Genomic DNA, 71,225 nt, shown 5'->3' with positions numbered 1-71,225 from the left:
GCTTCTGGGTTTTCCCTGGAGCTCACAGGGGTTGCAGTTGCTTTGGGAAAGATTGTCTTGTGTTCAGCACAAGTGAGGCCCTGAGAACCGTGTTTGAGTTTCCCATGCTGTTAATAACAATGCACGATGTCGCTTGTACTGCCAGGGCTCATTGAATCTTCACCAAAAAGGAAAGGGAAAACATTCCAATAATTGCTATCATTGGCTTGTGGCTATTTACAGCACCTTGAGGGGCACCATGCCCTGTCAGAGAGCTTTGTGATCCTTTATCCGCGTCCTCTTTTCAGCTAAAATTGGAGATACTCCCTTCTCATTTCCCTGATGTCCTTGGCAGGCAGCAAGCCATATGCTTTTTAATACCTGTTGGTAACAGAATTTTCAAGTGCCCCAGAAGTCTGATATTTTTGTGTGCCTTTTTAAAATGGAGGGACACATTAATTTATCAATTCCAGGATCCAGGAGAAGCTCCTTGCTTCCCAGCTACACAGTCTCAGGGCCGGTTCCCAGTATCCATGTCAAACCATGCTGCATCTCTGTGAGACAAGGAAAAGGAGGGTAACAAATCCCCCTGAGCCTGAAAGGCTGATGCATTAGCTTATTGACTCTCCTACCCTCACTAATGCCATAATCTGATGGAATTAGGAGAGATGACCCAAAAACCAGGAGAGTGGAATGGTTCCATCCAAAGCCATAGGTACCCATGAACCGCTAGCACACGTCTCAGTTTTGGTGGGTGTCTCGGGTGAGAGGGGAGGCAGCAGTTATCCCAGCAGATGTGGAGGAGCAGGGCCATATGTTTGAGTGGTTTATGGCTCCCAGGGGGGCTGCTGCAATCACTGTCCTGTGGAAAGACAGCCCAGAGGCTGAGGCAGAGCGTGTCTCTGCAGGAGATGGTTTCACAGATGTAGGAAAGGGGTGTTGGAGGGCTCTGCGAGTTCCTGGAAGAGGTGACAGGGTTTTCTCACCAGCTTGGCCCATCTTCCCTTCTCCTATCAGCACTTGGAGGGGTTCCATCCTGCAGCTTCATCTGCTTGGCTTCCTTCAGCACTGCTTGTTCACAGCCAGCCTTCTGCTCCGCTTGCTGCTAATGAAGCAATCCAGCGTCTCTGCCAGCCACCTGGTGCCTTTGTTAAACGGGGAGGGAGAGGCAAACTGTTCTCATCTCATTGCTAAGCTGACAACTTTTCTCATGTGTAGAGTCATAAATATGCAGGAAATTCAGCGACCACATCAAATGCCTGATCCTAACTTCAACCTGACTCTCAAAGAAAGACAAGTCTGCTCAGAAATCGCTTGTCCTGGACTTGGACTATTGTGCAGTGCCTGCTCTCTTCCATGATCTTTATTGTGAGTTCCCACTAAATGAATAAATTCATACCTGTTAGTGCAAATTGGGTACCCTGTACCAAACGGAGCAGGGATTTTGTGAATATTTAATCAAATGGAAGAACAATGGAAAGTCCCAAGGCATGCAGTGCTCAAGCAGCAGGTGATGGAAAGCAAGTGCTAGAGGCTCTGCTGGTGGCTGGGTTGGACTTGGCACAGGGAATCCACGAGGGGCTTGTGCAGTGCAATGGTCTGTGGGGAAATAAGTGGTGGAGAACAGAGCTGGACCACTCCATCCATCAGGATTCAGAGGCAATTTTATGTGCTATGAGTCTCATGCATGCTCATGTTGGTTTCCCATAGCTTGTGTTATTCATGGCCTGAAGCTGTAATTATTTGGCTGAGAAAAAGACTCTAGATGGGTCCTGATCTTTTCCCCAGCCTACAGATAATGGTGTTACTGCATTGTCTCCACCTGAGTAAGAGAGATCTGAATGTGAACAGTGCATTTTGCATGCTGGAAAAACATAAACTTGTGGAGCTTGCCAAAGGTCACATAATGATGGAATTGGGAAATTATAAAGGTACTGGAAAAACATTAGATGATCTACAGGACCACAGAGCTCTTAAAAGATTACCCCAAGCCATGACAGCACTGACTGTGTTTTATGACTCATTGACTTGGTGGGAAAATATTTTGCCTAAAAACCTGCAGGACTTCTTGAACCAGGACTTTCATTAAAACACAAAGGAGTTCCAGCATTATCAGAGCTTTCCTTTTTCTTCTTTCAGGAGCTTCTTCAGCGTCTGAGATGGTGTTTGTAGGTCTAGCAGGAATTTGGGAATTAATAAATAAAGATGAAGAAACCAAAAGGAAATGAGTTATTAACTGCATTACACACCCTGGCTAGCCCTTTGTACCAGACGTGTAAGGAAAGTGGGTGGGTATGGATTAATTAGACTTCATCTTCTGGTTGCCAAGAAATATAAATTTGCCATGCTATGAATTTGCCACTCTTTTCTCCCCCTTAGTTTTTATTTTCATCTGTCTGTAACAGAGTTTTAAATACTGACTCCAAATGTAATATGCTTCCAAAGCAGCATTAGTGCTGAGTCTAAACCAAACATTATCTGATTAAATCTTGACCCAGATGAGTTTGTCTACTTTCTGTGCTTCTAAATACATATTTACCATATGTTGCCTCATATGCTGCTTTTGTTTTTTACTGATTCTTGGGTCCAAATGCTGTAATAATCATATGTTCCTTTTAGTCGTGAGTCAAACAAAGTTCCAAGTTTGCAGCCACATTCACAAGTCTGAAAATTAAAGAGCATCAACATCCATGATCAATCAACTCCCTGGTCAGTCCTGATGCTGTCACTTCTTCCCAGCTCCTGAATCAGTGACCAAAGGCTCAGTGGACATGGATTTTTCCCTGTGCTGAGGCTGCCCAAGCACACAGCACCTTGCAGCCTCCTCAGGACCCCTTTTGTGCTGCAAAGTTGGTTAAATTTATCTCATTTTCAAACTGCAAGCAGTCCATGGCTCTTTCTGCCTCAGGGAGGAGGTGATGCCTGCTCCTGCCCTGGGTATCTCCCCCATGAGGTTTCATCTCTCTCAGCCATGGGAAGGGCAGGACAAAGCTGAGCAGCTCCTGAGGGCTGCAGTGCACAGGTCAGGAGACCCCCGTGGGCACCCAGCACCCTCCAGCTGGGCAGTCTCAACATCACAAATCTTTTAGCAGCTGCTGAGCATCCAGCCCCAGGTCACACTTGAGCTGTCAAATGATTCCTCACAGAAATGTGTCAGATTGGAGTGAGGGCTTTGCTGGACCTGGCTGGTCCCTGGCTCCTCTTCTCCAGCATCCTGCAAGGAAAATGTGTTTTTTCAGCTGGGGAGGGCTGTGTTCTCCCACCTCAGCTTCAGCACAGCTTATAACCCCCTGCACACTCCTGTGCAGCTTCTCTTTTGTGTCCAAATTTCCAGAGCAATCATGAGGAGGCTGTATGGATCCCATTTCTAGTCTGCTGATTAAAAATATCTTACATTTTGGGCTGGGCACAAGGCTTACTAAGCTGCATGTTTGTACAGAGTATTCAGACTTCTTCATCTACTTGAATCAAATTTGACAGTGCCTACAAAACCTCTGAGTATCTAGAAAATCTAAATCTTTTTTAATGTGCTGAAGTATTTGCACTGTTGAAATGAAAGTGAACATAAATGCTGGTTTAATATTTATCCCCGTTTGTTCTTGGATTTTATTTTCAGGGTTCTGTGACAGCAACATAAATGTAAGTTATTGCTGATTCATATTCACACTTAATTCCTCTCTCCCAAACCTCTTTATACTTGTGCTACTTATTCTTGCTTGAGCTCTTCCTTTTTTTACCTGTTTCCTAGCAAATTATAGTTAGAGGTGAAGCATTTTCTAATTCAAGCCAATTTCTAGAATTATTCAAGCATTTAATTTAAGGAAAGGCGTGCAATTACAGCAAAGTACTTTGGAAAATTTTAATCCTTAACTCAGAAGCTGCCTTGGAGTTTCTGGGATGCACATCTCCTCAACAGGGAGCCCACAACAAAACCCATGAGCCAACATTCTCCAGCTTCAGCCCCGTGGTTGTGTTGTAGCAGACTCAACATTGATTTTGGCTGCTGCAGAGCTGGTCCCATTAAACACACCTACGAGAAAGCCTCCCAAGGGAGTGGGTTTCTGCCTGAATAGCAGGAGTTGCTGAGTTTAATTTAAACATTTAACATCAAACATCCTCGCACCCCACGCTCAGAATTGATTATAAACCTTGGGATTTCTGTCTTCTTTCTGTCAAGGAAAATCCTCAGTGGGCAGAAGTGGGGAAGGAAAGTGAAGGCTGCTCCTCTCCTGGGCTCAAATCCACATGTGCTGGCCAAGCCCCATTATGATAATGTTTACACATGTTCTGCATCCAAAATCTGCCTTATTGCACTGCAGGTGCTCAGCCTGGCTCCAGGAGTGCAGCTCTGAGCAGTAACAGCAGGTTTCCTGCAGGTTCATTGCAACGTGCACCACCAGACACCTCCTTGATTTATTCCAAAACAAAAGCATTTCTCTGGATATCATGACACAAATTTAATTTCATTCATCCGTGCCAGGTTAGAAATTACACCTGTGAATGGAGTTTGCTGCTGGAGTAATGGGAAAACCACTTAATGTCATTTAAGCCATTTGGGACCAAACGTCACTGTCACGACACCCTGGAGGACAAATGCATGGGCTGCAGGAACCAGAAGTTTGCTCAGTGCCAAAACCAAGCATGAGGATTTGCTGCTATTTTATAGGTTGGCAAAAAGATCCACATAAACACAAGCTGTAATAATTAGCTTGAGACAGTAAGACACAAGTGCACCGAGTTAGAGGGAGGGAGTGGATTTTGGCCCTGTTGTTTCTCCATTCCATTTTATTTAGATGGTGGCATGGAATCACAGACTCATTAAGGTTGGTAAAGACCTCCAGGATCGTCAAGACCAATCTTAATGGAAATATGAAAACACATTGGTGGTGATATCTGCACCCAGCACATTATTTAGCTCCTAGTCAGCTGGAATGTGGCAAAAGTCAGAAACTCCTGAATTCAGGTGCAGGTCTGGGCAGTCAGGAAGGCAGGATCAGACTCACATGTGGAGCTCTGCCACTCATTCCAGACTCTGGGCAGAAAAGGAGCTCATCGAGGCTGTGTCTCCATCCTCTCTCCACAAACTGGAAACATTCAAATCTAATTTGCCTTGTAATGATTCTCATCTAATGTTTTTTCAGAAACAACAGTGAAACGTGTGATTTCATGAAGAGAAAATCAAAGGTGCTCACGGGGTGTTCCTGTTATTATCGGCACATTTTGGGCTCTGTCTGTGTGATCAAATAAAGCAATGAGAATGATGATGATTACTGTTGTCACTTGCAGCTCCTCTCCAGCACAACCTGCCCATGATCAATGGCAGTGCTCCTGCTGAGCCCAGCCCATCCCCTGGGACAGCAGGACAAGGTGCTGCAGCAGGTCTGGATCTGCTCCTGCTTCCTCCTGCTGCTGAAACACAGCACAGGAGAGACCCTGCAGATTGCTGTGCTTTGATTTGCACTGCCGTGCCTTGAGTTGAGCAGAGAATGGGGGACAGACACTGGAGGGAAGCCCTCATTTCTGAGGAGAATGCCCTCTTGATGCAGCTGGAGGTGGCTAAAGCAAGGGCACTTCTGCTCTTCATAAACCAGAACCATGACTTCAGATCCCCCTGCACGTCCTGGACAGTGGATCTCCAGGAACTTGGGGTGACATTTATTTGTTTCCATCTTTGTCAGCTCCCTGGAGCCAGCAGGACTGTGGCTCTCTGGTGTGTGAGCAGTTGAAGGATCTGCTGAGGATACCCTGGCTGCAAGGATCCCCTCCAGCAGCAGCTGCTGTTTGCCATGGAGCTGAGCAGAGCAGCTCCCTACCAGGCAGGAGAAGAAGAAAAGTGTTTTCTCCATGAAATCACTGTCTCCTGGAGGAGTTATAATACTAGGCTATCACCTGGTGAGGCTGGTGGGAAGATGGGCAGAGCCCTGTCAGTGAAGAGTGATTCACTGGATAACTGTTTTACAGGAGAACTCGCAGCTCTAATCACAACTTCTCAGTTGCTAATGGCTGAGAAGAGTTAAATGAAGAGCAAAAATAGCTTCATGTCTTCTGAGTCCTCCATGAGCACGGCACTTGTGAGGAAGTCTGCAATTAGGCAAACTGAGAATCTAAAGACAAATGAATTTGACTTATCTCCTTGTCTTTTAGCACTTGAAGAAGAAACTCAGCCTGTCAGGAACTGAACATGAGACTATTGCACCTCTCCTGGGTTAGGAGCATCACCTTCTCCCAGATCCTTGTGATCAGGTTCAAAAGCCAAAGAGGATGAGGAGTCACCCCTCAAGGAGTCATCCCTGTCTCCAGCTCTCCCTTCCTTTGAGGCTGAGGCAGCCAAAGGTCTGGGAGCTGCCCTGGCTCCAGCAGAGTGCTGTGCTGAGTGCCCTGGCTCAGCTCCCACCATGGGCTGCAGGAGGGAGGGGACCAGCTGTGACAAGACCCTGCAGTTGGGTTTGCTGTAGCTTGGTTGGTGGGTGAGGGTGAGATTGTCACATTTTCTGTCTCTATTTGCTGTCAAAATCTGCTCTAAACCAATTTCGCTTAAATTTGCAAAATTGCTTCTTCACATCATCCCTTTTACATCTTGAAGCAAGTGTGCATTTGATCAAAATCTTTCTTTTTATACCTCCAGCTCAGGCTGTGACATGTCACGCAGCTAATTCAATACCTACACATGCCCTTTTATTCCAATAAAAGACCAACAGATAAAGTGATCTCCTCATATTGCAACACAAGATGGATTTTATTTCTTGCAAGTTTGCCCTTTTTCAAGCATATCTCAGATCTCTTTATATGGCAGACTATCAATTTCTCCTTCTAGCTGGCATATCAGGCTCATAATAAAATGTGTTTGCATACTTATCAGGGGAAGCAGAAAGTCTCACAGAGGACAGGGCTGTATTTCTGAGCTCCTTGGAGGGGCTTCTGGGGAGTGAAGATCTCCATTAAGGTACAGATGGGAGGTGGGAGCTACACATCTTCCTAATGCAGCCACAGCTCAGTCCTCACAAAGATGAATTTAGGACTTGCTGCTTGCTCAGCTCGTTTTCCAGTGGTTCCAGAGGCTCATCAGCGCTGTTAATTTGTTATTGTCCCAGTTATGACCCACTGGGGTGTCTCAGGTGCCTCTCTTTCTCCAGGGAGACACTCAAATGAGACACCCCTTGAGACAAGCTTGTCTGGGGACAACAGGTGAAGAGCTCCACAAGGCTTCTAAAAATCTTTAAAAATAGCTCCTGGTATTTATGGTCAAAATCTCACATTTTTTTATATGGCCCATATTGTTATAGTCCCCAAATATTGGAAAATATTTTCTAAGCACTGGCCTTGCTGTGCAAATTAAGCTGTAGAAGTGTCAGAAAATGTTGCCTGTGGACTTGTGCCCTCTAAAAGTATTACTAATGCAAACAAAATCCAGGCAGATCCTGCCACCCTGACTTCAGCTTGACTTTTGGCTTTTAATTCTTGAATTTCATAGCTCTGTGTCTCCTCGTGCCTCCCTGGGAGAGGAACATCTCTCCTTGCACTGAGGTCAACCTGCTCATTTGGCAGCATAGCTCCAGGTAAGACAAGGGCTTGAAAAGAACCTCACACAATATTAGAGCCAAGATGACCCGTGGCTGCAAAATTTGCTGAAGGATCAGAGCAAATTCTAGAGAATCAAGTAGTTTAAAGAAATAATTTTGTTAACTGAACTCTGTCCAGCTGCCTGCCAGCTCATCTCACAGCTGCTTTTGGGGAAGTTTCTGTCATTGTTACTCCACTTTGCCATCTGGTGAAATATTACTTCCTTTGATGACATTACTGAGGAAGAAGGACTCCATCTAATTTTTCTGACCTATTTCACATCCTTGTCACCAGTGTGGCTTTGCTGATGTTTAGCAATTTCTTGTATGAATGCACCCTTCTACCCAAATCATTCTCCTCACTTTTTTTCCTCGGGCATTCAGGCCTGGATTCAAGGCTGGGTGGGCAACATTTCTTGTTTTGCTATAAAATCATGTACTGCACTAAAAATGAACTTGTTTTGGTTCCCACATCTGTACACATGGGCTTTGTAAACAAAAGAGAAAAGCTGTAGCCTGGGCTTAGGGAAAGAGAAGGCTCTGGAGTGACCTAATTGTGGCCTTCCAGTACCTGAGGGAGCTAAATAAAAATGGAGAGAAACTGTGCAAGGGCATGGGGTGACTGACCGAGGGGGAATGGCTTCAAACTGACAGAGAACATGTAGAGATTAGATGTTAGGAATAAATTCTTCCCTGGGAGGGTGGCACAGGGAAGTTGTGGCTGCCTCTGCATCCCTGGCAGTGTCCAAGGCCAGGTTGGAAGGGGCTCTGAGCAGCCTGGGACTGTGGAAGGTGTCCCTGCCCATGGCAGGGGTGGGACACAACCTTTAAGGTCCCTTCCAGCCCAAACCATCCTATGATTCTGATTCAGCAGAGTTTTCTGAGGAGCCAGTCACCAATTGTAGCAAAAACACCACGGGATCACGCCTTTGCTTTGGCATAAGGCTTTGGAATGATATTCACAGGTTAGGCAAGACAAGAAGCAGAGCAGGGAAGTCTCTAGAATCAAAAATGAAAAGATAGTGCAAGAGCAGACATTGTTTTCTGTGAGACGAAAAAATCCAACTTGTTTTTTAACAGTGAAACAGTTGGAAATATTTTCCCTTGGAGTCAGAACAGTTTGTCTGTGATTTATGAGAATCTTTATAATGATAGCTATTGTCCAGAGAGTTCCCCTTCTCAGTAAACATCTTTTCACTAAATCAACCAAATATTTATTTCCCACAAGCTGGGCTCTTTTTTTTTTCTTTTTTTTTTTTTCTTTTTTTTCCCCCACATTTCTTCAGTACCTGCAGTTCCCCAAACACCTCTGATGAGACTTCTGGGAAAAAATATGTCAGGCACTGAATGCAGCCCCAGTTATCATTGAAAGGCACTGAATGAGCTCCCTCTCTAACACAGGATGAAAGGAATTAACTTCTCTGACCATTTTTTTTTGAAAATATATTTTTCTTTATCTCTTGCATCCTTTGGTTGTTTAATTTACAGCAGTCCCAGGCCTGTTCTGCATTATAGAGCCTCTGGAGTTGGGCTTTTACCTGATAATGGGAGCCTTTTCCCTTGGGTTGGGTGCAACAACCTCTGAGGCATATCAGAAGAAGGAAAAGAAAATCCCTCTCCAGGGACTCTCTGTTCACTCTAACAGGGTTAATACTGGTTTTGTCCTCTCTGGTTCAAGATGCTTGAACTGAGAAATTGTCTGGGTAAATGTGGCCAGAAATCAGCCCAGCCTGAGGCGTGAGATGTGGCTGGGAGGCGTCAGGCTGGGAGCTGGGGTCAGCAGGACTGCACCTGCCTCAGAAACAAAGCACCCCAGGCGAACCCTCAGAGTGATCCTGACAGTTTCCTGGCCACAGGAGTGGGAACAAGCCCTTCCTCTGAGTCATCAGAGCAGCAGGTCCTGCAGTGACATCAGTGAGGAAAACAGGACAGAAACTGGGCTTGTGCAGGCTGGGCTCAGGCTGTGCCCAGGGCAGGGATGGAGCTCAGCAGCCTCACAGAGCCTCTTGCTCTTCCTCCTGGTGATGATCAGGAGGGACCTTGTCATACCCTGAGAGGCTGCAGAGCAGTGCCAGCACCCTCTGGTCACACAGGAGAGGGGTGCCAGACTGGGTCCAGGAGCAGCCCAGGCTCAGGAGCAGCCCAGGCTCAGGGTGTCAGTGCTTGGAAAAAATAGGAGGATGTGGGCTCTTAAAGGGAAGAATAGCAGGAACGAGCCAGATTACAGAGAACCAATAATAAGCACTTGCACAGGTCACAGCATGCTTTGGAAGACAAAAGTGCCAAGTTTTTGAGTTTGAAATGTCAAAGCCAGTGTAGGGAGTCCCAGGAAAGTTTCCACTGGGAACCCTTCTGGTGCTGAGCCTGCTGCATTCCTCAGTGCTGGGATCCCTGGAAAAGGACAGGGACTTTCTGGGTGCCAGGGACCAGGGTGAAGGGTGTCTGAACACATCCTGCTGTTTGGTGACATAGAGCCAAGGAAAAAGCTCTTCCAGCCCATGGCATTTCCAGCATTTAATAAAAAAGCTCACACCAGGAAAGAGCACAAAGCATGGCCAGTGCTTTTTGTGCTTCCTGAAATCCAAGGCTTTTAACCAGGATCTGTGTGCACTTCAAACACATGGGAAGCTCACTGGGAAGAGACAGTAAAAAGTGCTTGGCTGCCAGGGAGTTTTGCTGTGCTGCTTTTTCCTTTGCACTTTACAACAGCCAGGCCCACTGAAATTTTGGAAAGGAGCATCAACTCTTTGGAGGAGGGTTCAGAAAATGAGATTAATCTGCAAGTTGAGTTCTGAGACCTCCTGAAAGATGCTGGTGTGAGGAGAAGGGACTGTGCTGGAGCGCTCCTGGCAGCAGGGCTGTGCTCCGAGCCGGCACCACTGCGTGGAGCTGTTGGAAGCACAGCTGGCAGAGCCGCTGCCAGGGCTGCAAAAGCAGATTAAAGCCCTGGGGAGCAGAGGAGCAGCCCATCTGCATGTGCCGTGCTTGGGGCTGCCATGCGGGGTCCCAGCCACTGCGAGTGCAAAGTTTCCATTTAGACTCCTCTGTCCCTTTTTTTGGTATTTTTTCTTGGAATAAACCCCAGGATTTCCAAAGAGAAACCCTGTGTGCAGCACGACTTCTGTGTGGTGAGCACTTGTACTGCGTACATAAAGGCAAAATGCATTTATTGCCATGAGGAACCAGATTTGGGCTAGTGGCAGTACCAGCCCAAGGGACCCCAAACTCTTTATCTCTAAGCTAAAGCAGTTGATATCTCCTGTGTGTGTCCAGTTAATGCAGCACTCTCTGATGTGTGAGACAAATACCACCAAGTCTGTCAGCCAGTATATTCATGAAGTTAGAAGGGGTTTTGCCTGAGTAAAATCCTGCCTGGATTTGACCATGTAACACACAGAATACAGGACCTGTAAAAGGAGCCTCAACACCTTGTTTCCCAGTTCTTCCTTCCCAGTGACTGATTCTTCTTCAGGGTGATTGTCTTACCAATAGCACCATGCACATCACAGCATGTTCTGGGTTTTGGGCTGCCTTTTTCTTTTTTAAACTGCCCAAGAACACACATGCTGGGGTGTGTGATCACTGCTCTGCTCTGGGCATGTCTGTCCACTTTGCCAACCCACACACCGACGTGCTCACACTGCAGAGCCTCAGCGGGTGAATCTGCCGTGAAAACCAGAGTCAATAAATTTCCTGTGTATCAACTGGTTTGATTTAAAATACTCTTCTGAAAAACAGTTCAGCCAAAGGCAGTAAATATTGTTTATTGCTCAGCCAAACCAACACTTTATTTTGCAATAAGTTGAGTGTAGGAGTGCCTGTAAGTAATGATCCAGTCAATATTGCCACCAACAATGCTGATCGATGTCTGTTTTTCTACCACCCCTTTCTCCCTCACTTCCTCACTTTTCAGGCACAGCATGCCCCAAAAAAATCCCTGTACACTCCAGGATTTTACCTTCCCAGCTCATCTTAGACACTCCTGGCTTTTAGGGCAGAGCCTGTCTATAGTGAGCCCACTGGGAAGGGATTTTAAAGGCTTCCATCGGTCCAGCATGCCCTGCCTCACAAACTTGCTCTAACAGGGCTTTGGGGCTGGGTGCTCCATTGGGAAAGGCTGATGCTGTCTCTTAGCACCAACCTCTTGCAGAGCTTTCCCTTTGCTGCTTCTCGTGCCCTTCAGAAAAATCCTGCCCGATGAAAATGGGCAGGAATAAGATTAACACAAAAAATTCCTAATGACTGGAATCACCTGGAAAAAGAAAAGATGAAAAATACTTGAGTCTCCATAAAAGGGGAGTGAGGCTTCACATCTGAGGCACAGTGGGACCCTCGGCTGGAAGTCCAGGCAGTTTAAATAGATGAGGTCTTTGGGTGACATTTTCCTGCAAGATTTTAAGTAAATGCCTTGCAGTAACATTTGAGATCAGGCGTTTTTTAGTTTCCATGATTCTTTTCCTTTTTTAAGCCGCAGACACACACACACAAAATATATTAAAACGAGCCCAGATTAGCTAAAAGGTCGGCTGGTTCCGAAACAAACAGTGGGGATTTATGGTGGAGGCTTTGGAGCACCAGAAGGAAGCTGGGAGGGGAACGTGGGTTAAAACCTTGCTGGGAGCAGGAGTGAAGGTGAGAAGAGATGTTTTTGTCATTATTTTGGAGAAAGGGAATTCATAAATCCCCCAGGGCATGTGCTGGCAGCAGGGAGAGAAAAGAGGTGCTACACTGAGAGGCAGGAAAGGGATGGATGTGGGGTGGGAAAGGGGGGGATATTTTGGTGCCTTCCTTGGGCAGGCTCAGCCCCTGGCTGCTTGGAGAGCAGGGCTGGCAGGGTCTCAGGCTGGACCAGCCCAGCTCTGTAAAAGCCAGGTGAGGACAGAAGGGAGAACCTGCCTGGGCAAAAAACTTTCTGGAAAGGTGGAGAGGTCGATCCCTGCCCAGGGAATTCAAGGCTGCATCCCAGGAGACAAGCCCTGTGCTCTCACCCTATCTGTGAGGAACAGAGCTGCAAGAGAGATGAGAATCCTTCACGTGTAGCTGAGGCAGGTTTGACAAGGAATCATTAGAATTTACTAAATTTATTATCTCGTAGAAATGCACTGTTAAGGCCTTTCCTGATGGGAGCACTCAGCCCATTTTTGGGGTGGTCCCTACCAACTTTTGGGGCAGTACCTTCCCCGTGCACTTTAGAAAAGGAGAGATTTGGCCGGTACAAACCGCACCAGCCTGTTGAAGTGTTGATTGTAGCTCAACAGCCACATTATTTCCAGGTACCTGCTACTTCAGTTGGCAATTAGATTTATTTTTAAACTGTATCTTTTGATATTCCCTGCCAGTGCTTGGCATGGAGGGAAAGTGGAGGAGGCAGCACATGGAGCACTCAGGAAGAGCTGCTGGGGCAATTCTCTCCTTGCCAGCCGTGCCTGAGCATCGCCTGTGTGCAGAAAGATGAGGCAGCAAAACCCAAACCAGAGCATTTCTGCAGACAGCTATTGATATAAACGTGCACATCCACACTGCAAAATTAGACCAGCAGATGGGTATCTTGTTTGTGGGAATAGCAACAGCTTTTCACAAGGCCAAAATGAAGTTACAGCACCAGAAGGGACAGTAACTCTTCATTACAGATAAAGATCCCAAAGGAACTCGCTCTCTGCATCTGTGGGAGAGCTGCTTTAGCCCATAACTGTGGGTTTGTGCCTCAGTCATGGGGCTCTGAGCTCCCCCTGGGGTTTGGGGGCTGGGGACAGTGGGTAGCCAGGAGAGGTTTGCATCCCAGCTGCAGCTCTCCTTCAGACATCAGTGCACCCCACCAACTCACCTCATGTTCCACTCTCCTTTTCCAGGGTAAATACCCTTGATCCATCCCCAAACCCTATCCAAGGGTCAGGAGCAATTGGGGAGACCAGCTGGGAACAGCAACTCTGACAAACTCCTTTCAGCTAATAAAAAGTTCATAATAGAGGAGCTTAAATGGAAGGAACATTGGTGTTAAGAGATTATTAGTCATTCTCTAAACTAAAGTGGGATGAGTGCCGGAAAATATTTCTCTCCAAATTGGTATGAATAACATGACTAAATAAATCTGATTTTGGTTAGTCTTCCATGGGGTTCTTATTGGATTGAGGTAAGAGGAGAAAAACTGGGGGGAATATTGACTCTTGGTGGATGGCTGGGGAAAGTTGCTGCTTGTATTCAAGAGATGATTTGATTGATTGAAGAATTAGACATCTTGCATCAGCTAGGTAAGAGCCTGGGTGAACACAGAGCCCACTGGCTGTTGGAAACAAGGCTCTCAGCATCTGCTAATGAACAGGAAAAATTATGGCTGTCTTTGGATAAACCAGTGATGCTCTGAGTGGGATTTTCCTCCATCTCCTCTCTTCATTTTTAAAGGTTTTTCTCTCAAAGGTGACTGAGTGGACAAACAGCTCACCAGAGTTTTACAGGGCGGCTGAAAGGGTAACCCCATCACAGACCACCCATCCTTTCCCTGTGGAGGATCTATTTGTCACCTTCAACATCACCACAACACCCCACAGCCCCTGTCCCTGCAACAGGGAAGCTCACAGAGGAACCCACATCCCCAAACATGAAAATATTAAGGGAAAAGTCACTGATAGGGACCAAAGCAAAGCAGCTGTGCTGTGGCACTGATGGTGCCCTAGCAGGTCAGGGCACAGGTAGGTATTTGTAGATGTGTTTCCCCCTTCATTGACATGAATTTATCCTAGCAGCAGCAGGAGCTGAGTGGGTATTTGGGAATCAGCAGTACCTGCAGATGTACAAGAGTGTCAGAGCACCCCTGATGCCTCTCCTCACCCTGAGGGGGTGAAGGAGGGGGCTCAGCCCCACGAGCAGCCCCTCAGCAGACCCAGCTTCCAGCCGTGCCTCTGTGCCTGACTTAGAGAGGGATGTGGGGTCTCCCCGGGGAGTGGCACCGCAGCCCAGCCCGGGACCTTCCCCTCCCTGCACGGGCCGGGCCTTGGGGACCGAGCGGGGGCTGCAAAACCGGGGGGCTCTGCGTGACCGGCGGGGAGGGGCGGGCGGGTGTTTACCGGTGTGTAGCGGTGTGTGTGCCGGTGTGTGTGTGCGGGTGTGTGTGCCTGTCCCGGTGTGTGTACCGGTGTGTGTGCCGGTGTGTGTCCGTGTCCCGGTGTGTGTCGGTGTCGCGGTGTGTGTGTGTCGGTATCCCGGTGTGTGTGTCCGTGTCCCGGTGTGTGTCGGTGTCGCGGTGTGTGTGTGTCGGTATCCCGGTGTGTCCCGGTGTCCCGGTGTGTGTCTGTCCCGGTGTGTGTGTCGGTATCCCGGTGTGTGTGTCCGTGTCCCGGTGTGTGTGTCCGTGTCCCGGGGTATTTCAGTGTCCCGGTGTGTGTGTCGGTGTCCCGGTGTCTCCCGGTGTCCCGGTGTGTGTGTCCGTGTCCCGGTGTGCCTGTCCCGGTGTGTGTCTGTCCCTGTGTGCCTGTCCCGGTGTGTGTGCCTGTGTGTCCCGGTGTGTCCCGGTGTCCCAGTGTGTGTGTCGGTGTCCCGGTGTGTGTGTGTCTGTCCCGGTGTGTGTGTCTGTGTGTCCCGGTGTCCCGGTGTGTCCCGGTGTCCCAGTGTGTGTGTCGGTGTCCCGGTGTGTGTCTGTCCCGGTGTGTGTCCGCGTCCCGGTATCCCGGTGTGTGTCTGTCCCGGTGTGTGTCTGTCCCGGTGTGCCTGTCTCGGTGTCCCGGTGTATTTCAGTGTCCCGGTGTGCGTGTCCCGGTGTGTGTGCCTGTGTGTCCCGGTATCCCGGTGTGTCCCGGTGTCTCGGTGTGTCCCGGTGTGTGCCTGTCCCGGTGTCCCGGTGTATTTCAGTGTCCCGGTGCGTGTCCAGCCCCCCGCAGCACAGCGATCAGCGGGGGAGCGGCGGGAGGAGGGCTCGGGGGCCGCTGGCTCGGAGCGGGGGGCGCGTCTCGCACTCGCACACGCGCGGCAGCCCCGGGACCGCGGGCTCCTCCCGCCGCCTTAAAGCCGGCCGAGTCCCGCTCCGGGCGGCGCTGCCCGGCGCCGGGGATGCACCCGAACGCCACGGCCCCGGCCGTGCCCGCCGGGCCGCTGCAGCCGCAGCCCAGCGGCTTCGCCAACGCCACCAACCGCTCCGACCTGCTCCCCAAAGTGCCCGACGAGGAGGACCTGGACGTGAACACCGACATCTACTCCAAAGTGATGGTGACCGTCATCTACTCGGCTCTGTTCTTGGTGGGCACCGTGGGCAACTCCATCACGGCGTACACGCTGGTGAGGAAGAAGTCGCTGCAGAACCTGCAGAGCACCGTGCACTACCACCTGGCCAGCCTCGCCTTCTCCGACCTCCTCATCTTCCTGCTCTGCATGCCCATCGAGCTCTACAACTTCATCTGGGTCCACCACCCCTGGGCTTTCGGCGGGGCCGTTTGCAAGGGCTACTACTTCCTCCGGGACGCCTGCACCTATGCCACGGCACTGAACATCGCCAGCCTCAGCGTGGAGCGCTACATGGCCATCTGCCACCCCTTCAAAGCCAAGAGCATCATGTCCCGCAGCCGCACCAAGAAGTTCATCAGCTGCATCTGGATCGCCTCCTTCCTGCTCGCCATCCCCATGATCTTCACCATGGGGCAGATCTACGGCAAGGACCGGGACCCCGACTCGCTCATCTGCACCGCCATCGTGGACACCTCCACGCTCAAGACGGTCATCCAGGTGAGGGCCGGGGGGCCGCCTCCTCCCCCGGCTGGCCAAACTTTGCGGGGCAGGAGGGGAGGCTGGAGCGGGGTCCCGGGCAGCCCTAAGGGGACGCCCCTGCCCGGGGTGCTCTCGGGAGGGGTTTGGGGGGGTCTCGGCTCCCCCTGCTGCGCCCCTCCCCGCACCCGCTCCTGCCCCGCCGCGCTGAGCAGAGAGCTTGCACCGGGGAAAATCCTGCTCCGTGCTCAGTCCGGCCCCTTCCCGTGCCCGGAGCTTCCCCTTGTCCCGGTCCGGAGCTCCCGGTGGCCGGTCGTGGCCAGAAACCCCCAAATCTCCACCCTTCCTCTGCATTTTCTGCATCTCCCCCTCTTCTGCTGGAAAGCGGCCAGCAAGTTCAGGGCGAATAAAACCATCTCCCCCCTCTCCCCGTTCTTTGTGTCGATCCAGAGCCCTTTTCTTCAGTGTAGTGACAGCTCCTAATTTCAGAAAGTTTTGGACGCAGGGTGTAGCATTGGCTTCTGAAAAGGAGCTGCATCGTGGAAGCCAAAGGCTGCTATTTTTGCTGTTTTGGGGAAATCCGTAGCTGGTTTTAGCAGCCCCTCCTGACTTCAGCACGGCTTTGCTGCTCTCCACACAGTGCTAAATCCAACACGCCCATGCGTGGAACGGATTTCAGCATCAACACTTGCCGTGCTCCAGTGCTCTGGCGGGTTGAGGGATTTGTTTACTGGAGCATTGAGCTTGAAAAATGTAAGAGACACGGAAGGAGGGACAGAAGAGAGCAAGACACCAATCTCCATAGCCCCTTGGCTGCCAGGCTTGCATGTGATAGCTGCTCAATTTTTTATCTGGAACATGAATTTCAGGTGGGGTTAATCAGCGGGCAGTTGGAATTTAAAGCTGCATGTGTACTGAAGTCGCTGGGATGTTCCCACTCTTGAAGGGAGGGAACCTAAATGGAAATGAATCAGAACCATTCCTTCCCACTAAAAGCAGGTGAGGGTATGTGCATTTAGATTTAAGACCAGAGTCAGTAAATGTTTAGACATAACTCTCCCAGTTTCCCCTCTGTACTGTTGAAGTAAACGAAAATCAAGCCCTGATAGAAGCCCCGGATTTCCTCTGCATTTTATCATGATCCCTAACTTTCATCTGAGGTGGTGAGGGCTGCATTTCTCCTGTAGATGCCTGGAAGGTTTTGTCAGCGGCAGCCCAGTGTACTTAACCCAAATTCTCTGTTCTCTGAGGAGACTGAGCCATCTGATTTGAGAACAATGGGACTGAAATGCATTATTTCCACTCATCTTCCTTCTAGGATTAAACTGATGCTCGTTGTTACCATGGTAGGGCTAAAACCAGAGGATTATTTCCTAGCCATATCTTTGGAGATTACACTTTAAACAATTCTCAGTATACCTTACAGCCTTGCAATGATTCAATTCCATTAGCCAAGTCAGGAGTAGGAAACATGAATATATTATGTGTATGTGAAGTTCACCTATGGGCTTTCCTCATATATATATATTTAATTAACTAGTGGATTAATTTAAAAGTTAAAAGAAAGAGGCAGCTGTTGGGGGAGAAGGAAGAACCAAATCCCAAACTGTGCCAATCTGTTCCTTCTCAGGGGATCTGGCTGCAGAAGTGGCTTTGCCAAGCCAGGAAGGTTGTTTCATGGTTTCACTCCATTTCTCTGAGCACAGGGAAGCATCACACAACGTGAGGCAGGGCCCTGGGCCGGGAGGGCTCTGGAGTGAATAAGCAAAGCAGCTGCAAGGCAGGTTTGAAGTGCGTTAGTGGAAACCATGGCACAGCGTGTGAGCCGGCCTGGGCTGTGCAGAGGTTTAAAAAAAGACAAATGATGGAAGATCCGGGAGAGAAAGGGCAGTGCTGATGTGGAGTGTGACGTGCAGAGGTCTTGCTGGGTGGCAATCTGGAGCCCTGGTCTTTCATAGTGGGTTCAAGCTGCTTTAGAGCATCTCTGCATCTCTTTGCATTCATTTTCTGTCTTTAAATTAAGGAGAGCAGTGATGCACTTGCTCGAGCTGGCAAATCACTTGTAATAAATCACTCAACATCTTTCACTCCTATTCCTGTTTGGCAAACTGTCTAAAGCAAACTGGCATTTTCTTTTTTGGAAGCCATTAGCTCTCCAAGTGGTTTTATTTGTTGGCTGATTGAAAGAAGTTCAAGTTCTGTCCCAGAACAGGGCATTGTAACCATTTATATCCTCGGAGACCAGTGTGAGCTATGGTTTTGCTGGGATCATTACAGGAGAATGATCCTCTCTGAACTGGAACAAGCTTCCTGGAAAAAGTATTTCACAGAATCACAGAATATTCTGAGTTGTAAGGGCCTATTTGATTGTAGTAATTTAACATCTCTGATTTTGAAAAAGTTCCTCTGCATTTGCTTTGAGTATTCAAATTTTAATGGACATTCCTGAGTGGAATTAGACTGAATGTGAACAATCAGGATTCCTAGTAAGGATAATAATAAAAAAAGTAATTATTCAAACAACACTCAGAAAATTTGGTTCTTGCACGTATTAACTTGCACCACTTAAGCTCCACAACAACTGTAAGACGCAATGACTGATATTCTTCTAGCAATTACTAATTGCTCAGGGCAGCACATAATCAGGAGGAGCAGCAGGTGAGACATTCTGCAGGGTGACACTGTGTGTCCCCACGATCCCTACCCCAGGCACATCTCACCTCTTGCCATCGAGGCATTAGCCCTGTGTGGCCTCTAATATAGAATTCTTAGAACTATTTCCCAGCTTTGCTCATCACTGTCCTTTCAGCTGCTTTAATCAGCCTGTGGATCTGGTTTATTTTACATTTTCCATTGCCGAGTTTTCATGCTGCTAGTCAGGGATGTCTGCTTTGGATTTTGGCACCCACGTGGGATCTGGTACCAGGAGTAAGTCCATTATAGCCACATTATTTAGGTCTGGTAAACTCTTTAGCTGGCAGACATCCCCTGAAAAGCACTGTTGCTTTAGGTTCTTTTTCCACACAGATTAAACACCTCTTAAAGCCATACAAGTAAATTAATATTTTCATGGCGCTTCAGCTGGAGGAGGTTTTAAAGCTCCCCGTTGTGGCAGCAGTAGATAGAGAGTTCTGGGGCAGGATGAGAGGTTTTCCCTGTTCACTGATGAGGCTGTGCCTGTAGGGCTGGCTCTGGAATCAGCTTCCTCAAAACAGGATCCCACTGAGGTTCCTGATCTACCATGTGCAGCCCTGTGTGCCGTTAACATTGCACAGTCTGAGCCCTGATTTTCAAAAAGCTCTGAATTTTACTGGCCAGATGCAGTGCAAATTGATTTTCCTGCTTATTGCTTTCTTACCTTCATACCTGTTTTCTGGAGAGGTTCACAGCAGAACCTGAAGGAAGCACCTCCAATCCTGGTGCACTGCCAGTCCCCACACACAGAGCTCCTCAAACTAAAATCCCAGGACTCCATCTGAGGCTGGGCTGGGCACACGTGCAAGGGGAGCTGGGTGTGGGCAGCTCCTGGCCCCCCAAAATTCACAGGGGAAGATGTTTTCCCACTGGTGTGGCACAGCCTGTGCTCGGATGGCTCTGCTGCAAAATGTCCCCCAAGCCACAGCAAGTGCCTGGAGAGTGTCTGACACATGCTAATGTTTGATTTGCACAGACAGCTGGTGTGATCCCATTTATTAAAACACATGGCAGCAGGCCCTGCTCCTGCAGAAACTGCCACAGCTCCAGCAGCTCCAAGTTGCTCATTTGTTGGGGCAGCACTTGGGGAACTCCTCTGGACATCCTCACCCTTTTGGAGGATCTCTGTTCTGCTGTGGATCTGCTCTGCTCAGCCCAACCTGCGTGGCTGCAGCTCACCCATCCCTCCAGAGCCCTCGTTTATCATGTTTTATGAAGCCTGCTCACAGTTTGGATGATTTGTAGAATAAATAACTCTGCACACTAAACACCTGTTTGCCCAAGTGGCTCCTCAGCTTTATTTCTGCCTGCATTTCTTCATGCAATGCCTTTGAAGGGACCTGCCAAAGAGCCTCAGGTGTGAAGGGGATGGAAAGAAAGTTCCCGGAGTCTTGACATCCATTGCCAGGCTCTCTGCACACTCTTCCAAGGTCATCTATTTGATTTCCATTTGTCTGAGAGGCTCACAGAGTTATTAACTCCGTGTATGGTGCTGCAAACACTCCCTTACACCTTCCCCTGGAGAGGAGCACCTTGGCAGGGTGGTGGGTTGTGCTCACTGCTCTGGGGCTGTGGGAGGCAGGGCTCTGCCCACCATCAGATCTGTGATGCCAAGTGAATAAACATGACAAGCATTTCTCCATATTACATGAAAATAACAAGCCATAAAACCAAGTGGCTGAATTCTCTCCAGGTTTGCTGGCAGATCCTATCCAGGATTAGTCAATAGTCCAGGAATCCTGTGTTTATACTGGTATTGAATAGAGGAATTGAAGTTGACTTCTCTTCCTTAAGTCACAGCCAAACTCCTACTGTGGCTTTTAATAACAGAGCTGTTCTAAATCACTCACTACACCAGAGAAGTCCTGGGTGCTACTCACCCCTCACAAATGGCACCTTTGTGGCAGGACTGTGTCCCATCAGGTCATGGGAAGATTTTGGTGTGTAAATGTGCCTGGATCCATCCCCACAGTGGTGGAGAGGGACCCCCACCCCAGCAGCAATCCCATCTGTTGTGGTGGGAGCATCCCTAAAAAGCTGCCTTTTTATCATGGGCTATTCAGGGAACCCAGGGCTTTAACTCAGCATATGCACGACAGCCCAGCCTTCCTAATCCCAGCCCGTTTACACTCTGCTCTGTCTCGCAGCTAGATCTAATTTAAATAAGCTCTTGTGTTCATTGCTTTACATAACCACTTTGCCTGCTGTGTTTTGCCAGTTCTTACATAATTTCTTCTCTTTTTCCCCCCCAATTGATTTTAATTCACTTGATTTCTTTTTCCCTCCCCCTTCCCAAGATGTCAGCTGGAGAGATAATAAAAAAATGAGGAAATGTGGCCGATCGATTTAGCTCTTAGGTTTTCCTCTTACCAGCAGCTTGTGAAGGCAGAAGACATGAAGGCAATCTCGTACTTGCTTGTCCCAGGGAAAAAAAAAATCCAAAAACCTTCATCTGCCTTTAATCTTTCAGATAATTTAAAACAGCTATTTAATTGTCATCTCCCTGCTTCCCCCCTCCTTTCCCTTAAAGACTTTCACTCTCGTCTCTGTGCAGCATCTGCTCAACACTCACAGATGGCTTTTTTTGCTTCCTGACGTTCAGAAACGCTTCTGTGTCCTGCCCGAGGCAGGCAGGATGTGCAGCATCCCCCTGTGGGACACAGGGGTGCCTGGGTGGGGAATTTGGGCTTCCATGGTGTCCCCATGGCTTTTTCCCTGCTGTGAAATTGCCCCTTGCTGAGGGCCAGGGGACAGAGAGTGAGCAAAGGTGACTGGAGGGGCTGGGGGACGTGGTGGGGTCCTGGGCTGACGAGGTGGGAAGGCTGAGCCTTAAAGCAGAGAGCATTAAATGCCAAACCCATCATCCCAGTGCTGACACCCCTCCTTTCCCCCACATTAAGCAGATGAATCTGGGTTTTTACATGCCCAGTCTGTGTGGTTGCCCTCCAGGACAGGCCACTGTCACCGTGTGGAGCTGGAGGTGCCTGCAATGCCCAGCTCACTCCTCGTGCTCCAGGGACATCTCCCCCATGGATACCATTTCTTCTATCCAATTGCAAAGTCTCTTAGGTGTGGGATTCAAAAAACCCCAAACATATAATGATGATGATGATAAATCAGTTGAGCTAATGATTTATTCGGAAAAAAAGTGCTTGGATTTAGAAAAGGTGGTGATGGTGGAGTACTAACCCTGACTGGGGAGCACATTTCTGAGCTGACAGTTCATTCCCAGTATTTTTCTGCATTCACTTGTTTTCTGTGTATGGCAGGAAAATATTAGTGAGACAAGTTTGTGTCCCATTATTCCAGTGCCTTGCCTGTGGAGGTCCATCCTCCTCCTCCCTGCTTGGGGTACCAGAAACTCATCCCCACCCCTGCTCCTGCCAGGACAGGGATGCTGTGGCACAGGGCTGGGCTGTGTGACTCTCACCCTCAGCCTTTGGAGAGGATGCATCTGCTGGGCTGGAGGAGCTGCTCACCTGCAGGTGGTTTCAGCATGTGAGACTTGCTCCTCATCTCCTGTGGCTTTTCCACTTCAGTAATTCTCAGTGCAGGGTGCCCTGCTGGGCACGGCTCCGTGGGGGCTCTTCCTCTCCCAGGGAGAGGAGGATACAATGGACAAGGTCTTTGTAGCTGAACCTTTTCCTTTGAGGAAAAGTTCAGTGAGGTTTCTCTGAAGCTTTTGTGCTCTCATGGGCTGGGGGCAACTGTCAGCTGAAGACAGGAATCAAAGAGAGGAGACTTTCCTTGTAGAAATGGGAAAAAAAAATCCCAAGGAAAAAAAATGTAAACTTTCATAAAGCCTAATATTTGAAAGGAAAGAAAAAGCACCTATTTTATGCAAAATGCTAATGAAAAAGCTGGGAGTAGCTCTGAAGTGAAGAGTCCTGGACAGAGCAGGAAGCACTTTCAGAATCACTAAATCAGGGAGGGGCAGCAGTGCCAGGGCTGTGCCCTGGGCTGGGTGCCACTGCCCATGGCTGTGTTGTCACCTGCAGGGGAGCAGCCCTTGCTGCCAAGGCTCATCCATGGATGTCCCTGCTGCCTTCTCCTCCTGGGCAGGTCCCTGCTGCTGGTCCCCTCCTGCCAGGCTCAGCCTGAGGTGCTCCCTGCTGCCCTGGTCTGCTCTCAGGGCTTTGGGAGGTGCCAGGCAGGCAGGAGAGGAGCAGTCTCAGCCCTCAACCATCCCATTTTCTTCCTCCTTTAACCTTGAAAAAAGGGGTTTATCACCTTACCAGCTTCACCCAGACCTGGGAGCAGGGACTTGCTGCAGATCTGCCACATGCAGGATAACATCTGGCTCAGCAGACCCCTACTTTTGATCAGGACTCCAAGGAGCTAATTAATATAGTCATTGCAATGCCACATCCTATTAATTTTAACTTAATCAAGAACAAAGGATGTCTGCACTGCTGAACTGAGCAAATGTGCTCTTAATACATGGCAGGACTTTCGTACCACCTTGTTCCCTTGGAGAATTTGTTTAATAAGTCCATAACTATTTGAGTATGTTCAATAAGAAATTAACCCACTTTCCTCTCCTATTCAATGATTTTTTCAAAACCGTCTTATAAAAATGCAGCTCACACAGCTGCTGGGAAAGTTTAACTCATTACTGGCATCACTATTGATTCCTCCTGCAAAGACCTTACATTTAATCCCCACGGGGGTAATTTATACAGTTTAATATACTCATTTAATTCAAAAAAAGAAACTCAGTCCTTTGAGTTTCCCATGTTTCATTTTTTATTGCTGTCACTCATAGGCTTGTGACACTGTCATACTTGTTCCTTAAATCCAAGTGTGTCAAGTTTGATAAAGCACTGCAGGCAGAAGAAGGATAGGTTTAGACTAATAAAGAGATTATTTGACCTCAAGGTACAGTGATGGGGAGCTGTGTATGCCCCAAACACTTAATAGACTGCACTTACTAAGCCAAGGAGCAAACTCTGCCTCAGGCTTGTCTCCCTGACAGCTTGCAGGTGTTTCCTGGCTAATGCAGGATAGAAAATCCCTTGAAAGGGAAACAAGAAAGGGCAGGAATTTGATCAGTAAGTGTCTCAGAGTGCAGCAGTCCAGAGGAGCTGGGCACATGGCCAGCCTGGCACTCTGAACACAGCCTGGAGATCAATCCATGCCAGGAAAAAAAAAAACCCTGTAATACCTGAGGCTCCACGAGGCTGAGAGGAGCTGCAGCAGAGAAAACCACTGAGGAAAAGCAGTAATAAAGTAACCAAGAAGTTCACTTCTCCTTTGGGATAAGTCCTTTTTTCCTCCCTTGAAAGTCTAATTGAATATTCTTTGCTCCCATCCCCAGCAGCCCAAGGGGAGGCTCCAGCACAGCCTCCTGCCTGCTCAGCCTTTATGGAGAAAATCCAGAGTTGGGGATGGGAGAGGGAAGCAAAACTGTCCACAATACTTCCAGCACTCAGAGAGCTTGGGTTGCCACCCTTAACCTCACAAAACAGGTTAATTTTCCCCCAATAAAGAGTTTTTCAGGGCATCAGTGATGGAAGTTGCCATCACTTTTCCCTTCAGCAGGTCGTGCAGAAGAACAGAGCTGCACTGCCCACTGCTAGCAGCTCTCACACTTGGGGCTGCAGTCAACAGGAGCACAGGGTTTGACTTAAATATGGCCTTTAATTTATTTATACTGCATATCCACCACTCAGTATCATATTTAATGCAAATAGCATTCAAGTGAAATCCCCACTGAGAGGCACATTATGAAGATTAACAGCCTGGCTTTTCCATTACTCTGGTTTATACACTGTGGATTTGTGCCCTGTGCTTTGTAGGCAAGTGCTGGCAATATTTGATTCCAGAAATCTATATCTAAGCCTGCTGTTTTGCAAAAATCACTGCCCAAGAGCCTGCTTGTGATTCTACAGCCAAAGAAAAGGGCTGGAGGCACGAAAACCTCTGGGAAATGCTGACATCCAGGTAGATGAGTACCTAGAAAGGCAGTTTTTGCTGGTCACACAATAGGGCGTTGGAGAGGGGTTTATTTCTTTTAATCACATAACCCACTTTTTTTTTTTTTAAACAAGCTGTTAGGAAAATTAATCTCATCAAGTTTAGGGTGATACTGAACATATTCTAATGCCCTGGAGTTGGTTTGTTCCTTTGGATCTTTTCTGGTGAATTTGTCAGGTGTAATGCCATGGGCCCAGCACCTCATTATGGAATTTTCTAGTAGGGTTTGTGTCTTGGGTCTGTAGAGTTTGTGTTTTGGGTCTGTTCCTCCCTTCATTCACCTTTTATAGAGGAGAAATGTGACCAAAGCTGTTTGCTGCCCCTCCAGAGTGGTGCCACTTGTTCCCTGTGCCACCACACAGACACTGGCTCTGTCACTGCTGCACTTGTGGCTTGCTCAGAGCTTGTCTCTTGGGGCAGAGGGGAAGGGAAACCTCTCCCCTCCTTTCCCCAAGGGGGAGTCAAGCAGTGAGGACACTCCCAAGGGCGGCTGCTGCTCGAGGGCAGGGCTGGAGGATCAGGAGGGAAGAACCAGCCCAGCTTTAACTGGACAGAGGTCAGTGCAATGGCAGCATGGCCAGAAACACTGCCTGAGCTGACAGTTGTTTTCTAAGAGCATCCCGGAGCCAAGCAAATACCATTTATTCTTTAGTATCTAGCAAGAAAGGGAGTTTGTTTGAAGACAGAGCACTAGCAGCTGCAATAGCCATTTTCTGAGTCAAAGGAAACAGCAGAAGCCTATTAGACCTTGTGTCACTGCTGAACACTCTGCTTGGGAGCAGCAGAAAGCTCAGGGACTTTCCAGATGAGCTCCATTAGGGGTGCATTTTCCTCAGCTCATCACAAGCCAAAGTATGGGGGTGTCACCAACAGTGGGTGCCAGGGCAGAGCTTCCAGGGAGAACAAAACCAATTACCCAAAGAAAAGGGCTTTTCCAAGGGGCCAGGGCAGAGAGGGGATAATAACAGCAAAACAGAGGGGCTGTGGCTCCCAGCACTGACTGCCACAAACCCTCCCTGCTCCTCCCAGGTCCCACTGGTGCCACTGGTGCTTCCCACTGGTCCTGTCTCAACAAGGTTTCAGCTTGGTGCAATCCCTGCTCTCCCAGTTCCCCCTCTGCAGGGTGATTGCCACTGCATGAGAGGCAGGCTGGCAGCTCAAGGAGGTGCTTGGAAGGAAGAGAAATGTTTGAGGTTAAAAACAGGGATGGGGCTTTAGGATGGAGCTGTGCCTGGGGGAGCTGCTCTGCTGTTTTATAAGGAAGAACAGGCTCAGTGATATTAATGTTAGGGGTCCTGCAGGAAAAGAGAAGGAAGATGAAGCATGGAAGGAGCCATTTATTTTTGAGAATGAGATGCCAGCTGCTTTACTGCTTTGCAATTCTGTCTCTTCCCAGCAAATGAGTCTCCCACCCCTGTCCCTGCCTAGCCTGATCTCCTCTAAAAGGGACTGGAGATGTGATCTGCAGGGAATGGCTTTATCAGAGGGACATGAGGCAGGTCTTTCCCTTTCATGATTGCTGCTATCTTCCCTCTTGCCCCTGTTATCAATGGAGCTCCTGCAAGAAAGACTGTTACAAATATAGTGAACACCAGAAATAAAGCTTACTTTAAAAAGTGTGTTTGGGAAAGGGAAAATCGCTGGTCATACCCAAGAGGTTTTCTCCTATAATGTAGTGCTCTGCTAAACTTCATCCCTTAAATATTTTGCCCAGGCAAAAGTTGCTCTTAAGGGCCCTGAGGAGCTGCCTCCTCATTGTGAGGTTATATCTCTGTGCTCTTGCATAAACCATGTTCAAATAATGTTTCTGTTTTCTGCTCCAAAGGTTGCTGGTTTTCCCCCCCACCATGAAATAATGGAAAAATTTGTTAAACTCATCAACTATTTAGGGGGGAAATGCAATTTACTCAGTTTCAATTAAAAGAAAACACCCAAAGCAATAAAAAACCCATTGGCAGCCTGTAAGAAGTAGAAGCAAGGAGGCAAGGGCAGAAACAGGGCAAGAAATGACAGTTTTATAAACCTCCTGCTGGGTAGGGATAGAAGAGGTCTTTGTGCCTGCAAAACAAAACTGTTTTTTCTGTAAAGCAGCTATTGACTGGGGCTCTATGACTGCAGCTGGAGCTGCACACAGCAGCCACACGCCTGCAAACACACTGACTTCCTCCCCACTGAATTCAGGAGAGACAGCCAGTGCTTTCCCTTGGGGCTCCAAAGCAGAGCCGTGCTCTCAAATTCAATAAAAAACCCCAAAACATTCCAGGTGATTTTTGAGGAGAAGGGATTAGTTCAGGTGATTTTCAAGCTTTCTTCTCCCCTGCCAGTTTCACGGGGTGGCTGTGCCAGGTGCCCTTTGCTGGGGCTGTGTCTGTCAGGGTGTAATGCCTGATTTTCCATGTGGATTTGCACTAACACCTTTCCTGAGCCTCATGGCAGCAGAGAGGAGTTTGCTTAAAAGGCCACGTGCATCGATATGTGGAGATGATCTTGACTTGTGACCTCTGTTGAGACAAGACTGAAGCACAGCTGAAAATCTTCTGGGCATTAATTCCATCCCAGCATTGGGCTTCTTTCCTCTTTGGGAGGCTGGTCCACACCTCAGTTCCTTACACTTTGGGGGGTCAGCCTCTTCTCCCAGGCAGTGAGTGACAGGATGAGGTGAAACAGCCTCAGATTGCACCAGGGGAGGGTCAGCTTGGATGTCAGGAAAAATTCCCATACTGAGTGGATAAACAACAATGATTCTATGAAAACCTTAATAGTTAGCAGATTTCCCTCTACTTCTGTCCTACAAATTTCACAAATTTCCAAGCTCGCTTGGATAACCTGTTTGTGCTCCATGGAGCCATCCCATGGACCCACCCCATCCTCCTCCCAGTTCCAGCACCCCCAGGAGCAGGGCTGCTCTCCTGCCCACACCCAGCCTGTGGTGGGGCCTCTCAGGTCAGCATCATCAGCAGGAAAACCCTCAGGTGGAGAAAGAGTCCTTCTGCCTGGCTGCCTTCACTTACAAACAGACAGCAGTCCCAAACAGGGGGCTGGAGCTGGGGTGGGGTGAAGCTGCTTTCCTTCCTCAGAGCTGGGTGATCCCAGCGCTTGGGAATCGCCCAGGAATGGGTTTGGCAATCAAAGACCCCTTCCCCAGTGGTGAATCACAGAATCATAGCATGGTTTCAGTTGGAAGGGACCTAAAGGACTTCTCATTCCAGCCCCGTGCTGTGGACAACTTCCACCTGACCAGGTTGTCCCAAACCCTCTCCAACCTGGCCTTGGGCACTGCTGTGCCCAGCATCCCAAGAGATTGATAGGGAGAAAATCCCCCCAACCCTTTCTGGGAATGAACTTGATGAAAATTATTACCAGCAAACATCAAGAAAGAAGCCTTGAAAAATTACTTTCCATGCTGTGGCAGTGGTTGTTTTGACAGAGTTTTGATGCCTTCATTCAATATTCCATTGAAGCTTTGCTGGAGATAAGTGATCTCATAGAAAACAGGGCTTTTGTGTCTGGTCACAAAGAATGATTTGCAAAGACTGCTGAGGGAAGTAGAGTACTTATCCAGGGAGACAAGAATTTCAGCTGAAAATAATCATGGCTTTTTCATTTATAATTCTAGCTGCGACTTGTCAGAAATCTGCCTCCATCCAAGCTGATTGGGCTGGAAATGGAGCAAACCAGTGAAAAAATATGGACTGGTCGCCCCTAAGAAAACAGCTGGTTCCAAGACTTACTCACAAAATGCTTCCAGCTTCTCTTTCTGCTCACAACGTGGTGTGCAACAAAATCTGGGATGTTTTTAGGAGCACATGGTTAAGGCAGCAATGTAGATGTGAAGTGGAGCTGCTGCCCTGCCAGCCTCTCACAGCTGTTTAAGTTGTGAGAGTGAAGTTTTGTGTTTGAGTTGTTTTAAGATGAACGAGACAAACTTGCCTGGAGCACCAACACCAAGCCCAGCAAAAAGTGGACTGATTAAATAAACAGATCTCCCTGTTATTAGTGCTGTTTAGATAACTTTGAAATGCTTATTTTTCAAAGTAAATGAATTACATAACTCTTTTCCCTATTTTTGGCTCCAGAAGGAGTCAGTGAATTTTCTGTTTCAGAGCAGAACATTTGTGCTTTTCCCCATGATTCAGGGAACAGTTTTTAGTCTGAAACTGGTGTGTGGATGATTCACAGTGACACATTTTGTGTTGGCAGCAGGCCCCGCCTCAAGAGCCCTGATGCACCGGGTGCTCTGGGCTGTGCCTCTCCAAAATTTGGGCTTGAAGCTGCACTGAAACTGAGTCTGGGGGAACCAGGCTGAACCCTGGAGCACACCAGAGTGCAAGCTGGCATCAGGGCTGGTCTGTGACAGCCCTTCTTGTCAGAGCACATCCTTATACTTGTGAAAAGTTTCATGAGTTATTTTCCTTCCAGTTTTCTCTTTCTTTTGTTCTACTTTCTGTCATGGTTTGCATGTTCTCCTCCAGTTTTGATGCTTTCTGGGCATCTTTTGCTTTGGAGTTCTGAGGCTTTTTTTTCTTCTTTTTTTAAAGCAAAACAAGCAGGGTTGGAGTGTGGGCTGGGTCTGCTTCCCAGAAGGCTGTCCTTGCTGCACTGTAAGGAAAATCACTTCCCACCCTAGCTGTCCCTGGCTTCCATCACTGAAAGTGAGAAGAGATGGAATGGTGCAAAGTGTTGTGGAAACTGTGCTGTGTAACTCTCCCTTTAGTGTGTGATCCATCAAAGTAATTACATGTGGTTCGGGAACCTCACGCTGCAACAATGGCATTCTCCTGTAGCTTTTCTATTTCCATCTAATTAAAATGTTATTGTTTCCTTCATGTTAGTTTGCATTTTAAATAAGGAGATAGGGACAGATTGGCTGATTGGTAGCTTATTCTCTGTGTGAGTAAAGATCAGCACCAATCACCCTGTCACACTTGTGCTTTCCTCTTCCTTGTGCATCTCAGACATCAGATTGCAGAAGAAGGGGAGGAAGAGGCTGGGGTTTGATGACACTGATTTGTTTCCTCTGCTGGGTGTCAGGAGGGGAAGGTGACATGTCCTTGCCCACTGCCTGGGTAGTCACTGTCTGCACAGGTTGCATTTTGAGGAGTGAAGGAATGTTCATCCCAAAACACAGCTCTGCTTGGGAATTTGATGGGCTTCCATCTCCTCTTGCCTTTAACTTTTGCTGTTTTTTATCACCAGCCTCCTCATTGTGTCAAGAGAGGGCAGGGAGCAGAGCAAGGCTGGGCACGTGTGGAAACATCCCCCCTGGAAACATAACTTGAAATAATCTCCATTAAAGCATGGCATGGCTCAGCTGCACCTCAGAGCCACGATTTGCTCCCCAAAGAGCCAGGATGCAGCAGGGGCCATCCCCAGCACCCTGGGCAGGCTCAGCAGCTCAGGCTCCACCACCCTCCCCATTCCCTGGCCACAAAGCCCCCCAGCCACGGGAGGATGCTCCTGGAGGTTTGGGCACATGAGCTGGGGGCAGAGGTGTGAGACCCAGCCCAGCTGGGGATGGAGGGGATGAGCTGGGGTCTGGCCAGATCTAAAACCTGGCCAGATTTAAAACCTCCCCTCCTCCAAAGGGTTTCTGCAGCCCTGGAGCACGTGTGCTTTTGGAGGGTATTTTTAGCAAACTTCAGTTTACTGAGGGTCACAGAGAAGTAGAGCATCAGCATCTGGAGGAGCTGTCATTCCACTTCCAGTCTTGCAGGAGTAACACATTGACTTATTTATGAGAGCAGTCAGCTCCCCTCTCCCTGTGTGTAACAATCTGCTTTACCTCTCCCAGCTCAGAGAAATAATTTTATTGTCAACCATTCTGTGCCTTAAATAAAACCTTAAAAGAAGTTAAGCAAGATTTGAGGGAAATAGAAATGTTTCCGGATTTTATTTTATTTTATTTTTATTCTTTCTAGAATAACCCACTCTTTCACTGCCTAAACCAGCGAGCAATAATCACTGCTCTGGCCAAAAGGAGGGGGAGGAAATTATTTATTTTGCAAGACAACATCCAAACACTTTGTACCCAGTAGGAGAAGCCTAATCTGTTGGCTGGAAAATGCCCATGTCAAGAATGACTAATCTGAGACCAAATGATACCTGGAAAATGAACATATTCAGTGCTCCCTGCAGAGAAAGATCCATCAAAATGAGAGGACAGGCTGTTTCCTCCTCCTTTGTTTCAGTTCAGATGAACTTTCTTCATTTCTACAGCCTTTTTTCTTTCTGTATGGGGGCAGGAGAGACAAAATACTCTGAAGGCACTGGCGGTTCATGCTTGACAACAAAGTTTTCTTGCTGTCACAACCCCTGCACCCAAATGCTGGGCTCACAAAAGCACTGATGCTTTGGGAGAAATCTTGACTTTCTCTGCTGTGGCAGGAACCCAGAGAAATGTTGGGTAGGCAGGCTCCAGGTGAGATCAGAGCAGGTGGGGGATCCCCAAGGGCACGCGGCTCCCAGAGCTCATGGGCTGCAGTCTTTATTCCTCCCTTTCCATGGAGATGTTCCTGCTGCACCTGGGAGAAAGATGGGAATTGTGGTTTCATGCTGAAATAATTTGTTTTCAAAGGAGAAAAAGGAGTTTGGGTCAAACCAAGAAGAATTAATTAAGAAATGTATCAGGGATGAGTTAAACAAAGAAATTAATTTGGGGTTACCAACTTAAACCTACAGCACTTTGTGAGAAAATTCAGCTTCTGGTTCAAGCTGAGGTGGATCACTTTGCTTCATTTTGGGCTTACAACCCATCTTTTTCTTCTTTCTTCTTTAGCTTAGGACAATTCTGAAATAAAGCAGGAGATCAGCATATTTTCTTATTTAATATTTTGAAACAAAATGTGTTAGTGTTTTTAGGGAGAAAACAAGTGTTTATTTGAAAACAGTGAAATAGTTCAGCATTTCCCCCTTTTTTGTCAGTACTGTGTATCGAATTATGACATGTAGCTTTTGGTTTCCTTACAAAAATTCATTTTACATCAAATTCACCTCTCTCTTAAGGAGATTATTTGTCCATAACTGGTGCATTCCTAAGCAAGGGCTGTGTCCTGTGCCCCCAGGTTTGTAACTCCCCACCTTCTGCCTCAGCCTTTGTGGGGTGTCTGGTTGAGCTGCTGGAGCTTGAGCCAGGGACCTCCAGAAGTACAAGCACAGGGTTTACCCTCAATTTAGGGGCTTCATTCTGCAGAGGGGTCCAAAAACACACTGCAAAAGCTGTTAGAGCAGCTCTAAGTTATAGCAGATATTCAAAGCTCATTATACAGGCACAGGAGTGTTCTAGGGCCACAAGATTTCCTTCACTTTTTAATTTTATTAGGGATTTTTTCTAATTACCTTTAGTCAAGGCAATTAGAACTGCTTCAGCTATTGGAAACCTCTTACAGGACAAAAGCATTTTCCAGTTGTTTTTGTAACTTGTGTTCTCACATCTCCTCAGTCCCTGTACTTTTCATTGCCTTACAACAGCATGTCATAACTCCTTAAATGCACAAAAATCTTAAATTCTCCAAACAGGTCTTCCTGGTAATATTTTTGTACAGCTTTCACTGTGTCACAGTGATGAGTCAAAGCACATCTGATTTGGCTTCAACACTCCCTGAGCCAGGTTCACCTTCTTTTAAGCATTTTAATTAATGCATAATAAATGAGCAAACTGATACTTCAATTGTCCCCTAGAAGTTAGGCACAATCTCGGCATTCTCTCTTGATTAATTTTGTTTGAAGTATCTGTCTTCAGTGTGTCTTTTTTTTTTAAATTATATTTTGCTTTTGCTCCTTCACTGCTAAAGATCAAATGTTTTTCCTTGCATGTTTCAGGTATAGACCAGAGAGGTCCTGGGGGAAGAGTCTTTAATAAGGTTTCTAATTTGTTCTAAATACATTAATCCAAATAGCACTCAAGTGGCTGGTGTCTCTCCTTCTTTATGTTTGGTTTGTGCTTTTTATTTTGGTTCTCAGGTTGTGATACTGGCTGTATCACTAAAGATCAGACCAATCCCTTTTTCTCATCTGTAGGATCTCTGCTTTACCAAAGGCTGTGCAGAAAAGCAGAATTTCTGAATGCCTATGCAGTAACAGAGAGGTCCTCACCTATGAAGTTTTGACATGCTTGGGTTAGGTTTGAATTCTACCTTTAGAATTAAAGCTGGTCCATGCATGTATTCATATAAACAACCTTTTTTCATGCAAAAATATCTTTATAATTACACTGAAATGGGATTTTTGCAGAGGCAACAGCTTTGTCTGCTCGTAACAAGTGCAGCTGCAGTGACCTGCATGTAGCTGGATGCCCTCAAGCTTGGGCTGAGTGAGGAGGGACCTGCCCTTCTCAGCTCCCTTTGTAAGCTGTGAACCTGAAAAAGTGGTCAAAGTTGCCATAGACCTGTCACTGGAGCATTTTTCCCAAATGAAGCAGAGCCAGGAAATAAAAGGTGAAATGAATGAGAGCTGTAAGTAATGGAGAAAGAAGCAGCAGTGTGTGTTAACCCTCCCCGCAGGAAAACATCTGCAGCAGTGATGGAGTGATGCTCTGCAGCTCCCCTGGGCTGGCTGAGTCCTGCCTTTGGTCACTGTCTTTGTCCCCATCACTCACCTGCTGATGGTAAACAGCAGCTCAGCAGGGAGCTGAGTTTTGGGAATGTTTAATTTCTTTCTTAAACAAAAACCAGTGGTGCCTCTCTGAGCTGGTACCTCAACACAGCCTAAACAGAGGGAACGACTGGAGTGACACCCTGGCACAGCATGCCCAGAAAAGCTGGGGGTGCCCTATCCCTGGAAGTGTTCACAACCAGCCTGGACAGACTTTGGAGCAACCTGATCTAGTGGAAGGTGTCCCTGCCCATGGCAGGGGGTGAGTGTTAAGCTCCCTTCCAATGCGATGAGTTTTAAGCTCCCTTCCAACCCAAGCCAGTCTGTGAGTTTGTGATTCCCACCAGGTTTACATGCACTGCTTCACCTTTCCCAGTATTTAACTGCAGAATACATGAAGGAAGCAGCATTTATCTCCTTGCTAACAACTAGTTTTGAAACCAATTAAAATACAGGAGACAATTAGGAGGAAAAGGTGCCATGACTCTTCCTTCTTTGCCCACGTTGTCACCTTTGCTGAGCGCTGCTTGCCCAAGACTTTGTGAGTCATTGCTACACGAGAGAGCTCAGAGTTTTGTTCTTGCACACTCTTATTTGATATCCCTCCTCCTCCTCCAGCATTTCCAGTGCCAGTGGAATAATTGAGAACATGGATGTTTTAATTTCCATGACTCCAAGTTGGCAGCACACGGCAACAGAGGAGTCACTTCTCCAAAATACTGCAAATTCCTCTAAACAACCATAACAAGACTCAGTTCTCTCTGCATTGGTGTAAAGGCAAGCTTTTGTCCTGAAATCCAAATTTTGCTTCATTCATTTATAATATTCATGCACTCAGTCTGCCAGCCTGGCATTTCATCTCCCCTGTGGACGTTTTTATTGCCTTTAGTCAAGGCAATATTGCACAGGAGTTAGATTGAGGCATGGAAAGTCAGATTCTCTAAGGTCACTTGGAGGCTTCATTTATAAATAAACCTTGCTAGAAACCAGAGAAAGTCACTGTGGAAATGCTTGGGAAGAAGAGGTTTGGGCCAGGCCTAGTAATTTTCTGCCTCTGTCTATTTACCTGAAGAACAGGAATAATAAAAACTTTCTCATACCCAGAAGGGAATGGATGGCTTTGCTTAATGAATCACTTAATGTCTTTGTCCATAAAGTGATGCATAAATTCATCATAGTTCCACCATTTCAGCACTGTGTATGCTACTCCTTCTCCATGAAAATTCATTGCAGTACCTGAATGCTGAGTGCTAATGAGAATTCTCTGCACTTAAAGGGTTGAAATTAAAATACTGCAATTACCAAAGTATCTTCCATTAGATGGAATTATTTATGAGAACTTGTCACTTAATAGACTCTCAGATTTTACTGAATCAAAAATCAAGACGTTTCAGGCCATTGTCATGTCTTTTTTCCCACCAGAGTGGCACAGGATCATCTCTTCTACATTGCCATGAGTTATTTGGGAGAACAAAGTCCGGGTTTTCTTATGAGTCTTCTCTAACCTTTGTGGAGCCTCTGTGAACAATTCAGGGCTGAATTGCTTCATTTCACCAGTTTTGATATTCATCCTTCTCATGTCTGGTCCTTCATGGAAAGTGAATCTGGAGGGGCTTTGCTGTGCTGGACTAAATTTAGTCCTAGGCACTGACCAGAGGGAACATTGCTCCACCAAAGAATTACATTTTTCAGGGCTTTTTGGCAGAAACAGACCTGAAATTGGCATCCCTTATCTCCTATGGTCCATCTCACATTTTCAAAGCTTGGAGTTTCTAAGGCCACACTCAGATCCAAACTTAATGGGGCTTCCCTACAAACAATTCCTTTTCAAATGGAAGAGGTAAATAATATCAGAAGCCAGCCTGCCACCCATTGTGAACTATTATTTTGTAGGTAGAGAAAATGCCTTTTATTAAAATACTGAACTGAAATGAAAAGCAAGCAAAGTAAAGATCTGGGTGAGTTCCTGGGAAAGCAGGTCCTTCTTTGATCTCAGGTAGGAGCAGACACCTTGGTTATGTATCAGAAAATCAATCTCTCAGTGTAACTGTGGTGCAAAGATGCCCACACAAGAACAAGGACACTCCTGGCAGCAGCAGAGGTACATTTGAGGCACATATTTATTGTCCCTGGGGTGGAGGTGAGCTGGGGGTATCTAACATGCCATAAAAGCAGTGTCAAAGTCCATCTTGTGTTAGTTAAAGCACTGGCAGGGGCTCACCCCAGAAGTAGATGTTTATCCTTAAAATAAATTCCTTGGTTTAAGGGCCCAAAGGGTCACAGTGTATCTCAATTTTTTATTAGCCTTTTGCAAATAGAAATTATTTTAAGAAGTGGGTAGGAATAGTGCTGCTTCTCTGTCCTTGCCTTATTGTTGAAAGAAGAAAAAAGACTGGAGAAACTAATTATGGTTGAAGTGTACCTGATATAAAAAAAAAAAACCAAACCTGAAGAAGTCATCAGTCACTGAAAAGAGGAGAATGTTTCATTATGAGGCCAATTTGCCCTTTATTGTGACTGATGTGTGCAGGTGTTTGCCTGCTCTGTGTCTCAGAGTTGGGCTCTGAGGGGATTCTCAGAGCCCTCTGCTCAACATCTGAGCTCATCCTGCCCCTCTTCCCATCCCACACTGTCCCACATCTCACAACATCCTGCAGGAAAAAATGGAGCATCTTTAGAACACTTTGAGACAGAAGTTGGCCACCAGAGTGGCCCCACCAACAAGGGCAGGAGCTGGAACATCTCAGCTCTTCTGCTTCTCAGCTGGGTTTCTGCTCAGGGAAGGGGAAGGGAGTCTGGCCCATCAGCCCTGAGAGCTGCCAGCCCCAGCACAGCCTTCTCCTCAGCCACTGAGATTGTGCCAAAGCCTGAATGGACCTGGGGGTTGCAGGAGAGTAGCAAGAGGACACCTTGCTGTCACTGCCAGAGGGGACAGGGACCCTCCCATGGCCTGCAGCCTTTGCCTGTACCTGGGATAGCTGTGGCCAAGGTGCTGAGGGCTGGCACGCTGCCACCCAGGGCAGGGAAGGGGCTCCCAGGGTCACAGCCAGGCAGCACCAACAAGGCTCTTTCCCCCAAGCCTGGCATTCCTGCAGCAGGCAAAGCTGGGCTTTGTCCTCCCCGTGGCCACGCTCAGGGCGAGTGTATCATTGTCCCTGCTAGAAATGAAGGGATGGGGCTATTTTCAAGCTAAGAAGGATTTATTGCTCAGATAAACGTCAGTCTCAGAGGCTGTGAGATTTTAGAGGAGCAAGCATTCGGTCATAGATCAAGAGTAGTCACAAGTTCTTTGTCACAAGGCAATATGCAAATTTCTAACCCAATGAACAGTTGCCACAGGGTTTATTTTGCTTTTCTAACCTATCACCTTTACTCACTTCTACTGTACTGCAGATACTTTTATCTAATGGGCTTCTAACTCACAGGCACACAGATGCTTCTGTTACAACTTCTAAACTCTCAGCTTACTCCATACAGCCACACCCTTACTTCATAACCCTTCACCATCTCATCAGTACAGTCTCTCACTTACTTAAGGCATATTCTCACCTACAACTACAAAAATAAAAAGTTATTATTTTTTTACTTAATATTTTTACATCAATCTAAGTTTCTTCTAAGATCAAACCCCCCGGTGTCTGGGGAGTTTTCTGTTTTTCTGACTCCCACAGCAGTGGAGCTGCTGTGTTTGTGTGGCTGCCCTGCCCTGGGCTGCCCCTGCTGTGTCCCCATGCAGGGCTGGACGTGTCACAGGCCAAAACAACAGCAGCAGCCCCTGCTCACAGCAGCTTTCTGCGAGGAGATGGAAGGGAAAGGATCAAAGGATGATTTCCTTGTCAAATTTCGTTCGGCGGCATCAAACAGAAGCGTGGATGTGTCGGTTCAGTGTTGGGTAGCAGAGCCAGATGCTCGCAGTGCTTCAGAGGAAAACTGCTTCGTTTCATTCCTTCAGCTCGCTCTGGAGCTGGTTTTTAGTAGAGAATTAAAAATATAAAAAAATTCAAGGCTAAATAGTCGATTCTTGGCTATGAATATTTATGGCAGTATTGGACTTGCAAATCAAAGGTAATTTAAATGTCAAAACTGGTGTAAAGTCTCTCCTTTGGAGGATAAGTCAGAAAATTAAACTTGATTACAAGCCACAACATTTGGAAATTAGCATCTTAGGGTATCAGTGATAAACACTTCTGTACATCTCCTTTTTAAGTGATACATTTTCAAAAGATGAGAATTAATTTTAATAAAAAAATGGTCCCTTAATTAACGGTGAGGTAATTAACAGGGAAATCCTGGTTGCATTCACGACACTGTGATTACTTCATCTTGCTAAATCACTTCCTCTCTTGCAAGGAATCTGATTCCACAACTCTTTGGACAGGAATGGTTCCTACCTGAGACAGCCTTGTGTCTGGGCAGCCTGCCTCAGGGATAAAAGCAGCAATTTTTGCACTGAAATTTTTGTGCTTCAAAAAGGAAATTATTTTGGTTAATGCATAGCAAAGGCCAATGGAAGTAAGTGCCAGCAACAGCAGCTGCAACATCTCCGTGAGCAGAGGGGGATGTGACCAACAGCCACACTCAGAGCCTTGGACAGCACCATGAGTGACTGGGGACCTGAGATTCTGCTCCTGATTCCTGCATTGCACAAGCCAGGACACTGGGAGGTGGTACCTGCTCCAGGTCAACATTTTCAGCCACTCCTCCATGGAGTTCTGTGGTTTTGAGAAAGGTAAAGCTGAAAAACAACCCACCTGTTAAGAGCCTGTGAACTCCTGCAGGAGTTGGAGCCACCATGGGGAAATGGTTAGAGATTCTTCTAAAGCTGCAATTAGAATCTTGATTTGAGGAATAGCAATTTAGACCTTTGCTCCATACAGAATTCAAAGAATTATTTAACCCAGCACCTCAGGCTTGCCTTATCCATCAGATTTTGAGCCAACCTCAAATGCTGGCTGCAGCCAGGTGAGTACCTCCACCTTTTGGAGTAAGGTCCAGAGAAATTTATGACAACAAAGAAGCCATTCCACAGGCAAAACATCTTTCTCATGCCAGTCATTAGCTGGCTGGATTATGCTTTAGAGCAAAGCAGGTTACATAAAGTCTGTGCTCAGTAATGACTCCTCAGCAGAAACAAATCTGACATTTGGCCTATTAGCCTCATTTGCAGTCTGCTCTGATAGCATTTGGTCTCACATGTTCATTTTGTGCTTTAATTTGGAAAAAAGAAAATCAATTTTGAGAAATGGGAAAGCATTCAGGGCTTGCCTGTGCTGTGGTTTGCAGGAGAGAGTCGTGACCTCCTTGATCTGTTTTGCCTTGGGTTCATTTTCTGAAAGACCATGTGGATTTGGGGTTACAGGGTCTTCCAGCTGCCCCGTCAGGCTTTGGACCCACAGCTCATTAGAACCTGACCTGTTCAATGCAGTGGCTTTTAATTGGCCAACAGAGACACTGCACCAGGGACAGATGGCTCATACCTGCTTTCCTCCCTACCTGTGCTGGATTTAGGGTTTCTCCCTCTGCATGTCACTTGATCCCACGTGTCCTCCCATACTGTCCTCACCATTTGAGTATTTCCCTGCTGATTTATCTTCATGGCTCTGTGAGGGGGCAGGGCAGCAGCCTGAAACCAGGAGATCCTCTGAGCTCCTTGGAGATGCCAGGTCTCTCTGCAGCCCTTTGTTTGTCTCGTCTCCCTGGCAAAATGGCTTTTCTCCAAAAACCTGCCCCCCACACACACCTCCTCAGGATGACACCTGTAATTCTTCTGTAAGAGCAGCAGAGTGCATAGTATTACTGTAAAAATATTAAATAGGCCCTTTCAAGTAGTCTGAAAGCCTGTGCATGAATAATCACCCTGGTCTCTCCTCAGGAGCCCATGGCTTTCCATGCAATAATGCTTCCAGACCCCAGGTGATGTCTCCACAGCAGCCCTGAGTGCCCATTGCAGCACAGGTGGATCCATGTGGAGGGTGGTATTGGCTGTGGAGATGTCCAGGAGGAATTGTGTCCACTGGGGACACTCTCAGAGCAGTTGTTTTCCCTGAAAACCCCAAAACTGCAGTGCCAAGATACCCAAACCACTGCTCACCCTTGTGCCCATCTGTGGCTGCAGTTCCCAGCTGCTTCAACCCTTGTGTCCATCTTGCAGAGAAAATGACCTGTCCCAAAGCTTCAGGCATTGAAATTGCTCACTCAAATGGAAATGGACAATTTCATCCAGTTCTTAACCTCCTTTGAAAAAAAAAGAGCTCTGAATGTCTCTGGCTATGAAGCTTTTATTTGCATTCCTTTCCACATTTCTCTGAGCCATTTGTATTTCATCCTTACAACACGGAAGAAAAAAAGGAAAAAAAAGTGATAGACACATTGATTGATAGTGAATGGGCTTTTTTTCCACCCTCTGGATTTATTCCTTTTCCTCCTCCAGCTCCTGACATCTTCAGTTCTCCAGCTCTCTTTTTCTGTAAATATCCTTAACAGTGAATGGACTCAGGAAATGTTCTCAGGAACACACAGTTCCGTGGAGAAACCAACAGCCACACTCAGATCACACAGCCTGGGCTAAGAAAGCACCTAAAAATTGTGCTGATTTTTAAAGGTCCTTCTCAGAATGAGAGGCTGCTCAGGATGGAGGCTGTTTCATCTCCTGAGGGTGCTGGGGACAGCAGCAGGACCAAGCAGCAGCCACCAAATTCAGCAGGAGCCCTGGGAAGTCAGAGGGACCCAGTTTCCTTCTGACCTCCCTGCCCTTCCCCTGGAACAGTCCCTGGATTTGTCCATAATGTTCACAAATTTTCTGCTGGTCTGTTTTTTTTTCCTTTACAGCCATGGCAAGTGCCCTGCAGGAAAAGGAGCTCATTTCAGCAGCCCCCAAAGTCAGCAGGCACAGCCCTGGAAAACAATATAATGACAAGGCTGTTGATTTAAGGGCATGACCAGAGCAGAAATACTGAAACACTCCCAGGAGCACCAGAGGACAAAGGTGCTCCCATTTCACATTGTATTCTTATTTTTTCCCCCACTGGCATTCATCTTAAAATCTGGGGATGCAATGTAATTAATGGGTGATGCAGAGCTAATGTGTGATAAAGACAAATCTGGTTTTGTGTTCAGTTCATGTCTTGCCCACAGAAAGAGTAAAAAAAATCCAAAAGGATTTGGCCACTGTAAAGGAAGTGGTCCATGAAATACAAATGTGCTTTCTGACTTACAAATTAGAAAAAATGCAGGGAAGTGACTGAAATTGTACCAGGTTAAGGAAGATCACAAAGAACCTGAGCCCTCCATGAATAGTGCCTTGATGATAAATCAGCATAGAAGTCTATAAACAAAATGTTCTTTGTGATTTGCCTTGCTCACACTGCTCAAGTGCAACAAAGAGAGAAAATTTTTGTCTTCCTCAAGGCACTGCCTAGTCAATACTTCTCCTTGGTAGCTCGTCCAATCACCTGATTATGGGATGCTCTGAGGAGCAGCAGGGGAGGGAATCGGGAGGGATGAGCGCTGCTTGACCTCCCCTCTTGGCTGTGCTTGCGAGGCAGAACGTCTTGAGGGAGAGCTGGAGATCTCTCCAGCCCACTTCAGAGCCTGGTGGGGAGAGGGACAGACAGGTACAGCCTCCTGGGAAGGACTGCCATGGAAATGGGGACAAGAGGGTCCTGCAGCATTTCATGAGAATGACCTCAAACCTCGCTCTGCTAAATGTCACCACTGTCCCCAAGTCTTTATCTCAGCCAGGAGAGGTGCTGGTGGCTGCCCAAGCACTCCTTTAGGCTGCAATTAATTTGTGTAAACTGATAAAAATTTAAAAAAGGTGAAAGAAAAGAAAGAAAAACAAAAGGAAAAAAAAAAGCCAACCAAAGGAAATAAAAATCCACATTGCCACAGCTTAATAAAGCAGCTTGGGGAGGAACAGTAGCATTTTCTCTGTAAATTGAGGTATGTTCCAAACTTCAGCTTTTAAGTTCAGACCCCCAGAGAGATTGTTAGATTTTAATTGCTACCTTAATCAACATTTATTAGTGCTAAGCAAAGCTCCTCATGGATTTAAAATTCAACCCAATTGTCAACTACTAATTACTTTAAGCAGACAAGCTGTTATTTTACCAGCTGTATTAATGAGACTTTTCAGCATATGTGAAATATTACAAAAGCTTCAGAAAAATTGATCCTGAAATGTAATTCAACAGATAAATTTTTTTTTGTCATGACATTGCTTGTCTCTCAGACACTATAGCATCTCTTACCCTCCTCTACCTCCACCTCACGTGGCAGAAATACAGAACCAGAATTGGGTCGGTCTGATGTATTTTTTCAATAGGAGAATGATCTTTTTCTTTCCATTTGTTTGAGTTTTTGTTTAACCTAACTTTCCTTTGAATTGTTCTGAATTGGATCTAACGTGTTTTTCAATAGAATGATTTGTTCTTTCCATTTCTTTGGGCTTTTGTTTAAATTAACTTTCCTTTGGATCCTCCTGCAGTGCGTACCTCATGCATCAGGCTGAAGGCTGTAGTCCTTGGGTGGCTTATAACAAAGTCTTTATCTTAAATCTTCAGCACCATCCTGGGGAATGGAGCTGATTTGTTAATTACCCTGTGCTCTAATGAGTTTCTGCTCTCCTGTCAGCCAGCTGCTGGTTGCATCCTAATTTTTTCCCCGCGAAGGGCAGGACAGAGGGGCCACTGCAGCTTTGCCCACCCAGCCCCTGTCCCCCGAGAGGGACCTGGCTGGGACACGGGTGGCAGAGGGGAGCCCAGCCCCTGAGTGCTCCACACTCATTTACACACTCATTCCAAGTGTAAAACTTGGAATTTGACTTGAAAACTTGGGAGTCTGACAGCACCACGTGAGCCAAACAGACCCACACGTTTCTCTGTCATCATCCACCTACCAGGAGAGTGTGGGAAGGAGGAGAGAAAGAAAGCAAGCACCACTTGATTCAACTGTTTGCTGCTCTTCACAGGCAGAAATCTTTGCTTGTTTTGCTCCTGTGCTCGTGTCTTTGGCTTTGTTCCCCTGCTAGAGCAGACTGTTCAGTTAGAATCCTGAAACAGCCACTGCCAGTGACTTCATACCCATGTGGGAAAAAGGCATCCATTTTGATTATGAGGGATGAAATGACTCAGTGTTGCCAGAACAAGAGAAGTTGGGGGATAATTGGCTGTCACCAGCATCTGAATATGTTTCTGATGTTGTCTTTGAGTAAATATCCAAGCATAACAGTCTCATTCATGACAACAGCCATCCCAAGCGTGAACCAAAGAAGAATGGAATGGCAAGCACAGGTTAGAGCAGCAAGGATCTGGATGCTGGCTCACAAAACCAGCTGCTGTGCGTTGTTTATGTGGTGATAGTGCCCTGAGACACACGTGCAGCCTGTGCTGTCCTTAAGGCTGTGGTGGCTGCCCCTCCAGCACCATCCCAGCCACACAGGAGTGTCAGATGTGCTGAGCACTTGCAGTAGTGGTGGAGAACACAGGAAAGAGGCTGATTTCCTGGGGTTTGACAAGGACATCATCAGCCATACTCAACATCAGCAGCAGTGTGCTCCACAGGGAGCACCATGCAGACACTTGCTGGGGGTGAATGTCCACCCCGTGAGCCCCCATAACTTGTGCAACCCAGTAGGAAAGAAGAACCAAAAGAGGACAAGCAGAAAAAAACTGCAAAGTCTGGATTAGGATTACTCAGCTGTCAGGAGCATTAGGCACGGTATGAACATTTATTAAATTCTTTAGAGGGCTGACAAGCAGCAGAGCTGGAGAAACCCAAATATCTTGTGAAAGGCAATGGGCAATATCCCTTTGGCAAAAACAGGCAGGAACCAAAATACCAGCAGATAGTGAGAACTGAAATCCAACTGCACTGGTAAATTATTTAAAGTGTATTTCCAGTCTGTCATTTGAAGTTGAATTATTATTTCCCCTTCAGTAGAACATAGCTGCTGGGTAGCGTGAGGGGGAAATGGTACCAAAGACCTGTGTGTTCAAAGGGAAAATGAACATTATTCACTGAGTTTTTGTTCATCCAAAAATATTGCCCTAAATAGTGCAATGGATCTGAGGAGCAAGGCTGAGGCCAGCAAACTGACAGCATATGAATTGACTTTATTCCTGTTTGCAGGCAAAATTGGGTAAATTGAATTAATTTACTTTGTAGCTCACTGTACCAGTCACAGGAAAGGAAGAAGGAGGGAGCTGGACTCAGTGATCCTTGTGGGTCCCTTCCAGCTCAGAATTTTCTGTCAGTCTGTGATTTCCTGAAGGAGGAACCGGGGAGGATTTGAAGCTTTGGGTTACTGATGATGTGATGCAGGATCATCACTGCTGCTCTGTCCCTTCTCTCCTCCCTGACCAGGTACAGGAAGGCAGCAGCTGTCCCATATCAAAACCCTTCCTTTTTAAATTCCACATATCCCTCTTAAATCAGTGGCAGGAGGCCCTAAATTAACTGAAGTGAGATGTAAAAGGCCCCAGATTCATCATCTTCATCAAGCTCAATCCTAGAGAGAACTTGGGTTATTTGGTTTTTGTTTTTTCTTTTCTTTGGCATTGGGCTTTTTTGATTACTCTTCCATTTTTCTAAATAAACATTTTTCCTCCAGTTTTATTAAGAAAATCCATGATATACAAGCCATTTCCAGTGTACAGTGGTAAACCTTAGAACCTTCCAATTTGTCTGTTCTCCAGTCCATTATTTCCAGTACTTCCTGAATATCACAGCTTTTCTTTCTCTTTGGAAGGTGGAATCAGTAGAGCCATTCAAGTGTGAGTTTAAAGGGCAAAGACCAGGAAAAGAGGAATTTTTTTCTTAAAAACAGTTATAATGGAGTAGGTTCTCTGGCATTTGAGGAGGTAATGAAAAGCTCTGAGTTCCCCTCTGAGGGGAGTTCAATACTTAGGTATTACACTTGTGTACGATTTGGAATAATAAGATTTATAGGAAACACTTACGGATGAATCATATCTTTTGCTGTTACTTACAATAAATAAATAAATCTGAAAATAGTTCAGGTCCCAGCATTGTAACCATGCATAGAAATGAGGTTAAATGATGCTTCAGGTATGCAGTCATGCTCAGGAATGCCACCATTATTCAGTGCTCTGACATCTTTCCCAACTCATCATGAGCAACAGGCCCATTTAAGTTGTTCCGCATCAGATGTTATTTTTTTATGTACAAATGTTTTTTCCAAGGAGGGAAGTTTATGAATGGGAATGTTTTTGCCATAGATATGATGGATGTTTTTTGTCAGTGCGCAATTTATTTCCATCTGTTCTGTATCTGATTAACTCCTGCAGAGTATGTGATTAACTCAACTTCTCAACATCATTAGCTGCTCTGCATTCCCATTATAGTTCATCAGTGTGGGACCACACACAGGCTCCAAAATGGTACACGTTGGTTATTCTTAAAACCTTAATCCACACTGCCTGGTTATTCTCTGTGATGGTCACAGCTCCAGGGAGAGAAGCCAGGAAAACATCACTACTGTGGAGCAGACACAAAATGCTAATGAAAACAGAGTTTAAGCAGATCCTCTTGCTGATCTCAATGCTAGAGCTAAATTAAGCCTTTTGGAAGAGTTCATGGCTGGTGTTATCCAGCTGGAGACAGCTCTGGAGGCATCCAGCCAGCACAGAGAGAGGAGAGGACCACTGCCCTGTGCACGGCCATGCCCTCCTGCTGTGCACAGGTTGTAGGTACTTGCACCTTGTAGCTCTCCAAGTGCAGCACAGACTGCAGTCTGCCACCCCAAGCCTTGTAGTAACACGGATTTTCTTCTGGTATAAATATCTACCAATACAAAACCTGAAACTCCTCCACAGCATCAAGCAGCCAGAGCTCGAGAACAAGGATAATGCCTTTTGCATTATCCTCTGGGTTGTCTTTGGAGGGGTTTTCCTGACACATCCTCAAGTGGATGTGTCAGGAGCAGATGCTCACGTGTCCTTGCTGTGCAGTTAGTGGAGCTCCAGCCCCACTGACACTAAAGGCTGCAGGGCAGCAGCAGCACAGGGACAGGAACCAGTCCAGTGGCTCAAGAACATCCAGAAGTTCCATCTGATAATTTATCTTTAGGCTTATCTGTTCTCTTTTTCTCTTTCTTCACCTCAGCACCAGTACCTGCAGTCTGCTGTTCGCAGACCACATCCAAAGCAGAGATAAAGCTGGGGCTCCTGCAGAGGTCTGAAATACAGTGTTGGCCAATTCCAGCTCCTGTGGCTGATGCCAGCTGAGGTCAACACAACCTGCTGAGTTATTTAATCAGCAATGGACTGGATAGGATGAGCCTGTGTTCCAGGCTTTTCTTGAGGATTTTTTCCCTGGGTAAAAAACTCTGGATGTCCTGCTCGTGTCTGTGTTCATGCTCACACTCTCATCTCTGCCCCAGCTCCTGAGGTTCAGCTGCTTGTCACTGCCATCCACCCCGTGTCCCCCAGCTGTGTCCTGGCTTCAGGCTCTGCCTCTGTAACCCAGAGCTGATCAAACAATTTGACATCAATACCTGTGACTGGGAGCAGCATTTTACATCATCTTAACCTTTCCTTGAAATGTCTGGGCTTGATTTTCAGCGAGTTTGAAAAGGTCTCCCTGAGGCACAGGGAAGGTGCTCCTCAGTCTCTCTGAGCTCCTGCAGCTCCAGGGGGTGAACAGGGGAGCTCTTTGGGGTGAGATCAGAGCAATTCACACAGCCATATTATCCACATGGATAAGGTGTGTGGGATGTGAACTCACCTCTAGCTGGGTAGAAGAGGCACAGAGTATATCAGGATGTAACAACCAGAGGCTTTTGTGACCAATTCTCAGGGTGCTGCAAAGAGAAAAATAATAACTGGGTTTTGATGTCTTGTCTTTGATTATTCATTAAGCTAATGATGGGATATTATATCCTGGATCTACACAGATATTTGCACCCAAAAGGGAGGGTTATTTCACACGGCTGAGCTCAGTGGGGTTTGTGTCACTCTGGTGCTGTGAGGGGACCCTGCAGGGATGCAGGATTCCACCACTGCCACCAAAAGTGTCTGCACAGGGCACGGAGTGCCACCCACACAGGTCAGCAGCCAGCTCTGTCCCAGGGTGACAGCTGTGTCACCCCTGCCACGCTGTCAAGGCTCTGGAGAGAGCAGCCACCCGAAATGGAGCGTGACAGGCAAACCTGCCCCAGATAAAACTGGCAGCCTGTAAAGGTCGAGCTCCTGCTCAAATGCACTGGTAGAGCTCCAGATACACACACAGGCTTTGGCACTTGGCCAAATATTCCTATTTACCCAGCATTTGTGCTCCCATGCCAGATGCCCTCATCCAAGGTAAAGACCAGAGCCAATGCATTGCAGTACTGGTCCCCTCAAAAAATTCCAGAAGAGATAAATTCCCTTACTAGGCTGTAGTTGTCCAGCTTCCACGCTTTTCCCTCTGCCAGTTACTGGCTCCAAAAGCAGGGGTTATTTTCCTCTATCACTCACAAACACTAACCTCTCCTGCCCTGTTGTAGCTGAGGAATGGCATTTACCTGACAATCATGAGATACTTGGCATGGAAAGCTGCACAGTTAATGTAAAGGTGGGGCTAATTAGATGATAATTTATTTACTGGGGAGGAAAAAAACCTGTGGATGGATTTTTTCATCAGACTCATCCTGTGAGCATCAAACACGAGTGCCACTGCCAAATGCTCCCTTTGGCATCCCAACACGATGTACCTTCCCCTTCCCTGCTTTGTCTTGCACAGATTGCTGTATCCTGGAATGCAGTACTGTGCTTATTAACGGCTGAAATTATCCACTGGCTGGTTAAAAAAATGCTAATTCTGGCTACTGAGTGAGATAACCAGTAATTTTGTAAAGTACATTTAGTCAAATAAGATTTTTTGGCAGCCAAATGTTGTTGTAGCAGTATGTACTTCCCTGATTGACATATGCTAACAATACTGCCTCCACAGTCAGGGGGAGGATAATTTACTTTCCATTTCCATTGGAAATGAGGTGAACCAGAATGTGGTAGATTGTTAAAATGTGGCTCTGTGGTTGAACAGATCTGCACAAAACCACAAATCAAATGATGTTCCGTATCCTCAGTCCTCTCCCTCGTCACTTCCAGGAAACCAGCAAGGACACATCTCCTCCTGAGTCAGTTTTCAGCTCCTTTGGGGTTTCTCACCCATTTCCCAGGAGTCTCTGCACTGAGAATCCTCCCCAGCAGAAAACAGGGAGGCTGCAGCCATCTCTCAGCACTCCCAAGGTGTGCACAGGGAAACGAGCTGTGACAGAACCTTAGTGGGTACAAGTGAGGTTTTCCCATCTCACCATCATCCACACTTCTCTCCATTTTAACTGTCCTTCCCACAGCCCTGGAAAGAAAGGGAAAAAATCACTCTGGGCATCCCAGCTCACTGCTGGAGGGGGCTGTGTCCCTGGAGAGGCTGAGCTGACAGGGACCAAGGATCTGACTGTGCTGTCACCTCATTTATCAGGCTACAAGGAAACATCTCTGATCTCTGACACAAAATCCCTGTCATAGCCTGGGTTAAAATTATCCCTTAATCTCAGCTGGCCCCCTTGTCCACTCCAGGGGCCTTGCTCCTGCTGGCAGAGCACCCCAGCTGCTGCTCCATGGGATGCACCACACTCTGCTGCTGCTGTGACCAGCATTTCATGCTCCACTGGCTTTGGGGGATTTTATTTACTTAGCTGGGAAAAAGGCATGAGGGAAAACACAAGACCTGTGTTCAAAAATCTTTTATTTTTCTCAGTATTGGAACATTTTCCATTTTCTCATCAAAACTCTTTCAATTAAAATGTTGTGAGTAGTTCTGATTCTTGGCTCTTCTTATCATAAACACTTACAGTGTTGATTTTGCTACTGCAGAAGAGGCTTTAGCCTAATGTGTTTGCTTTTAACCAATTCTCCAACACTTCACTCATTTTTTTCGTGCCTGTCCAAAATCTTGTGCTGATGGACCATGGGAACATTCAGTGCACTGAATGGCTCAGGTGATGGAGTTTTGCTGGGAAAAAAGATGACCCATAAACAGGTGTAATACTCATAATGTTACCCTCTTTTCCTTCAGATGTATCTAACAAAAAAAAAGATCTTGGCTTGTAGTAGGGATCCACACCCCATCTTTTTCCAAAGTGACCTTTGAGCCTGTGTTCCTCCAACAGTCACCCTGGAGCAAAAAAGAATAAATCTTTGCAAACCCTCTGATTTACAGACTTTGTTGGAGCCCTCTGGGGAGTTCCTTGTGGAGTTCTGTGCTCATCTTCTCCATCACAGCTGCGAGGGAGCTGATGGCTGCTGCTGCTGGTAACCCAGGGAAACCACACAGTCAGATAATTTGAGGCACGACTTGGCCAAAGTGAACCACGTCAGCAGGAAGCTCAGCAGAGCCCGGGGAGCAGTTTTCCATGTAAAAGATTTAGAAAGAGTCACAAACTTCAGAACTGGGTTCTGCTTTCCTGTCCCTTGGTTTTGCTGTCCCTTCCCCCGTGTCTCTCTCACACTTGTTTGGAAGGAAGAAGCAAAACTCACAAGGCTGAATTCTGTGTCTCACACAAAGCTTGATTTTTATTGAGCTAACTGTGAGGCTGATAACTGCATCATTTTCACTTCTAGAAGTTAGATTTAAATCCCACAAATTTCCATGTATTTTCTCATGAGCATATGAGGCCCCATCCTTAGCTTTGCTCCATCCCATGTCTTGCAAAGCCCTGCACAACGGCAATAATTCCTATTTCATATTAAAATCACCTTTGGCAGGAGATAGCCAAGAGATGAGTGGGATGAAGATTATCATCAGAGAGCCAGGAAGGCTCAGTGCTGAGGCAGGGCAGGACCCCAAGGGCTGCTGGCCTTGATGGAGCTGGGAAGGTCATTGTCACCACGCTGGGGACAATGAAGGTGTGGTACCTCTGAGGACTGGGGAGTCACAGAGGTGTCTCTGCCTCATCCTGGCATCCATCAGGTGATGAGATACCTCAGCTGTGCCTCTGGGGGTTCAGGGTTCCAGCAGAGGTGACACCTGTGCTGTCATTGTCCTGCTCAGCACAGCCAGAGAGGAGTGACTTGGGTCTCTGGTGTCACTGCTCAGGCAGTGCTGGAAGGGAAGGTTTGTTCTGTACCAGACAAAACATGATTTGGTCCTGAGGACTAATCCCATCCTACAGATGCTGCCAGCCTGGTGCTTGAGCAGCATTTGGGGTTTCACTGATTCCAGCTGGGACAGCAGCATGGAACTGGGTCAGTGTTCCATGTGTTCCATTCTGTCCACTGGCAAACATTGCAATATTGGATTTATTTTTTTAATGAGGATTTAGCACTCAGTCCTGGGGTTGCTGGTGTTGTGTTTGTGTGGGTTTTTAGCCTAGAGAGCAGCAAGGGCTGAGCCTGTCCCTGCACAGCTTTGGGCTCCTGCACTGAGCTCACTCTGCCCATTGTGGTGCTGGGCTCTGGTGGGCTCACTTTGGTGCAATCACATCAGTTTTGAAGGAGAGGAGAATCAGACTGAACCACGCTTGGTGGGAGCAGAGATGAGGGCAGACCCCCGTGCTTGTGCACCCAAATAACAGAACACAGGATTAGTGTAGATCCAGCATCACACAGACTGTGCTTTCCATGGTGAGCCAACATAAATCTCAGACTTTCAGGTCAAAAATGAGCCTGCACACTCTCTAAACCCTCCTTCCCAGGGCCAGAGTAGTCTGTGAATATCTGTAAAGCTCCAAGGGCTCCCATGGGTGTTCACTGAGAGCTGTAGCCACTTTAGCCCGCTGATGTTGGAGACACTGTAGAAAATCCCATTAAACACCTCCACAATCTTCCTGCTCCTGAACTTTTGTGTATGTAATCCTGGGATCCCAGACCACCTCCTCCTGAGCAAATGGGAAATTTTCCACTGACTTTGAGAAGTTGTTGGAGGCACCAGCTCCAGCAGCGTGCAAAGTCACCTGAAAATGAAGTGTTGCTGCACTGATGTGCACAGTGTGCTGGGCTCCCAGCAAGCAGCTCAACAGAAAAGCTGGGAATATAAAGAGTTTTCTTAGGAAAATTGGCTTTTCTAAACCTTATGTACTTTGGGACTCTGTGTTTTCAAATTATTCATAATTCTTTCAACAAATTAAAACATTCTGCTACTGGGGAAAATATTGATTTTTTTTTTTTAATATATGAGAGTTTTGCTACAAATCAAGGCAGGGAAAAAATCTTTAAATCTAGCCTTTTATGGAAACTATGCAATATTCCCACTTTAACCATAACAATTCCTAAAAGGGAAAGTCAATGCTATTCTAGCCAATTTCATAAGCTCTTTAAAAGACTTCACAGTGCAACTATGGAATGAATCAAAGCTTTCAAAACAGCTTGGAAAAGACTTTTAGAGTTCTGCAAAATTATATCAAGCAAGTACGATTTACAGCTAGGGCAAAATTTTAGAATGAAAACCAATAAATCCTGAATCACAGGTGACAGAGTGAAACATTCCCAGAGTTAAGTGGTGCATTTTGCTGATGTGCAGACGTTGTTCAGCAGTGGGGAAGAGGAAGGGCATTCTGCAGCTAAAGCCCAGAAATTGGAGTGAGGAGTTGCAGGGTTCATGTCTTAGTCTGATGTGGTAAATCTAGGCAATATTTTCCCCCATGTGCTCCAGCTCAGCCTGTCTGCATTGCAAGGGTTAAATAGTTGGTCCTTACTGCTTAATGATCTGTCTTAGCCTGTGGAGGCAGCTCCAAAAGATAACTCTTCTTTATGTACAGGAGGCTGTGAGTTCTTTTAGAAGCCTAGAAAACTGCTTTATACTTAATAAAAGAGGCCATTAGCAGCTTGTAGTGGTGGGGTGTATCTAGGAATCCACTCAGCCCCTGAGGAGCTCTGTTATTATTACCAGCACAAACAGGAGAGGATGTTCTCACCATGTAGAAGAGAGACAAAACCCAGCTGATGCTTTTGCTTGGCACGTTGAGCTCTGGAGCACAAAGTTGTACAGAGACTTGAACTATCCAAAGAAAACCTGGGCCACAACCACAGAGCCTGTCTTCATTCACCAAGAGAGGAGTTTCTGCTTCAGATCTATGGACAAAGGGAGTGTTTCTGATGTGCCTCTGCTCTCATGTGCTTGTGTGCTGCTCATTTCTCTTACAGATGTCCTGCAGCATCCTGGGGGTGTGGTTGGGTGATTCCCATTCACCTCCAGCATTTCTGAATCCCACCAGGGCACAGAGCCCACAAAGCTGCACCAGACACAGGGAGTACAGAGAACCCTGTCCGTGGTGATGGTCCAGCAGGGGTGGGTGGGTGGAGAGGGGATATCTCCATCCCAGCAGATGCAGCACCTCTTTCTAGATGAGGTTTTGCAACCTGCAGAGGGACCTGGCATTGGCTTGGAGTGCAGGGCTGTTCTGTGTCCTGCATCACTGAGGTGAAAGATAAGCCCCTGTCTGGGGAAGAAGTCAGCCTGCCTTGGAGCCCTCCCACTGAGCAAATTCCCTCTTGAGTTTCAGAGTTTCATCTTTTTGTCATTTTATCACTTCTAATGCAATTGCTTTCACAGCGATTTGCGGCAGGGTTTAATTCTTGTCAATATTTTGAAATTCTAAAATCTTGAAGGGCTTTTCATTTGTTCCACACCCAGCTGAGTGATGTGCTGAGTCTCCTCCTGTGCCATCCAGCAGAGAGGATGAGCTCTTGGGCTCAGCAGAGCAGTTCCCCATCCCACCATGGCAGATGTGCAGGCAAACCCTACACGTGCCTCTGTTTCTCTGAGCTGTCCTTTACCAAGCTCAGTTCCACTGAGCTTTCTAAACAGCCCCAAAGCCTTCCATTTAACATGAACTGTGACTTCTACTTGATTCAATCACTGCTTAATTTGATCCTCCATTTAATTTTATCAAAACTGTAGTAATCAAATAATTTGTACTAAAAACATTACGATTTCCACTTGTTTATTCCGATCAATTTTAATCCTTTAAGGCACGAGGTTTATTTAACATTGTTATGAGGTAACAAAACGCTGTCATTAAATCCGCAAGGAAAGAACACAAGACAAAAAAGATAGTTAAAAAGATCCCAAGGAGGGCTCATAATGGAGGAAAAAGACAATAACACACTGTTATTTAGAAGTCACGCTATGCATGGTGAGAGCTAAGCAGCATCCTGCTGGTTGTGAGATGAAAAGATCAATGGCATGTTTCAGTCGAGACATTTCTGGCAATGAGCTGCACTGAAAAGGGGAAAAGAACGTCATTAGTTATGAATGATTTTGCCTTTTTTGGGTGTTGGCCGACATGAATGAACCTGCGTCAGCAGCGTTTGAGTTCTCCCTCTGTACAACAATCCTTCAAAACCAGCTGAGTAAGAGGAGGGAAATCTTTCCGCTGCAGGCTCTTCCCCTGTTACTTTGAGAAATAAAACCCCAACCTCCTGCTCCTCTGCTCCTATCCCTGACTGTGCCCCATCTCTCCCCTGCAGGTCAACACCTTCATCTCCTTCGTCTTCCCCATGGTCGTCATTTCCGTGCTCAACACCATCATCGCCAACCAGCTGCTGGTGATGTTCAAGCAGGCGGCCCAGGAGAACCAGGTGTGCACCATTGGTGGGCAGCAGACCATGCTCAGCATGTCCATGGAGCCCAGCAGAGTGCAAGCCCTGAAACACGGCGTCAGGGTCCTGCGTGAGTATCGCCTTCCCTCCGCGCCTGAATAAATGACTTGAAGGGTAACAGGTGGAAACTGGAAAACACTTTCGCCCAAAACGCCCTCTCCTTTTGTCTCTGCTTGTTGGTTTGCAAAGCTAACGAGCAGACCTGCTCACTCTGGAAAAGCAAAGCCAACCCAGCATTTTAATGATTTAGTTGACAGCAATTTAAGCCTTGCTTGTGTTGTTTCATTACTTCCCTTTTTTCTGCGGAGCTCTGGTTCAGAGCTTAAAAAAAAGATCCTGCACTCAGGAATTGAGCTGTACTGCAGAGTAGTGCATGTCTTGATTAAATAAGCTGAGGGAAAGACCAAAGAATCTGGTAGCTGAACCTTAGAAAGGATAAAGGAAAAGCTGCTCAAAAATAGTACCCAAAATAGCTAACAAAGGGTGCCTATAGGGGTTTTAAACATGAGATAGGGAAAATTTGTTAGCAGAAAGCTTTCTGATGTTCTGGTGTTTTCAGAAGGGTTTGGGTTGGCAGGGACCTTAAAGTTCACCTAGTCCCAAAGCCTTGCCCCGGGCACAAACATCTTCCACTATCCCAGGCTGCTCCAAGCCCCATCCAACCTGGCCTTGGACACTTCCAGGGATGGGGCATCTTGGTGTTTGAAGTGCTTTGGCTCAGATCAGGTTTCCAATGAGAGAAATCCCCAGAGAAGGCACCAGGAGCCTCCATGACATTTTTCCAGCTGTTTTTCACAAGGAATGCATCCCATGCAGCACTCCTTGCCCGTGCCATAGGTGAGCCACGTGTGCATCCCAGCTTCCAACCGGGAAATGCCTACTGAGAAATAGGAAAGAAAAACACAGGGGACATTGAATTCCCCACAATTACCTTGTTGGACTGTGTTTGTTTAGTGTCTCTGCAGCCCAGTGAACTGTTACCAGGGGTGGGTGAGGAGGGAGCCTTGCTTCCCCACAGAGCCTACCAGGACTCTGCTCCTTGCTATCCTTTTCTGGTTGTTAACACTTCTGCCTGCTGCCACGAAGTGAGAAGCTGCCTTTTCTCACTCCTGCTACACCACCTCACACACCTCCCTCTCTCTCCTTTCAGTACTGTATCCTCTTTGATCATCAAGAAGAGAGAGCTCTTCATGAATAATAGCAGAGAAACCTAAATTTACATCTGGCATTCCTCAGCACTGGAGGAAGTGCACCCCTCACCCACAGGTCCACATCTCCTCTGAGGCACTGAAAAACAACCCTTCACTTTCTGAACAATAAGCATAATTTTCTTTTTCATCTTCTTCTGCTTCCTCTTTTTCTTCTCCAGGCAAATTTTGGGTTTGATGTGTACTGCAAAAGCTGAGAATATTTGGCAAAAGTGAGGGTTTCAGTCTGGAGCCTGAGGTGGTTCAAAAGTGGTTCAGATGTGGCACCATGTGGCTCCCCCATGCAGGGATACCCAGATATTCCAGGCATCTCCTCAGGGCCACCCCAGCAGCAGGACTGAGCTCCTCTCCCTGCTGGGAAGGCAAGGAGAGGGCAGCTGTTTGTTGCATTTCTGTGCTGAGGAAGATCCAGCAAATAAAAAAATCCTCCCTCACTTTTGTCTGTGATTCACTCCACCGTGCAGAAATGCTCTCTTTATCTAGCAAATGGGAGTGAAATCCTGTGCATTTCAGTTTTTCAGATACAAAAAACTGGGGTTTTTTTATTACAGGGGTGTTTGATTCACACTTTTGTCACCTGTTCCTCATGATTTGCATTTTAATAAACCAAGTCTCTGAGCTGTCTGAGAAGTAGCAAAGAATACACAAGGATTCACATTACTTATCCTGGCATCCACAACAGCCAAAATCATGAACAGAGTCTGGGCTCATTTGTGGAAGAGGGTGGGAAAAGAAAAATGGCACTTGTCCCCCCTTATAAAACTGCTGGCAGAGTATCAGAGCTTCGTGGGGGTGAAAGTATTTTCCATTTCCAAAAGTGAACTTTGGCCCGAGGTACAGAGAAGGCTGATTTAAGTCCAAGGGTGAAATGTTGCAGAGCTTGTAAAAGTTGTGCTTAGAAAACAATTTTTTGTGTTTGTGCAGAGCTGTTGGATAAAATCAGAGCAGCAAAAAACTTCCTTGCTCCAAATGTACTGAGATTAAGTATTTGTTTACATTGAAATAAGAGCTAAAAGTGGCCAGGCTAACAGCCTCATTCAAAACATCCACGACAGTGTTTTCCTCCCTTCTGGTAGCATTTGTGTATTTTCTTGGCTCTGTCTGACTGTACATGTACAAAATAATGAGGGTGATCAGGATCAGGGAATGTGTCAGGCCTGCTGTCTGGGAGCCAACTCATTAAATCAGGAAGCACGAGATTCCTGATTGTAATTCCCTCAGAGTTCACCAGGTGTGAGGATTCAAATCCAGAGGGCTCCAGGCACTTTGCAGCTTCCCAGCTTTTTTACTGAGGATATCAGAGCAACCAGTTCTGCTGTTAAAAATACCTTCCACCAAGAGATTCCACACCCTCCTTCACCCATCCAATTCCTTCCATTAAACCACCTCCAGTTTGTGTTGCTCTTTCTTGGCCATGTTGGAGCCCTGGAGTGCTGAGGCTCCCAAAGCTGTGTGATGCTTCACAGAAGTATGAAGGTTTTCTGATTGCACAGCCTGATATGCCAATTACTTGATAAAATTCTAAACAATCCTTAAATACTCACATGCACACACACCCCAGAACAATCATAGAATCATGGAATGGTTTGGGTTGGAAGGGACCTTAAAGCTCATCTCATTCCACCCCTGTCATGGGCAGGGACACTTTCCACTGTCCCAGGCTGCTCCAAGCCCTGTCCAGCCTGGCCTTGGACACTGTCAGGGATGGGACACCACAGCTTCTCTGGGCACCCTGTGCCAGAGCCTCAGCATCCTCACATGGAAGAATTTCTTCTTGATATCCAGTCTTGATATCCCTTCCTTCTTTCACTTTAAAGCCATTCCCCTGTACTGTAACTCCAGATCTTGTCCCCAGTCCCTCTCCAGCCTGCTTGGAGCTCCTTCAGGCACTGGAGGGCTGCAGCAAGTTCTTCCTGCAGCCTTCTCTTCTCCAGGCTGAACAACCCCAATTCTCTCTGCTGCTCAGAAATCAGGGTGCATTTGAGCTTGGCTCAGGATGAAAGCTCTGTTCAGCCAAAATGTCTTCTGGAAAGGGGCAGTTTTGTGGCATGGACTGACACCCCCACCAACACCCCTGCTGCAGCCCCTTCTCCTCCAGATCATTCCCAGGTGGGTGGAAGGAAGGCAGGAGTTACTGAATGGCACAACTGAGCTCTGATAACGACACTGAGACAAATTGATGGACATCAAGGGGAGGCTTTGCAAGGGGATTTTGGCTAAGCCTATTAAAATGTAATCAGTTCCAGGTAGCGTTTGCTGTGTGTCACTGAAGCTGCTTACTGAAAGCAATTATAAAGCACTTAAAGGTTTAGCCAATTAAAAGAATATCCTTCAGTCTCCCACAGGTGGCTGGGTGATGCTTCAGTAAAATGCTTCTTTAGCAGATGAAGTCAAGATGCATTTTTAACTAAACGTCTGTGAATTTTTAAATTATTATTTTGCAGCCTCTGCATTTCGTCAAATAATACAAGACAAAGGCCAAGAATTAATGATATATCCATGTATTTCATTAATTTGTGCATTAATAATTCCCTTTCTTAACAGATACTTTGAAGAGTCCATTCATTTCTCCTCACCAATGCTCCTAGTCTGAGTTATTCATTTCAGGAGGAGAATATTGCCATGAGATTTAGTTTAACCAGCCTACAGACAGGAATAGCTCATACTTTGCAGCACAATACACAGAAGAGCACCAGTCTAAAATGCCTTAAACAGTTGTATTTCATAATTCCTATATTCTAAGGAAAGCAGATTTATTTGTTCATAAATCATTTCTTTTCAAGAAAGGAACAAAATTCATGGCAGTTTGTATCTCTAATAAAAAGTCTGAGCAACTCCAAGTGGAGTTCAGCAAAACCCCTGTGGCATTAAGCTTGAGTGGAAGCTGATTTTAACAGCTGAAGTGTCACACTGAAATTTGGGAGGATAAATTACCTATTTAACTGTTGTATATATTTCCCAGAGATGTTTGTAGTTGTAGGTTTATTTTGCAGCCTGCCAAGTGAGATAAAACGAGCAGCATCAGAGTGCTCTATAAACACCCTCCAAGGAGCAAGAACAGGGGTGGCTGCACCTCTTGGGCAGGGATTCTCTTTTTTCCCCTCTCCCAGGCTGTGTCCCTTTGCTGGGCCTGCACAGCATTCCTGCAGGAATTGCAGGTTCTTGTGGCTGCATCTCTGCAGAAAACTCCAGCACTGGCCATGCCCTAAAAGCAGATTTCCCGGGTGTTAAGCCGTGACAATGTGAGTGTTTAAAAAGTTAACTAATGTGATTTGAACATGAAGTCTGGCCAGGGCTTTAGTCAGTGTAGAAGCACGCAGTGAAAAAAGCTCCAGGGTCCCTTTGATGAGCAGAAACTGTTCTGGGAGGAACAAAGGATATGTGAAACTCAAAACTGGAGGGGAAAGAAGAAAGGGCTGCAGAGGAAGCCAGTTCAGCTTACACCTGATCTCACCAAATAGAAAAAGACTTGAACGTGGCGAGGATAAAATGGGATCCCTTCTCTACCTTTCAAAGGGGAAATTCTCTTCCTTTCTTCTTCATTCTCTTCCAGACATCCCTAGGGGAAATGGCATGAATGAAGTTTAAATGGAATCAAGCAACCTCTTCTGTAATTTCCAAAAGAATGATTACCTTAGAAGGGAACTTGGGAAGAGACCCCAGTATGCACTGGGACAGCAGTGCTGTGCTTGCTGTGCTGTTCTTGGGCCAGCTTTAATCTGTATTTTCTGCCTTGCTCCTTATGCATGGAACTGGTGCCAGGGGATGATTTAACCACTGGTGTGAGCTGGGGCAAGAATTCACATCTATTTTCAAATCTGTCTTCTGAAGCCATTAAAAATCAGGACTGGAGAATATAGTCTGGGTGAAATATGTTGATATTGAATGCCAAAAGGTTTTTCCATTCACTGTGCTGTCTCACTTTCACTAATAAAGAAGAATTTAGGATTTTTTTTTGGTCATACATTCAGGAGAATCAGGGGATTATACCCAGCAAATGTTCTGTTTTCAGTGGTGTTTAAAGGAGCTGAGGACTACTCAAGCTCACTGTTACTCCCAGTTTCTTCTTTGCTCTTCTGAGTATTCCTGGTTCATGCTGGTGGTCCCCAAACCCTGCTGATTGTTACTGACTTTTATGGAAATCCTTTATTCCACAGCCTTATGACCCAAATACCAGCATAAGTAGTTTTAATTTTACTGGGCTCCTGCAATCCCTACTTTGGGGCCTGCTGATATAAATATTGCCAAGAGCCTGTCAGGTAGAACATCATGTTAATATAAACAGCACCTCGAGGTTTAACAAGGCAGTGCCAGCTGTGCCTGCATCAGCCCAGCTTTCACCAGCTCCCAGATCAAAGAGCATTTTGGGAGAGCTTCTCCTGTAATGGCATCAACTAAATAAACATATAAAACCCAGGAGACTGGGATATACAAGGATTGTTTCTCCAAAAACCACCCTGACAAGCCTGATAACCTTTTGTACACCTCATTAGTACCAGCTGGTGGGTGTGCACGCCTTGGGCAGCGTTGGGGATGAGTCTGAAACACAGAAAAAGCTGAGAGCTCTTGTTCAGGGGGACCAATACCTCCCCAAACAGCTCCTGCCTTTGCTCAGGAATTCCACTCTGCTGCTCCACATCTGTATGTGGCTCAGATCCCCTTGCAATGCTGAGAAAAAGAAATAAATTGGCTGAAATAGTCTGGACAAAACTATCAAGGGAAGATGGATCCGAGCCTCTCTGGAGGCCGTAGCAGCAGCAGGGGTGTTGAAGGAGCAGCATCCCTTTTCTGCCTCTCCCGGAGAAAGGAGGACAGGACAGAGGGATACCCTCGCCGAGGGCCGCCCCGGGGCTGCAGGGCTGTGACTCAGCATCCCAGAGGAGCTGCAGGAGATGAAGCGAGGAGGAGGAGGAGAGCACCAGCCCAGCCCAGCTCTGTGCGCACCGTTCCCGGGTGAGTCACGGCTGTGGCTCCTCACCCATCGCTGTCCAGGGCTCTGAGTCACTCCCAGCCTCACATGGCCCCACCAAGGCATGGGGGCTGGAAACCCCTCCTGAGCCCTCTCCTGAGCTCAGCCAAACCATGGCATGGGCTCCTTGTCATGGTGCCCTGCCCTGTGCACGTGCTAACCCAGAGGAGCTCCTGGGCAGGTCCCAGCCTCAGCCCAGGATACACACAAGGCAAAATAAAACACCCAGTGTGATCTAACAGAATTTAACCTCCAGGATTGCTGCCGTGTCCACTTTAGTCTGAGGGTAGAGACTGGCACAGTTTAAATTTCCTCACAATGAACAAGATGTCAGTCAGAATTGATGGTTCTCTCTGCAGGACTTCCTGAAGGAAAAACAAACCAGGGCTCGTCCTCTGCCACTCCTCCTTCCTCTCCCCTTCTTCCTTGGCATGCAGTTCAAACAGGCAGAGAAAAGAGCCATTATAAGACAAAATAGAAAAACACAGGATGTAATAATTCATGGTTTAATGCACATTTAAATTGGGAGTTTGGTTTAGAAGGGAAATGAGGGCATACTTTGGTGGGAGGATCATTCCCTGCCACCCCTGGCACACTGGGGTCATCTTGCTGGGCTCCCACATCCACTCCCCAGCCTTGAGGTTTGGCACCTCATTTGCTCAATTATGGGAAATATCAGAAGCTCACGGAGCAGTTCTGCTCCTATTAGAACCTTATTGAATTAATTAGAAGTGAGGGATGTGTCTGGTTTATTTTTAGTTCAAAAAAGAAAGGCAGGATGTCTCCAACCTCACAAAGACCATCCTGGACAGTGACACCATCACATATTGAGTCAAACCCTTCCCCTGCAGTGCTCAGCTCCAGCAGGCTGAGCTGCTCCTTCTTGCTCCACCAAAAGAGCCCATGTGTCAAGTTTTGATGATGAAGAACATATCCTAGGAGCTCATAACAACAATAAAATATCATTTTGGCAGACGGTTTTGCCCAGGATTTGTTTTACAGATCAACGTTTTTGACAGGCAGAGCAAAACAGCAGGAAAAGGAGCCAGGTATCTGGGAGAAAAGGGAATTTTCATTCTGTATTAGGTGAAAGTTAACACAGTCTCATGTTTCATATTCCTCCCAGGGGAAAGGACCCATGAGGGCAGGATTGCCGCCCTAAATCTGCTTGATCCCTTGTATGATAAAATGAAAACATACGGATTAAGGGTGACAAATTTGGGTCGGGATCTCCTAATCTGTGCAGCACAGAACTGCACAGTGTGTCACCCAGCTGGGACTTCCAAATCAGACCAGAAGTGTCTCCAGTGCACTTCACATGTTTAATAGAGATTTAATTGCAGAGTGATTGCATGTGATATTACAGAATTATCACAGATTACTTAATTGCTGATGTTAAGCAGATACTTCTCTCAATATGTGTTTTTGTTACTATAGATCCATATTATTTGGCACAGCATTGCCTAAGCAGCAGAAGCAGAGATCATTTACCAGGAGAAAACCACTTTCATTTAACGTGTTGGTAAATTTAACAAGCAGATGTGTGAGATTCTTATAATTGGCTGTCGAAAGAATCTGGATCCTGCCGTTCCTAAAGAGCTGCACACAGGGGTGAGCAGCTCAGAAGTGCCAGCGTGTGGAGGTTCCTGCAAAAATGAAGATGTGCCTGAATGAACCTGTGTTTGGAGCCATTTGGGAAGCTGCTTCTGCAGCCTGAAAATGCAGCTAATCCTGTGCAGGCGCTGGGAGAGCAGATGGGCTGGAGCTGTGATGTTGGCTCGCTCCGTTGGCCCGAGGCTGATGGATGCAGGAGGAGAGGCTGGAGAGTTTTGCTTCTCCTGCAGCCCCTGGGAGGGATCTCCTGGAGAATCACGGGGGGACTGCTCCATCCAGGGCAAACCAAAAGCCCATCCAGCAGAGAAATGGATTTCTGGATGTGGGTGCTCAGAAATGTGAAGGAGCAAGGCAGGCAGCCACGCTCCCACCGAGCCCCCAGGGGATGTCCCCACCTCTCCTGTGCCACATGCCATGCAGGGGCTCTCCTGCCAAAGTCCCATCAAAGCTCTTCAGGGAAGGATCAGACACAGGTCAAATTAATTCACTTGATGGCATCTGAAGGGCTGCAGGCTGTCTGGTGATGAGTTACATCTGTGATCACTGTGGCCAGAGAGCAGCCAAAAAACAGTTTGAAAAAATGAATTCACTTGGACAAGAGAATAAAAACAGACCCTCTAGCCTTCTTTCCAAAACATCTCCCTTCAGTTGTTTAAATCTTTATTGGATAAATGTCTTTTGCAGCATTCCTGGAAGATGCTGTCATGCATCATGGAATAGAACCTTCTCCACTGTTAGCTGTGTGTTTAATGAGAGGGAGCTCATGGCGTTGGAGTAGGGTGTGAGCAGGGAGCTGGACACCAGGGATTTTCTAATTTCTGCTCTCCTGTGCCTCCTAGCTAAGCATCAGAGATGGGGAGATGCAGCCACAGCTAGATTTATTCCTCCTGGTCTGCACTATCCAATGGAAACACATCTCCCTGAGCTACAACATGGTCCCTGAGAGATGACAGTGTCTGGGTTTGGGACATATCCACATAAATATTTTCAATCCCAGGGCAGAAAATCCCCCAGCCTTTGGCTCCACGTGCCAAATCCACATTGCACTTGTGGTACCTCACTCTGGAGCAGAGCTTTGCTGCTTCCCAGCCCCTTACAGGTCACATAAAGGACAAGAGTGATGCGTCCCTTGTTGTCTGTAGAGCAAATTTGGGACCAAAAATTAACTTAATTATTTTATTTAGTCTTTATTTTCTTCTTGCCTTTTATTGTGTTATGTTTTAACTGAGATTTCTTTATTTCCTGCTAGGATTCTGCTAGAATCCTGCTGTTCCACACAGAAGTTAAAACGTATATTACAAAAGGAAACAAATCTTTCTCTTGATTGCCTGCTAGATCTACTTTTTAATCCAGACTGACAAATGCACTCTATCAACAGCACTTTTATGCCTCAGAGTTGTTGCATTTTATTTTCCATTGTCTGACATCCCTCAGAATCTGGAAAGGAAAAAAGCAGCAGTGTCTTTCTCTGCTTACCCTTTAATTGATCATTTTTATTATGACAAAGTCCAGAGCCAAACACGTTGTAATCTCAGGTATGGCACAAATATGGAACAAAAGGATGAGCCCTGCCACTAGAAAGAGCAGTTTAATGGTGCTCAGCACTGTGGGGCCCGTGGCCAGTGGCTCCATGGAACAAACTAATGGGATTAGAGTGGCCCTGGCTCCCTTTCTACCTGGATGGAAAACATACTCCAGCTGTCTCTGTGAATACATGGACAAAATACCCAGTGCCACAAGGGCGTGAAACACAGATGCAAACAGAGTTTTCTTTGAGCCAGGAACTAGCCATGGCCAGTGCTTCATCTTACCTCCTGCTGCTCCTCATCTCCCTGCCCCAGTGCTTGGTGCTGTTCTGTGTTACTTCTGTTCTGCTTGTTTTACAGACATTTGCAGGCTGCTTGTCCCTCAGGGTTATTAATTCTTTGCACTACAGCAATACAACAACAAGTGGGGCTGCAGGAGAACGGTTGCAGCAATTAAACCCAAGCAGACAGGTCCCTTCTTCAGCCTGATGGAGAGTTGCTCACGAAGTTAAGGCTTTTTTCCTGCCTTGCAGGTGCTGTGGTGATTGCCTTCGTGGTCTGCTGGCTCCCTTACCACATCCGGCGCCTCATGTTCTGCTATGTCCCCTCCAGCCACTGGACAGAGTGAGTCACAACGTGGGGACACGGGCACCTGTGCCAGGACAGGCTGGGGGCTCAGGCTGGGCTGGGGATGCCAGGGCACCCCAGGTGTGGAGGTGGAGGTGGGGATCTGGGAACAAAGGTGTTCTCCAGTGGGGCGTTCAAGTCTCAAAACCTAATTGCTGCTTTGGTTTGTTTTTTATTTTGGATGTATCAGTGTTTGCCAGGAAAATTAAGAGTTTTTGTTTTACCTAAATCCCTCAGGAAGCATTATTTTGAACCAAAAGGCATCATCAGCCCCTCCTCCTCCTCCCTCTCCTCCTCCCTCTCCTCCTGAGGGCTGCAACCACAGACATCAGTCTGGCAGCCCTTGATGAAGTGACATTTGGACAGGGGGGTTGGTACATCCAGAGTGGATTTCAGTCTCTGTGCCAGAGATATTGATCCCAGCCCGAAGATGCAGCAGCTCCTGTCAGCACACAATTTAGCTCCACGAAGCCACATTTCCTCTCTGACAGGGGGATGACACAGGTGGGGGAATAGCTGTGCTATTACTGGGTCTGGGCCAGGTTATTTACTGGGAGCAGATCAAAATGAAATGCCAGCAGTTGCTGCTGATTAGGAAATGCCCAGATTGTCAGAGAATTCCGGGATAATTACACAGACACACGTGCGCTGCTCACAGATGTGCAGAGGCACCCCCTGCTCCTTTCTGAGGCACCAGGCCAGGCTCTTCAGCAAAGCAGACACCAAACTAATTATTATTTTTAAATATGTCATTAAGAGCTAACGCTGTCTGGGGACACACACTGAGGAAGCCTGAGATGCCAAGGGATGCTCTCTTGTGTCTTCTCCGTGGTGTTACATCCCTGCTCTCCCTGAGACCAGGGCTGTTCCTTTCAAGGGGAAGGAAAGAAAAATCTACTATACCAAAAAGCAGAACAGCAATAAAAAACTAAAATTCTATCAATTCCAGACTCAAAATATATTAAATTAGGATATAGCAGTCTACTGAATGGGACTATGGATCCAGCCACAGTAAAATCCAAAATCTATCTTCAGTCATGAAAACAGAGCTCTAGGCACACACTGGGACAAACTCTTGTTTCTCCTTTGCTTTCCTGTATGAAAAGCACTTAAGGCACTGTTCAATTATGTGATGACTGCATTTGCTTTGAGCAAGGGGGATAGAGAAGTCTTTCTGCAGTTAGTGGGAATTTATGCATTGTGGCTGTATCCATGTAATATTTTTTTTTCTTCTTTTTAAAACCATGAGTAATTTTAGGAAAACACTGAATTTACAAAATGATAGTGAACTATCAGTCTGGTGGCTAACCAAGAGTTTGCAGCAGCTTGGTATGTTCATTTATAAACACATGTGCCTTGCCCCTGAAGAAGAGAAATGTTTCCAGTATTAATTCTTCACAACTACACAGAGAAACTCTGCTTGTAATAACTGGATGGGCCATGCAGTCCTTGGCAGTGCTGAAGGGGTGTGGAGGGATGGGCAACATAGTCCAGCACTCTTCTATTTATCTTTTGTTAGACACTGCTCAGACAAGAAAAAAGGTCTTCAATTTTCCCCAAGATAAATGATTCTGAGGAACATCTTCCTGAAAATGAGACCCGTGGTGTTTATAAATGCTTTACCAGCTCAGGGCTGTTGTTCTCAGTTGGCCCAAGGAAAGATATATCCAAAAGCATAAAAGATAATAAAACATTTTCAACCAGTTCTTGTAGAAAACATTAAATTGTGGTGGTTAGGATGTGTTTCAGGAGCATGCTATCATCAGTTTGCCCCCAGAAAAGGAAATGCTGTCCCACATTATGGACAAATCCCAACCCAGGGACACATTGAATGAGCTGATGCTGCTCTCATTGCCAGAGGGAGGAGAGAGCTGCATCTGTTCCTGGAGTCTGGCTCTTCTGCAACCTCTGTAGATCAGAACTGCAGCCAAAAAAGTCAGGCTAATGTGTATGTATGACACAGAAGCAAATTTCCATCTGGCTTCTCAGGTTCCAGAATGACTACATCCAAAGAAAAAAGAAGGCATGAGGTAAATATCTTGTCTGGATCCAGGGCATAAATAAGTCTCTAACTGCTGGTGAGTGGGGCAGTATCTTCACAGAGGCATCTGATCCGTGTTTGACCAGTTCCAGTTGGAGATGTAGATGGGTTGTGGTGGCCAGGCACCACTGGTCAGCTCATGTTTGCAGCCTAGAAAGGTTAGCTGGAGAGCAGCTCGTGTTTTTCTCACCTTTGTGACTTTGAGTTCTTCACACTCAGATTTTTGTCCTTTATCTGTTCTTCCAGTTTCCTTTACAACTTCTACCACTACTTCTACATGCTGACAAATGTCCTCTTCTACGTCAGCTCAGCAATCAACCCCATCCTCTACAACCTGGTGTCGGCAAACTTCCGCCAGATCTTCCTCTCCACACTCACCATCCTGTGCCTGCCATGGAGGAAGAAGAAGAAACGACTGGCCTTCACCAGGAAATCCAACAGCATCTCCAGCAACCACACATTTTCCAGCCAGGTCACAAGGGAAACCACGTACTGAAGCCAAAGGAGGAGGAGGAGGAACGCAATTCATCGTGGAGTCAAAACTTGAGAGAGGCCTCTGTGACTTTCATGCATGGTCTCCAAATTCACGTAACACAAATGTGTTTAGCAAAGTCATTTTTGTTGGAAAAAATAGGCTTTGTTCTGCCAGTAACTTTGAGGTTATTTTCAAGCATTGGCCTTGCCTCTTGTGAGTAATGTCTACATGTATTGTAACTTCAGTCTGGCATAAATCCAGATGTGGTGCTAACTGGGAAGCCAAAATGTGTTCAACTTAGGCAAAACTGTTCTGCATCTCATCCTTTTCTCAGTGCAGAGATGCCGTGTCCACGTCCAAGGGTTTGAGATCATGTCTCCTGGTGGCACCAAGCAGAGAGTTTGATGAGGAGAAAGAAGCTTAGAACAAAAAGGGATGTTCTTGGAGAATGGATATGCTATATGTGGGATGTTCAATGAACGAGGAGTGAAAACTCAGGGAGCCAGGTGGTTATTTTAGAAATATATCCATTGTGAGGAACACAACTGAGGTGCTCAAGAGAGCCACTCTGGCTCCTTGAAATTAAATAAGAACAGCTGATGCCTTACCTAGGCTGGGGTGGCTGTGGCCTGGGGAGTGGGGTCACCTTTGGCTTTAGGGCATACACAGTGCCTGGCTTTGGTACCACTGCACCAAGAGCAGCAGAGTCTCTGGCAAAGTCAAGAATGCAGAGGCTGTGCCCAGATGGAGCGCTGAAAATGAACAGAAATGGAAAATATTCCTTTTGCCATACAGCCAAATCCTATTTTTTACCAGGGAGAACAGTTTGCTGGCCTGCACTAAGAGATGAGAAAACTCTGAGCTCATGAGGGCTCCAGGCTGCTGAGATAAGAGCAATCTGCCCCAATTCTTTGGCACCTTCAGATTTTTCCCATTCTAATTCCAGTTTTACTTGTTTTCTTGCTATTTCCACAAGGCTGATGCCTCATGTATAGCAGTTGTAGGCAGCAGGTCCTCTTGTTCTACCTTTTCTTGTATTACTTTTTGCTACCAGAACTGTTGGCACACCTATCTGCACCCCCAGTACTCACATAGTTCAAATGCAGAGCATAAGAAAGTCTAAACTGGGGAGTCTTCACTCTAAACCCATTTTCTTTTAACAAGCCAGAGGAACAGAAACAAGACCTGAAAATTCTCTTTGAAATTTAAGAGGGGAGGTAAGGAGAGGTAGCATGAGCTTTTCCCCCATATGGTTTCACCTCTGATGGCCCCTTATATGATACAACAAATTGCTCCAGAGTGTTTAGTGCAGAAATAACAGGGCTCTGGGACAAGCTAAAGGGCTTTTTCCCCAGATGGTGACCTGCACGAACCTGGAGCTGACCATTCACCCTGTGCTGCCTTTGCTGGTGGTGACCTGGTGTCCCCTTTCACGCCACATGCCACCAGGAGAGCAGGACTTGCCTCTGAAAGGTGACAAAGTAGAAGAGCTGTCTCAGTTTGGCTTTCTGGGCTTTGCCCATCCCATGTCACCCCTCAGCTAATGAGCAGCTGGGGTCCCCAGCTGGAGCCACAGTCTGGCCCAAGTGAGGGTCACACAGTGGTGGAGACCAGAACCACTGGTGACATCTCCTGCTACAGGTGTTGCATCACAGAATCACAGAACAGGTCAAGTTGGAAGGGACTCACAAGAATCATTGAGTCCAACTCACTGTTGGGCTCAGCACAAAGAGGAAACACCCATCTGGGGGCATTTGCTGTGAGTTGTTGGTGATGGGTGACTACTTTTGGGGCATTTAGAACCTGTACCCAGCTGGCCACCCAGCAGCCCATCAGCCACACCTGCTGATGGAGGGATGGGAGGTGATTTTAATGCCTAGTACAGAAACCCTGCAAAAGAAAGGGCTCAAAATGAAAGTCAGTGGGGCTTCAGTTCCTTCTGACTCAGCCAAACTGCAAGCTCTGTTCTGTCATGCCTTCTCGTGATTTCTTGCCCTGGTTGTACCAAGCAGGAGGCAGAGATTATATTTGACCAAGCACTTTTGTTGCTCATGGACTGTTGACTCCTCTTCGACAAAGAAAACAGGTAGTGGCAGACAAATAAATAAATTGAAACAAAGAGGAATAAGGGAGACTGATCTCTTCAGAAGGAAATCTGTGGGGAAAAGCAAGTATTTTGTGTGTATGGTGTGTGTGAAATGGCTTGGGCAGGTTGGAAGAAGAAGACCTGCTCATCCTGCCTCATGGCAAAATCCAGGTACCATGAACAGGAGAGGGGAAAAACCTGCCTTGAGAGAAAGAGGAGTCTTGATGTCACACATTTAACATTGGCCTTCCAGGCAAGACACTTCAAATGTTTCTGGATGACCCAAATGGTTTTACTTCACCTCTAAATTCAGCCAGCAGCTGTATTTAGGAGGAGCTTTCTGAAACCTCCCAGGGAAGCTGTAACTGCATTTCTTTGACTTTCATTAACACCCTGCATGTCTCATTTGCTCATTTGAAATATTAAACATTATTACTACACTTGTTCAACACCAACCTGCTGAAATGTGCTTGATTATCATAGAAAACACTGTACAAAAATTGTTCTTTCACATAAGATTCTTGATTTAGACTTTCACTACTGAGATACACAGGCAGCTTACCGAATATTTGATCACAGCTCAGAGAAACTGACAGGTTTATTTTTGGTTTGACATGACAGTGAGAAAAAGCTGGAGAAAAAGTGAACTTATCATCAACTCTTTCCACAGTGTTTGTTGGGCCACTTGAGTGCTGAGGAGCAGGGGGAATTTGGGGGATTCATCCAAGTGGTTTGCTGACTTCTACAGCTCTGTTCTTGCAGTTTAACAGGAAAGCAGATCTGAGTCCATGGCCTTAATCTGAGATTGCAGCTCAAAGCTACCTCTTCCACTGGCCAAATCTGACAGCCTTGAGCTGAGCAGTGTAAGTTACAGCTGCTTTCATCCTCTCTTCCCTCCTCACCTAATTTTGCTGTATTCAGCTTAGAGATGTGGCTTGAGCTCAAAGAAGTGAGGATAGCTGACTTCAAGCCCCCATGGTTTCATGATTTCCAGAGAATCACTGGACAGTTTGGGTTGGAAGGGACCTTAAAGACCATCCAGTTCCAAACCCCTGCTGTGGGCAGGGACACTTTTCCCTAGACCTGGTTGCTCCAAGCCCCATCCAACCTGGCCTTGTAAAGGAAAGCTGATACAGTAGAGAAGAGAAAGGTACAAACTGCCCCATATTTACCAGAGAAAAGGTTCTTTAGATGCCTCTTAACAATGATTGAACTGCTAACCCAACAACGTTTTTTAATTTAATCTGATGTGGATGGCTTTTGCCATTAGATGGAACAAAAACTCCCATCCATTGTGTCCCTGCTTTGGCATTCTTCACTGAAGCAGAAGTGAGTGCTGGGGCTCTGCTCATCTATGCAAATTCCCTGTGTTTGGAACTGTTTGTTTTGACTAAAAAAAGAATAAAATCTGTGGAACCCGCAGATGTGAAGTGCTGCCAGATGGATTCTGAGAAATTCCATTCTGAAGAGAGTCTATCAAGTGACCTCTTCAAAGGTCTTATTTTGAGGCTTTGTTTCTCTTCAGAGTGCCCTTGCCAGAGCCATCAGTTTAGCAGAGTGTGAAATCAGGTTTATAAAGTAATTTTGCTATTCAGAAATTTCCCCCAGACAGGACTGTCTCACCACAGGCCCAGCCCAGGAATGCTCTGCTGAGCTTGTCTTTTTTTGTAAGGTGCATGAGACCTCACTTCAGCGAGGTTTCAGAAGAAAACTCAATGGGAAATCAGCGAGGAGGGTTGGCAGGGCAGGTGCTGGAACACAGCAATAGCAGGATCTTTGCATTTGCAGCAGTCAGTGAGGCAGCCCTGGGTGTGCAGCTGCTGCAGACAGCTCCTGCTGCAGGTTTGGACCCATCACCTGTGCAGCTGCATGGCTGCAGCCCTGGGCAGGGACAGCAAACACCTCCACAGGGTGCTGTGCCAGCCCAGCATCCTCCTGGCTGTGTTCTTTGGTGGCTTTAACCAAAGCTGTGTCTGCTGGAGCTCTGTCTGGTTCTTCACATCACAGCTCAACCACTCCTCCTGCTCTCAGTCTGGATTTGCTTAGTACAAAAGTAGAAATTGCTGATCCAAAATTTCATGATGCTGTGTCCTGGCTTTGTGATCCAGAGTCCTTCCCCAGCTGTGCCACCTGATAGTCCTGCACATATTGTATTTATGGCAAATATTTTTGAAGTGCACCTTTTTATTTTTATTTTATTCTGAGATACAAAATGTTGATGTGCTTTATTTTTTGTGGCCTGTTGCTCAATGGGGAAAAAATGAATGTTAAAAGTGTGTCAGTGTCTATTTTGTGATATTTTCTGTGACAAAGGGAAAGAAGAGGGTGTGGAAACCTCCTGTATGGCAATGGGAAACACTCTTTCAGTGTAACATGCTATTATTGATACTGTATTTACTGATCAAAGTGTACTGAAATGGTTAATTCCTGATATAGCCTTTGTACTGTATGGTATTTTATTTTGTCATTTATTGATCCTAAGAAATAAATATCTAAATTTAAGGCTTGGGCTGCTTTTGCTTGGAGTGGCAGGTGTGCCTTTATCACACAGCCTGGTTATCAGGCACCCTGGCTGGGGTCTAAACTGGTGGAATCCCATTTGCCTTGAACTGGGACTTGCAGCTCCTCTGCAGAAGGTCCCTGAGTGCTCAGTCCCTGCACTCTGCAGCACAAACTTCCTCCAAACATCAGCTGCTGCTCCTGACTTCAGCTCAGCAGACAAACAGGGGGGCTAGTTAGGTTTGAAGGACACTCCCATCGGTGATGTTTGCCCTGAAAATCCTTCCTGGGATCTGTTAAAAGTACCAGATCTGTGCTGGGCAGAGCAATTGAGAGCACCCAGGACTTGGAGCACGTGGAGTGCAGGAGCCTGAAGGGAAGGAGAGCTGAGCTCCCAGACTGAGCAGCTCCAAGTGCTGAGCCCCAGGGGCACTGCAGGGGTCTGGGCTCCTGCCCTGCCTGTCCTCCCTGCTTGCTCTTCCCTGTGCCAGGGCAGATGTCACAGATGTTGTACCTTGGCCACAGTTCTGCAGCAGCTTTGCCCAGAAAACTGAGCAGGTTGGGGCTTTATGGCACTGGGAGCTGTAGGGGCACAGCAAAGGAGTCAGCCTCACCCCAAAGAATGATGAAAAAGAAGCAGGTTTATTGTCTTTTAACAGTGAGATTTCTCCTCCTATCCTCTCATCTTTAGTATGATCATCCCTGGCATTTATTTTTCTAACACAAATGTAATTTTCTAGGGACAGAATGCTTGGGTATTACCCACAATAGTAAGGTGTCCTTACATTAAATGAGCAAAAATCAGTCACCTTCATCCTCCCTGCAGCTCCTGGTTAATGTTCTGTTGTGCAATAGCTGAGCTGAGCCATAAAATCTTCATAGTTTTTAACCACTCAAGCCTTTTGTTTTGATTTCTGATAGAAGGGAAGGTGGCTTGGAAAGCAGCAAGAGAATAAAATTTAAATATTTGGAATCATCCATGCCTGGAAAATCTATCTTCTAAAAACAGCTCAAATGGTCCCCAAAGGTTTTTTGGTGCTGCTTCCAGATGAGAAGAGCAGGAGCCTCTATTGTCCCTATAGCATCAAGCACTA

General features: G+C 46.6%; 1 protein-coding gene across 1 annotated transcript; it reads left to right on the top strand.

Annotated features, from left to right (window-relative positions):
- The first annotated feature begins 15,435 nt into the window (after positions 1-15,435).
- Positions 15,436-70,134, top strand: NTSR1 (neurotensin receptor 1). Its single transcript, XM_064391147.1, has 4 exons — positions 15,436-16,247; positions 52,955-53,156; positions 62,937-63,027; positions 65,318-70,134. The coding sequence occupies exons 1-4, from the start codon at positions 15,579-15,581 to the stop codon at positions 65,565-65,567; spliced, it is 1,212 nt and encodes a 403-aa protein (XP_064247217.1). The 5' UTR covers positions 15,436-15,578; the 3' UTR covers positions 65,568-70,134.
- Positions 70,135-71,225: the final 1,091 nt, after the last annotated feature.

The sequence above is a fragment of the Passer domesticus genome, chromosome 16 (assembly GCF_036417665.1).
Source record: "Passer domesticus isolate bPasDom1 chromosome 16, bPasDom1.hap1, whole genome shotgun sequence".
NCBI classification, from domain to species: domain Eukaryota; kingdom Metazoa; phylum Chordata; class Aves; order Passeriformes; family Passeridae; genus Passer; species Passer domesticus.
Note: the sequence above shows the minus strand (reverse complement) of the source record. Positions and strands in the feature narration are given on the sequence as shown.

Coding starts and splice junctions, on each gene's coding strand:
- NTSR1 (XM_064391147.1), top strand. CDS start 15,579: ATGCACCCGAACGCCACGGCCCCGGCCGTGCCCGCCGGGCCGCTGCAG. Junction 16,248..52,954: donor CGCTCAAGACGGTCATCCAG/GTGAGGGCCGGG, acceptor TCTCCCCTGCAG/GTCAACACCTTCATCTCCTT. Junction 63,028..65,317: donor CCCTCCAGCCACTGGACAGA/GTGAGTCACAAC, acceptor CTGTTCTTCCAG/TTTCCTTTACAACTTCTACC.